General features: G+C 38.6%; 3 protein-coding genes across 7 annotated transcripts; all 3 read right to left on the bottom strand.

Annotated features, from left to right (window-relative positions):
- Window positions 1-4,417: 4,417 nt before the first annotated feature.
- Window positions 4,418-7,435, bottom strand: LOC140850973 (G2/mitotic-specific cyclin S13-7-like). Of its 2 annotated transcripts, XM_073248794.1 has the most exons (9): window positions 7,142-7,433; window positions 6,424-6,535; window positions 6,293-6,328; window positions 6,145-6,205; window positions 5,844-6,038; window positions 5,504-5,752; window positions 5,251-5,409; window positions 4,983-5,161; window positions 4,418-4,889 (listed from the first exon to the last, which is right to left on the bottom strand). In XM_073248794.1, exons 1-9 carry the CDS (start codon window positions 7,182-7,184, stop codon window positions 4,703-4,705), a joined length of 1,221 nt encoding a protein of 406 aa, XP_073104895.1. In that variant the 5' UTR covers window positions 7,185-7,433; the 3' UTR covers window positions 4,418-4,702. The 2 variants fall into 2 exon arrangements, with proteins under 2 accessions (XP_073104895.1, XP_073104894.1); XM_073248793.1 differs by having other exon boundaries at window positions 6,145-6,328; window positions 7,142-7,435.
- Window positions 7,436-48,895: 41,460 nt separating this feature from the next.
- LOC140853802 (G2/mitotic-specific cyclin S13-7-like) lies at window positions 48,896-51,900 on the bottom strand. Of its 3 annotated transcripts, none has more exons than XM_073248791.1 (9): window positions 51,580-51,900; window positions 50,884-50,995; window positions 50,758-50,793; window positions 50,610-50,670; window positions 50,309-50,503; window positions 49,969-50,217; window positions 49,716-49,874; window positions 49,448-49,626; window positions 48,896-49,354 (listed from the first exon to the last, which is right to left on the bottom strand). In XM_073248791.1, exons 1-9 carry the CDS (start codon window positions 51,620-51,622, stop codon window positions 49,153-49,155), a joined length of 1,236 nt encoding a protein of 411 aa, XP_073104892.1. In that variant the 5' UTR covers window positions 51,623-51,900; the 3' UTR covers window positions 48,896-49,152. The 3 variants fall into 3 exon arrangements, with proteins under 3 accessions (XP_073104892.1, XP_073104893.1, XP_073104891.1); XM_073248792.1 differs by having other exon boundaries at window positions 50,610-50,667; XM_073248790.1 differs by having other exon boundaries at window positions 50,610-50,793.
- Window positions 51,901-66,955: 15,055 nt separating this feature from the next.
- On the bottom strand, window positions 66,956-70,348 carry LOC105057827 (G2/mitotic-specific cyclin S13-7). 2 transcript variants are annotated; one of them, XM_010940533.4, is made up of 10 exons: window positions 69,925-70,348; window positions 69,140-69,251; window positions 69,015-69,050; window positions 68,867-68,924; window positions 68,567-68,788; window positions 68,342-68,467; window positions 68,001-68,249; window positions 67,745-67,903; window positions 67,478-67,656; window positions 66,956-67,364 (listed from the first exon to the last, which is right to left on the bottom strand). In XM_010940533.4, exons 1-10 carry the CDS (start codon window positions 69,965-69,967, stop codon window positions 67,205-67,207), a joined length of 1,344 nt encoding a protein of 447 aa, XP_010938835.1. In that variant the 5' UTR covers window positions 69,968-70,348; the 3' UTR covers window positions 66,956-67,204. The 2 variants fall into 2 exon arrangements, with proteins under 2 accessions (XP_010938835.1, XP_010938836.1); XM_010940534.4 differs by having other exon boundaries at window positions 68,567-68,782; window positions 69,925-70,099.
- Window positions 70,349-70,397: the final 49 nt, after the last annotated feature.

Below are 70,397 nucleotides of genomic sequence, written 5' to 3'. Positions count from 1 at the left end.
TTTGCTACCATGAGTTTGCTATTGGATTGCTTACGTCCTGTACTTGCAGTTGGAGAACAATCAGGTGCTTTCTCTCTTATCTGATATTTTTGCAAGTCCCTAGGCCCCAACTAGAAATATTTTCAGCTCTTTGTTTCCATTTACCCAATGCCAGTTGGAAAGCTTATAAAGAACTGTCTCCCAAAATAAAAGAAAACTTATTCAGAACTTATTTTTTGATGGAGTGCCGAGGAAATCTTATTTTGACCCTCAAAGCGTTAAAATTCAGCTCATCTTTCAATCTGGTATGTGCTACTGACATCCATTTTCCCATTCAACAGACATTTTCAGAGGATTAAATGCCGTATCCAGAAATTGTTAAAATTTTTATTGTAATTACTCAGCTCACAAGACAAGCTCCCAAAATAAATTTAAATCCAGTTTGTTAGAAAGTAAAGTAGGCCACCAAATAGCAGTCCCTGATACAATGGTGGCCTTTTTTGTTTTTTTACTGTGATACAAATACAATGGTTGTTTTGAAAGAAACTTCTGCATCGATGATTTGAATGAGTTCTGAAAGTGACTGAAGTAAAAGGTTGTAAAAATTTAAATCATATCACACAATGTTATTCTCTTAAGCATCTCTTAAATAATGCGCATAATTCTGATCGAGAAAATAAATTTTGAAACCGAATGAGAGCAGATCTTCTGTATTAAACATCTTTCTCAAGAAAAATGTACTTGGCCTGTGTTAGGATTTGACGCCTCGAGATTCAGCCCACATTGAGCCCACAGTGAGGTTCGCGGCGAAAAACGGAGTCCAACGAGATCAAGATCACCCGAAACGGAGCTCGGATGGAGGAGATACGAGCTTTTGAAATCAGCACGAGATTCGAGGCGAGGGAGGACCGCCGGCGACCGACGGCGGGCGGCAGCGGTGCGGCCGCAAGCGGCGGCGCGCGGGACGCGTGACCCACGCGGGCGGGCGGCCCAGGCGGGCGCACGGCCCAGCCGGGCGCGCGGCCCAAGCGCGCGCAAGCCCGCGCGCGGGAGCGGGTCGGCCCAGGCCCAGCGGCCTGCTGGCCCTTTGCCCCGGTCCACCGTGGACCGGGCGGTCCATCATGGATCGGGCGGTCCACGGCTGGGCCTGTGAACCGCACGAACATTTTCCACACGTTTTGCGCGGTCCACGATACTATTTCATGGACCGGTCGCGATCGGAGGGCGTAGGTTGATCTGTTTTTTGATCTGACAGTTCAGAACCTGATTTGGGTTGATTAAGGACTTTTAAACCTAATCTAATTATGTTTTAACCCTTTAAAAGGGCTTGTGGACGAACAGTAAAGAGGTGGTTCGAGTTTTCTCACCGTACAGAGCCGTAAGAACTCGAGAGGAGAGAGAAAGGTGGAAGCGTTGAGAGACAAGGAGCAGGAGGCTTCTGGACAGCGGTCGTCAGGCACTTCTGAGGTTCAGGGGGTCTTCCAAGAGAGAGAGAGCTTTTGTGAGAGGAACTTCTGGTGAAAGAGAATTGGGTGTACAAGGGTTGAGGGTGAAGTCTCCTCTTGTAAAATTTCTTTTTCATAGTGAAGTTTGCATGCCCCGTGGAGGCAAGCCCTTTTTTGTGGCTGATCCACGTATTTTGATTGTTTTTCTTTTGTTTTGTTTCTTCTTTCTTCCTACTGCATCGCGTGGTACTGAAAAGATCTTGGAAGGTGGTGTCCAGGCTAGACATCCACCCAACAAGTGGTATCAGAGCAAGGCGGTACAAAGACGCAGATTGCAGCGGTGGTGAGCAAGACTGAAGATGGAGAAGACAGGAACAATCAAGATGGCGATCAACAAGTTCGATGGTAAGAGCAATTTCTCCTTGTGGCAGGCAAGGGTGAAGGACGTGCTCATCCAACAGGGGTTGATCGATGCTCTCTTGTGCAACGAGAAGCCGACCACCATGGAGGTGAGGGATTGGAAATGGCTACAGATGCAGACGGTGAGTACCATCCGTATGTACCTGGCGGATGAGGTAGTGATCCATGTGCTGAGCGAGACTTCTCCGACGGTGCTGTGGTCGAAGCTCGAGGAGTTGTACATGGTGAAGTCTCTCACCAACACACTTTTCCTCTGGAGGTAGTTTTACCAACTACGGATGACTGAGGGACAGAGCGTGTAGGAGCATTTGAGCCACTTCCAGAAGATCCTCATCGACCTCCTCAGCGTTGGCGAGAACATTGAGGAGAAGATCAGGGCACTGGTTTTGCTGGCATCACTTCTCCCTTCGTACGAGTCCTTGGTGACTGCTCTTCTAGTGGGGAAGAGCACTATCAAGATGGACGAGATCACCGCAGCGATACTCCAGAACGAGGTTCTCAGGAGGGAGAATCCAGCTTTGAGCTCAGGTGGCGGTAGCTCAGCTTTGATGGCTTCTGGAAGAGCAGAAGGCGGTAGACGGAGCGACAGGAGATCGCAACGAGGGCAGTCTAAGTCCAGGAGGGACTTGAGCAAAACCAAATGTTACCGGTGTGAGGAGTTGGGACATCTAGCCAGAGATTGCCCTCAACTTAAAAATCGAACGGTGGCTGCTGTAGCGACGGCCGGCAGCGATTCAGATGGAGATGTCCTGGAGATATCTGACGAGGTATCTACTTCTTTCCAACAGTGGATATTAGATTCTGCATGCCCCTATCATGTATGTTGGAGAGAGGAGCAGTTTGACTCCCTGGAGAACGGTGAGGGCACTGTATATCTGCTGGATGGATCGAGCTGTGCGATCAGAGGTATTGGGACGGTCAGCTGGAGGACACATGACGGTGCAGTGAGGAGATTGGAGGAGGTCTGATACATACCCGATTTCAGGCAAAATCTTATCTCACTTAGCAGACTGGATTCAAGAGGCTGCAGGACGGTAGCTGGTGGAGGAATCCTGAGGGTGTTATGTGGCGATAGGATTATGCTGGAGGGGAAGAAGGGGAGCAGAGGACATTATTACCTGACAGAGAGCCCAGTGCGAGGTGGAGCTTCGGGAGCCAGGTGGAGCCCAGAGCGAGGTGGAGCTCTAGGAGGCGGATCGGGCACGAGACAGGAGACTCGGGAGGATGAGAGGCGACGTCGCAAGGTGAGATTCGTATTACCGCAGGATGATGCCCCGAGCAGGTCTCAAGTCAGGAGGAGCACAGCATACGACGGAGATGGGATTGAGCAGCCTGGCTTGACTCCCATGTTTGCCCATCCATGATTAGCAGGCGATTGCCCCAGGGCATAGGAGCGAGGAGATCCAGAAGCTCTCGGAGTTTGGAAGAGACCGAATATCGAGTCGAGGTGGAGATTGTTAGGATTTGACGCCTCGAGATTCAGCCCATATTGAGCCCACAGTGAGGTTCACAGCAAAAAACAGAGTCCAACGAGACCAAGATCACCCAAAACGGAGCTCGAATGGAGGAGATATGAGCTTTTAAAGTCGGCACGAGATTCGAGGCGCCGGAGGACCGGCGGCGGCGGCGCGCGGGATGCACAACCCATGCGGGCGGGCTGCCCAAGTGGGCGTGCGGCCCAAGCGGGCGCACGGCCCAGGCGCGTGCAGTCCCGCGCATGGGAGCGGGCCGGCCCAGGCCCAGCGACCTGCTGGCCCTTTGCCCCGGTCCACCGTGGATCGGGCGGTCCACGACTGGGCCTGTGGACCGCGCGGGCATTTCCCATGCATTTCGTGCGGTCCACGGCACTATTCCGTGGACCGGTCGCGATCGGAGGGCGTGGGTTGATCTGTTTTTTGATCCGACGGTTCAGAACCTGATTTGGGGTGATTAAGGACTCTTAAACCTAATCTAATTAGGTTTTAACCCTTTAAAAGGGCCTGTGGACGAACAATAAAGAGGTGGTTCGAGTTTTCTCGCCGTACAGAGCCGTACGAACCCGAGAAGAGAGAGAAAGATGGAAGCGCTGAGAGACAAGGAGCAGAAGACTTCTGAACAGCGATCGCCAGACACTTCAGGGATTTAGGAGGTCTTTCAAGAGAGAGAGTGCTTTTGTGAGGAAAACTTCTGGTGAGAGAGAATTGGATGTACAAGAATTGAAGATGAGATTATCTCTTGTAAAATTTCTTTTTCATAGTGAAGTTTGCATGTCCCATGGAGGCGAACCCTTTTTTGTGGTTGATTCACGTATTTTGATTATTTTTCTTTTATTTTGTTTCTTCTTTCATCCTGCTGCATCGCATAGTACTGAAAAGATCTTAGAAGATGGTGTCCAGACCAGACATCCACCCAACAACCTGAAACTACTTATAGGGGACTTTTATGAGACTAATGTCATCATATACCATGCACACAAATAAAAGATGCAATAAGAAAATAAGGAGATTATATCGAGGCAGATCTTCCATCGTCATCAAAGTTCCATGCAGTAATTTAATTCCAGCAACAGGGTACGCAGTCGAACAAATCAGCACTACTAGAAAACATAATATATTACAAGACAGCGACAAAGCATCAGTTCATTCATAAGATTAGAGATATCCTTACAAGACAGCGGCAAAGCATCAGTTCCTTCATAAGACTAGAGATATCCGCACGCTGTCATTGGTACAAAGAAAAGAGTAGGGACCCAAAAGCACATAACAACAGATGCCATCATCAATAAGATGATCCAACTTCAGCCCATGCCCCTTTTCTCTTCACATCCCTTTACAATCTTTGTGCAAAATTCAGAATGAAATAAAAATGAAAACATCAAGTCAGAACTTAAATCCAACCCCGACCCAGTCATGTATCAAAGCTGCCTTCAGCTCATCAAGCAGTTTAGTAGCAGGAGGATGCAAGGCAACGGCACCACACTGAGGGCTTGAGTACTTGCTAAACACCACTTTCAGTTCGGTCTCTGCTGCTTTGGAATGAAAGCTCACTAGATGCTGTGCACAATCCCTGTGTCCAAACATGGAAATTGGTTTAGCAACCAAGCTCAATACTTTAGATACAATAACGGGATAAACTGAAGTCAAGGTCGTGGATACTAACAGCAACTGCAGCTCCGAGAAGCCTGTGTGATGCTTGAGTGTTTCGCTCCAGAAGGGAGTCTTCTTGAGTGTGCACCGTGCCGCATAGACAGCAGAAGCAGCGATCAAGGATGGGCAGTACATGATCATTGAGTAATGCATCAAACCCAGCTCAGCAAAGAAGAAGGTCAGGTGCTCCATCTGCAAGTATAAACAAAAGAATAAAAAATTAATGAACTGAAACTGCCACTTCTAAAGACCACACAAGTCAAAGCATCTATCGTTCTCACCTCTTTATCGGCCATGGCTGCTTTCAGAAAGCGCACGAGGAACATGTAGGGCGTGGGAACAGTTAAGTTCCATTCAAGTTTGTTCAGAATTTCTTTCTCCTTGCTCAATATCTGCTCTCTGCTATATGTGCTGTCCAATATGCATATGAAGTTGCTGACCTGCTCTAAACCACAACCCAGTTTCCAGTACTCAGTAATCGTAATAATACTAATAAAAAGAACATTTTTATCTATAGAACATCGTAATTAGTACCTCTGCAGCCCGTATATCCTCATACTTGCAGGCAATCAGCATGGCACTCACACCCACAAGAGCCAACTCCCTCCTCCGGACTGTTTCCATGGAAAGATACCGATCAAAGATGTAAAATGTGAGATAGAGGATCTCAGGCATCAACCCAAACTTATGGTGTACCTCAATCAGCCATTCAGCCAGAATAGCTCTTTTCTCTTCATTGATCTCAACTTGGGACTCCATGTAGTCATTCGGTCGGTTAGAATTCTGAATTAGTCCAAGGAACAAGCACTCGTCAGCTAAGATAGGTAAAATAAATGGATGCAATGGATATTTAAATAGAGGAAATATATAACACCTCCGCAAGTTTGTAAAACTTGTAGATATCTTCAACATAATCCACGACAGCTAACTGATCATGGGCATCCAAAGCATCAATATCGTGAACGTGATCTTTTGGTTCAGTTATGTCAGGGCTCATTTCGGTAATTTCCTCAGGCTCGACGGCACTGCCCTTTCCCACTGCTACATCAACCGCTACAACCACTGGATTCTGAAAATCACAAAGGTGGAATTCAAATTCAGTCCATAACTAGATATTGTGATACAAGAAAATGGGCTCATTGAGGTGAAAACTTGATAAAGACCACCATTTATACCTTATCAGCAGTGGCTATAGTAGCTAATTTTGCATTCGCCGAAAGGTGAGCACCAGAACTTCTAGAAATACAAGAATGTATTGGATGTTTGAGACCACTTAAAGCAATTCTTTTGAAGTAATTTAAAGAACGTAGAGCTGCAGTCCACCTGGTCACAGGGCGAGAGATCTGAAGCTGTGGTTTCCTGTAACCAAGGCAAAGGAGTTATTTTTTTTTTTTTTTTTTAAAAGTCACAAATTTTTTGTAGCTTCTGAGCAATTGTAACTGAAACATCCTTACCCCTCAACACCACGGACCATTACAGGATTTCCAATGTCTCCTAGTGCTCGACGGTTCTTTCCGTCTCCTCCAGCTGCTGCTTTCTGTTTGACAGTGGGAATAGGGCCATCACCTAATGACACAGGATATAAATCAGAAGAATTAACGTAGAGGAGAAGACAAACAAAAGTCCTAAAGAAGGGAAGAAAGAAACAATAGAACAAAGGCCAAAACTTGGTAATTCATTATTGAACCTTTTGCTTTTACGGCACGTAGAAGAGCAAGAACCCTAACATTGGAAGGCAGAAAAATTGGAAAAGACAAAGTCGGTAAAAGCTTCAGAAATCCCCAACCCTTGAGAAGAAACAAAGGCACATGGAAAGATTTTACCACCAAATTTAACGTAAGGAACCCCAAATCAGACACAGCATGAAGAAAGAAAGGCCAAAGAACCCATAAAAGGTAAGTGGAAAGGGGGAAGAGAAAGAAAAGAAAAGATCTTTCCACATAGGAACAAATGAGAAACCCTAAACACAGCATCAAGATAGATATGTTCGAGAGGGTCGGGTGCAAGGGGGAAAAGAAAGCAAGGAAAAGATCTTTCCACCAAGAAACGCAGGAAATCCCGAAGAAACGCCATCAAGAAAAGGGCTTTCTCTCACAAAACCGTTCAAGAAACCAATTTAAGAGATAAAAAGAGAAATGGATTAAAGGAGGTGGGTTTCGAATTCTCGCTCACCTCTCTGATGCTGAGGAACTACGACATAATGCATCAATGCCATGGTTTGCTCTCCTCCTCCTCTTTCTTGGCTCGACAGAACCGAAAGAGAAGAACGAATGGAGGCGAGCGCTCGGCGACTCCACGTCGCTGCTCAGATTCACCACAGCAGGCAAGATCCCGTCTCCAAAGCTGCAACAAAGAGAAAAAGAAGAAGGACAAGAGAGGAAGCCCTTGCTATGCGCCCTCCCGAGCTTCTCTCTGGTTTCCCTCCGTGGCTCTTCTGAAAGTTATGCGAAACAAGATTTAAGGGGAAAGGGAAGAAAAAGAAGTCGGCACGTCGGGAATGGCTGGGAGCGTTCGGTCGGGCGATTGGTTTAATATTCGTGCCATGTGTGAGGTGTTCCGTTGAGTGCTTCGGACCAAACCTGGGCTTCCGACCCAACCAAACGGATGGTTCGGTTAATTGGTCCAAAATGATGTTAGATCAGGACAAGCCGAGCGATAAGTCCAAACAATAAGCGGTCGCCGTTAAAACTAGAGAAATCAAAAGTAAAATAATATATAAATAAACAATAAAATTTAAAAAATATAATATAAAAAATAAAATTGATAACTCGCCGTTGAGAAGTCATTTCTATATCCTTCGTGCATAAAAATGATTGATCTTCTTTTGCGACATCGATTTTTCAATCACGCACCGTACAGATCTCCAAGCATCATAAATTCGTATCATCCGTTGCATATTTCTTGAAGCAGCCATTGCATGGCCCAATAGTTGATTCACTTGAATGAAGGCGAATTCTTCTTTCGTGCGAATGATGCAATATCTATCTCCATCCAAAAATTCAAGTTGTATCTTTTGTGCGAAAGAAAGACAGATCTTCTTCCGCAATCTCAACCATTAGATTACACTTTGCAAAGCTTTCAAAGCATGATGGATCTCTTTCTTTCATTTGCGCATATATCATGAACATAATATCATGCTTTGAAAGTTGTGCAAAATACGATCCAATGATTGAGCCATAAAAGAAAATCAACCATTTTTTTCATATAAACGATACTACCCAAATCCCAAAAGGAGGGAGTGAAAGGACAGAGAACGGTAGAAGGTGCCAACTATCGTGAAGAACAATTTTTTATGCACCGCGTGCCATGTGTTAAATATATGTCTTAGAAGTCAGATTGGCCAATATTTGTAAAACTTTCTAAAGATATATTTTATAATATTAATTTATAAATTAATAAAATTAGATTTCTTTTCATTTATATCTGTGTTTATTAAGTATCTATAAATCGTCTATTGAGTTAATAGGTATAATGACGTATAATGACGCATATTCTCAAGAGTTGAGAATTTGAAATATGTGTCGTTAATAATTAATTCATAAATCACTCCCGATCGTAGGATCATCATAGAGACGGTGCTTGATTCGGAGAGATTGATGCACGATCACTTCCTTAGGGTAGATGGGTCTTGAATCTACGGTGTGGAGTCATCGGAACAAGAGTGCAAGTGCTTGTTAGGAACAAAGATACTGAGCGTGATAAAAAATGAGTAGTCACTAGGATATCTACCTTCTCGTCGGTGACTAACTTGATGCTGTGGTAGTATGTTTAGTTTTTTTATCTGCGGTGCCTCGATTATTCATAATGAGGTTGCTGAAATTTGACTACATCATAACCCGATCTTCTAATCATACAAAATCTTGAGATATATGTTGGCTGCAGCAGACTTATTGTAAGAATAGGATATGCACTAAGATGGGATCTATTGATCTCAATAGATGAGTAGTCTTATGTATATCATGAAACTGAGTCCTGAACTCATAGCCATAGTAGTGTGAATAATGGAAAGGTATTTCCATAAGATTTCACAAGTAGACTCAAGTTGATTGAATCCAACATATGACAAGAATCAGGTTTGACGAGTTATCCTTAATCTATGTCTTACCGAGACTCACAATAGAAGAATCGAATCACACGGCAACCATACCTAGAGGTTCAACCATTCAATTCTGATAGATTGCCACTACGTACTGCTAGGTGTCTATGGTGAATCGTAGGACCAATTGGAGTTATCTCGATGATCGATAATTCTAAATTAGATAGATTGGAAGGAGTACCAATCCATCGAAAAAGATTTCGATGATATTGATGATGGAGATTACAATATATCCCACTACCAAATAGAATTGAACCTATAGGATCACACAAACAAGGATATTGGTTTAGGATTGCATAATTGGGTTAGCATAGTCTAACTGAGTTAGGATTAATTAAATCTAAATTTTGGGTTTAAGAAAATTATACTAGCACATGATTAAACCCAGTTTTTCCTTGATTAGGTTTCCTATTGGATAGGGCTTGATCAAATCAAAGTAAGCTCGTTTAGACACCAAGAGTTAGAGTCCTTGAAGCCACCCATGTAAGTATTAAAGGATGGGGCACCAATAGTTGGTGCCCCACATTTTTCTTCATGTGATATCGGGAGAGAAAAGGTGGGACGCCTAAATGGATAAGATCTAGGGCGTACACCACCTTGTGGATAGGATGAGAGGATAAGGCTTTATCCCTTTGGAATTTGATTTCCAGTTTGAAGAGTTCAAATTTGAGATGAGGATAAAGCACCATTTAAATTTAAAGAAAACTTATCCCCTTGTGGATGAAGATAAAGGTTATCACTTTATTTGAATTCAAGTTTAAATTTGAAGAGTTCAAATTTAAATGAGGGAGGATAGATGGGGGCGCCGACAATCTTACCCATGGTGCATGCCCTATGATTTTTTTTTGTGGGTTTTCTATGAAGAATTGGTATGAATGAGAGAGGGAAGGAGGTGCCACATTCCAAAGAGTCCATCTGCTTTAAGTCATTTGATGACGTAAAATCCTGGGACTCTTAGGTTTCTATTTCTATAAAAGGGCCCCTCAGCCATAAGGTTTATTCATTCAAAACCTTGAAGCTCTCCTCTCATCTCCACACCATCTCTCTCTCCTCTCTACTCTCTCCTCTTCTCCCACACCCAAAGGAGTTGGGCTAGTCCATCAGGTGCACTCGAAGAGTCAGATGCTGATAGATCTATGCAAAAGAAGAAGAAGACTACGATCAAAGGTGGATCAAGATTCTATTGGAGATTTGATCGAAGGCTGAACTGGGAGCTTGTTGATTTACCTTGGGGAAGGTGGATCAAAGACAAAGAAAGCATCTTTGTCCAAGCTCGAGTGGATACCTATAGAGGTCGGACACATATGCAGTTCGACAGCGAATCTCAACTCCACAATCATCAGACAGTGGTGTTCACTACCCATGCAAAGGTGATGATGTGATCATAATAATTAGATTTAAAATTATTTTAAATTCCCTTAATTTTAGATTCATGAATGATCTGGCATAGATCAAGATGTGATCTCGATTGGATCGTATGTTGAATCAAAATTTTGAATTTCGCTACATCCTGATTTAGTCAATCAGACGTGCGATTTTTCCTTCAGCTGATATCTAAATTTCAGTATGATTTTGTTTTCAATGTGGAGCGGACTTCTACCAAGAGAAAGTCTACTGGGAAGAAAAAAAATTGGTGAAGAAGTAGAAGGTAGAGAACAAGCCGAAGAAGGAAGTTTCGAAGAGAAAGATCGTTGAGAAAGAAAAATGCTTCCACTACAATAAGGACGATCACTGGAAGCGGAACTGCCTTGCCTACCTGACGAGCCTGAAGAACAAGAAGGAAGGCGCACCTTCTGAAGGTATACTTATTATAGAAACTAATTTAAAATTTTTTTCTATATTCAGTTGGATGATAAACTTTGAATATAGTGCTCATCTGTGTACTTCTATATAGGATCTTGAGGATAGTAGGAGACTGAGGGAAGGTGAGATGACCATACGAGTCAAAAATGAAGCAAAGATTGCTGCTGTAGCTGTAAGGACATACTCTCTACGACTACCGTCAGGAATTGATCTTGTACTTAGAGATTGTTATTTTATACCTATTGCGAGCAGGAATCTAATTTCTATCTCTTGTTTGACACAAGAAGACTATATAATTAGCTTCTATAAAGACCACTGTAATATTTATTTTAAAAATATAAAATTGAAAGTAGTTTTTTTATTAACAATCTCTTTCAGCTACATATAGATGTGTCTGTAAACTATATCGAGCATGATGTGAATGTCATAGAAATTAAATGATCAAGAGATATAATTAACCAAAAGTACTTATGCCACCTAACACTAGGTTATATAGGAGAAAATAGGATTAATAGCTTGAAGAAAATTGGGCTTTTAGGTTCGTTGACTTTTGAGTCATATCCGATCTGTAAGTCATGTCTTCAAGGAAAAATGATCAAGCTTCCTTTTGTAGGACACGAGAAAAGGACCACAGAGATACTTGCTCTGGTACATAGTGATGTATGCGGCCCATTTGATGTACCAGTCAAAGAAGATTATCTATACTTCATAATCTTTACCGATAATTTTTCACAATATAAGTATGTGTACCTTATGAGACCCAAGTCTGAAGTCTTTAAAAAGTTCAAAAAATTCAGAAATAAAGTAGAAAAATAAATTAAAAAATCTCTTAAGATTCTTCAATTAGATCGAGAAGGTGAATACCTTAATAGAGAATTTATAAATTATCTCAAGGAGTATGGCAATGTCTCATAATGGACTCCGTCTAGAATGCCTCAACTCGATAGGGTTTCAAAAAGGAGAAATCGAATCCTATCGAATATAGTTTGATCTATGATGAACTTTATGGATATTTCTATTTTTCTTTAGGGTCATAGTCTATTAACTATAATTTATTTGCTGAATAGGATTCTATCTAAAATCGTTCCTACCACACCGTCTGAGATATGGCATGGTAAGAAACTAAATCTGAGTAATCTCAAGATTTGAGATTGTCTTATCCATGTCAAACCACAACAGGCGGACAAATTAGAAACTAGGTCCCTAAAAGCTCGGTTTATAGGATATCCTAAGGAGTCTTTAGGATTTTGTTTCTATATCCCAGAGGACCACAATGTGATTGTGAGTCGAAATACCATCTTTTTTGAAAAATAATTTATTCAACATGGAGGCATAGAAAGACAGATTGGGCTCAAAAAAAAAACTCTAAAGAGCAATGAGCTTCGAAACCTATGGAATCAATGCAATTAGAGCCAGTCCGTGCATCTCCTCCTCCACCTCGTAAGTCTAATAGGACTTTCCATCTTCTTAAGAGATACTTAGGTATTATTATAAAGGATGTTGAAAAAATATTCCTCACTAGAAATAGGGTACTTGGTGATGACTCCAAAACCTATGATGAGATGATATCAGATATCGACTCTGAGAAATGGTTAGAGGTAATAAAGTCAGACATTGACTCGATGCACTCAAACTAAGTCTCAACCTTAGTGGATCCACCAGCAAATATTGTACCTATTGGGTGTAAATGAATCTATAAAAAAAAGATTAGTTTGGATGAAAAGGTAGAGACCTTTAAGGCTAAGCTTGTGGCTGAAGGGTATAGTCAACGCAAAGGTATTGACAATTAGGAGACCTTTTCGTCGGTTGCCATGCTTAAATCCATCCGAATACTATTTATCATTGCAGCATATCTCGACTATAAGATATGATAAATGAATGTGAAAATAGCTTTCCTCAATAAATATCTTGAGGAAGATATCTATATGGAGTAGCCATTGAATTTCACTTTCAGTGATGGAGATCATAAGGTTTGCAAACTGCAAAGATCTATTTATGGACTCAAGTAAGTGTCTCAGAGTTGGAATGCACATTTTAATGATGTGATCAAATCATTTGATTTCATCAAAAATGAAGAGGAGCCGTACATCTTCAAAAAAGTTAGTGGGAGTGTTGTCACTTTTCTTATATTGTACATAGATGACATCCTTCTAATTGGGAATGATATTCTCATGTTAACGTTGGTCAAGTTGTGGTTGTCCAAAAAATTTTTCATGAAAGATCTTGGAGAAGCATCCATTATTTTAAGGATTTAGGTTTATATAGATAGATCTAGAAGGATGCTAGGATTGTCACAAAAAATATACATCGAGGAGGTGCTGAAGAGGTTCAGCATAAAAAATTCTAAGAGGAGACTTGTACTCTTCAGACATGGAATCCATCTCTCCAAAAAGATGTGTTCCAACATATCGGACGAGATAAAATGCATGAGCAAGATCCCTTATCCTTCGACAATAGAGAGCCTCATATATGTCATGCTTTGTACACGACCTAATATCGCCCATGCTATGAGTGTCATGAGCAGATATCAGTTGAATCCAGGAAATGAGCATTGGACTTTTATGAAATATATCCTTAAGTACTTGAGAAGGACTAAGAATATATTTTTAATTTTTGAAAATAGAGAATTAGAGGTGCAGAGATATACTGATTTAGAATTCATATTTGATATTAATGATTGAATGTCGACATCAGACTGTATTTTTTTGTGCGATAGTGGTGTTATGAGCTGGAAGAGTTTCAAGCAGTCTGTTATAGTAGATTCCACTCTAAAAGTAGAGTACATCACCGCATCAAAAGCTGCTAAGGAGATATTCTGGTCCAAGAAGTTTGTTGCGAAGCTGGATGCGATGCCATCAAATATCATCCCATTTTTCTGTGATAAGAATGGTGTCATAGTCCTAGCTAAGGAGCCGAGGTCTTATCAGAAGTTCAAGCATATCGAGCAACAATTTCACCTCATCCATAATTACCTCGAGAAGAGATACATCGAGGTTAAGAGAGTCGACACCACAGACAATATGGCTGATCCACTAACGAAGCAATTGAGCCAGCAAAAGACTAAAGCCCACCTTGAGAAAATGGGATTTAGATTTCTAGGCAATTGGTTTTAGGTCAAGTGGGAGATTGTTAGATGTATGTCCTAAAAGTTAGATTGACCGACACTTGTAAAACTTTTTAAGAGCATATATTATAATACTGACTTATAAATTAATAAAACTAGGTTCATTTTTATTCATATCTGTATTTATTAAGTGTCTATGAATCATCCATTGAGTTAATAAGTATAATGATGCATATTCTCAAGAGTTAAGAATTTGAGATATGTGTCATTAATAATTAATTCATAAACTACTCCCGATCGTAGGAATATCACGGGGATGGTGCTTGATCCAGAGAGATTGGTGCACGATCGCTTCCTTAAGATAGATGGATCTTGAATCTACAGTGTGGAGATATCAGAGCAAGAATGCAAGTCTTGCTAGAAACAAAGGTACTAAGCATGACCAAATATGAGTAGTCACTAGGATGTCTACCTTTTCGTCAGTGACTAACTCGATGCTGCAGTAGTATGTCTAGTTCTTTGACCTGTAATACTTTGACTATTCACAGTGAGGTTACTGAAGTTTGACTACACTATAACTCAATCTTCTAGCCATACAGAGCCTTGAGATTTATATTAGCTGCAGTAGACTTATTATAAGAATAGGGTGTATACCAAGATGGGATCTATCGATCTCGATAGATGAGAAGTAGTCTTATATAGATCATAAAACTGAGTCCTAAGCCCATGGCAATGGTAGTGTGAATGATGAAAAGGTATTTTCATAAGATTTTACAAGTAGACTCGAGTCAATTGAATCCAACATATGATAAGAATCAGGTTTAACGAGTTAACCTATGTCTTATCGAGACTCACGATAGAAGAATCGAATCATACGGCAAGTGCACCTAGAGATTCTACCATTTGATTCTAATGGATTGTCATTATATACTGCTAGGTGTCACAATAGATCATGGGATCAATTAAAGTTATCTCGATGATCGATAATTTTAAATTGAATGAATTAGAAGGAGTTTCAATCTATCAAAAAGAGTTTCAATGATATTGATAATGAAAATCACAATATATCCCATTACCAAACAGAATTGAACATATAGGGTCACACAAACAAGGGTATTGGTCTAAAATTGCACAATTAGGCTAGCATAGTCTGATTGGGTTAGGACTAATTAAATTCTAATTTTGAATTTAAGAAAATCATGCTAGCACATGATTAAATCTAGTTTCTCCTTGATTTGGATTTTCTATTGGATAGGGCTTGACCAAATCAATGCAAGCTTGTTTGGACACCAAGAGTTAGAGTCCTTAAAGCCACCCATGTAAGAATTAAAGGATGTTGGTGCCCCACATTTTTCTTCGTGTGATATCAAGAGAGAAAAGGTGGGATGCCCAAATGGAGAAGATCCAGGAGGTGCACCACCTTGTAGATAGGATGAGAGGATAAGGCTTTATCCCTTTTGAATTTGATTTCAAGTTTGAAGAGTTTGAACTTGAGATAAGGATAAAGCACTATTTAAATTTAAAGGAAACTTATCCCCTTGTGGATGAGGATAAAGGTTATCACCCTATTTAAATTCAAATTTAAATTCAAAGATTTCAAATTTAAATGAGGGAGGATAGATGAGGGCGTCTACAATCTTATCCATCATGCACATCCCATGGTTTTTTCTCGTGGGTTTTCTACAAAAAATTGGCATGAATAAGAGAGGGAAGGGGGCGCCACATTCCAAAGAGTCCCTCTGCTTTAAGTCATTTGATGACGTAAAATCCTAGGACTCTTAGGTTTCTAATTCTATAAAAGGACTCTCCTGCCATAAGGTTTATTCATTCGAAACCATGAACTCTCCTCTCATCTCCATGCCATCTCCCTCTCCTCTCTACTCTCTCCTCCTCTCCCATGCCCAAAAGTGTTGGGCTGGTCCATTAGGTGCGCTCGAAGAGTCGGGTGTTGATAGATCTGTGTGAAGGAAGAAGAATGCTGCGATCAAGGGTTGATCGAGATTCTATCGGAGATCTAATCGAAGGCTGATCAAGAAGCTTGCTGATCCATCTTGATGAAGGTGGATCGAAGTCGGAGAAAGCATCTTAGTTCAAATCTAAGTGGATACTTATAGAGGTCGGACACGTATGTCGCTCGACAACAAACCTCAACTCCTCGATCATCAGACAGCAGTGTTCACTACCCACGGAAAGGTGATGGTATGATTATCATAATCAGATTTAAAATTATTTTAAATTCTCTTAATTTTATATTCATGAATGATCTGGCATAGATCAAGATGTAATCTTGATCAGATCATATGTCAGATCAAATTTTTGAATTCCACTGCATCCTGATTTAGTCGATCGAGTGTGCAATCTTTCCTTCAGAATGCAGTAAAATTGGCATGGAGCGCGTTGTGACAGCCGATTGGTCCACATAGAGCAATTAATAGTAGGATAGATATTTAATACTATTTAATTTTTTTCTCAATTTTTTTCTAACAAAAATATCTATTTTCTTTGTAAAACAAAGAAAGAACAATGTCATTACTTTTGGATGCCTTATATGACTTTCTATAAGTATATATGATTTCTTGAATAATATATATAATTTTTTGTATCTTTGTATAATATCCTATTGATTATTATGACTTCCTGAAGTCTTATATGATGTGTTTGTTCATAATATTATCCATTGTGGGCAGAAGGATAGCAAAGAAAGTGAGAGTTTTTGAATCAAAGATTGTAACATTGAGGTGCTACCAAAATTGATATGGTTTGCATGCAACCGAGCTATATTATTGGATTGGGTGGATGCTCGAGTGGTGGATGCGCGAGCATGCCGATAACGCTTCACCTGTGTGTTTGTACATGTGTGTATGTTTATGCTATATCTATCTGCACAATCATGTATTCCTTCTTTTCGTTGTTTTATTTTGCTACAAAGAATGCAATACTTCCCTGGCCATCTAATTAATTTTGGTGAGTTGTCTTTCAATAGCTGAACAATTAATGTTAGATTTAATTCAAAGGTTGTCTGCATGCCTTGCTAGCACTTGAGGTTTGTCATCAAATTGGCAGCTCATGAATGGTGGCTTTGGATTTGCTTCCTTTTGAAGATTTAGCTATTTATCTCGTCATTTGTTAAAATTAATTATTATCCCTCCATGCTGCTAAATTTGAATCCAAGCTTAACAGTTGTGAAACACAAGCATGTGGTGGGGATGGTCAATTTTGGTCGTGGCTGTGTGTCAGCCATGACCAAAGCACCTCGTCTAGTGGGACAAAAGGGGAAACCTATTATATGGCTGTGAGGACCTCTAGTATGGTGGTTAGTTTGGAGTGTATCTTTCATATGACACAATGGTTGATCTTCTTTTGTGGTATGAACCATTAGATAGCTCTTTACACAACTTTGAAAGCACTCCAACCTCTCCCCTCTATCTATGGGTGTGCATGCCTTAGTTCCGATCAGTTTAGGATCAATCTTCAAAAGAACTGACTTAAATCAATTTTTTAAAACTGAAATAGACAGACCACATGAAAAAAATGTTCAAACCAATCTGAAAAAGCTAGTTCGATTTGGCTCAATTTGTCAGGTTATGGGCTACTGGGCTTCTATCAAATAGGCAACTTATACAATAGGCTAAATATGGGCTGCTATCTATTTTAACTTCTAGCTATGCTAAATGGACAATTTATGGGATGAGCTGAATAGACAGCTTATAGATGGGCTCAATGGGATAAGATCACAACCTCCTTTGAAAAAATAGAATAGCAGTTCTAAAATTTTACAACTAAACTAAATCTGAAAAAATCTGATACAAACTGAACCAAAAATAGTAGTTTGAATTGGTTTTGTACTTTGATCGATTTAGTTATACACCCCTACTTCCATCTATTAGTACAAATCATGAAGCAAACATCACACTTTGAAAATTATGCAATATGCAATCTAACGATCAGAATGATTTCGATGAAGAATTTTATGGAGGTCCTAACTTAGATCAAGATATCTCTCTATGATCGATATTTTATCAATCATTTCTTTGGAGATCTTAGCCATAGCTGAGATATCTCCATAAGGTTAGCACTTTCTGACCCAGTCATCAGGGTCCAGAACGAGGCTCAGATATCTCAGATCAAACCATCTTTCTTCAAGGACCAAGGTTTTGTCTCAAGATGATGTCTTCATTTGTTTCCAATGGTTTCATTAGTGGTCAGTTGCAGTCGACTTTAGTAAACTTTTTACTTAGTCACTTTAACAACGAATCTAAACAAAAATTTGAAAAGAAAATCTTCATTGATTTAGTAAATTAATAAACAACTTATCGATAAAACATTGTCAAGTTCTCGACATTCCATGTTCAAGGAATGGGAGTACCATCAAGGCCTTCAAAAAGTTGAAGAGGACATCTTTGTTGATTTAATAAATTGATATATAACTTATTAGTAAAACAATGCCAAGTTCTCCACATTCTATGTTCAGAAAATGGGGGTACCATCGAGGCCTTCAATTTTATAAGCCGCTGGTTTGATGACTTTGGCGATTTTGTACGGCCCTTCCTAGTTTGGGGCTAATTTGTCTTGCTCCATAGGTTTAGACACCTTGGCTTGATGGAGGATGAGGTCGACTAATCAGAATATTTTTGATTTGACTTACAAATTATAGTAGCAGACTACTCATTGCTGGTAGGATGCCATCTTGATTTGAGCCCATTCTCTATTTTCTTCCAGCAAGTCCAAACTTGTTTGGAGTCAACCCAAATTCTCCTGCTCATCATAGTATTCCACCCTAGTTATTGGCATTCCGATCTCAATGGGGATGACTGCCTCAATGTCGAAAGTAAGGTTGAAGGGTGTCTCCCTAATAGGAGTCCGAGGAGACATCTGATAAGCCTAAAGCATGCTGTAGAGTTCCTTGGCCTAGAGCCCTTTGGCTTAACTGAGCCTTGAGTTTAATCCTTGTAGGATCATATGATTTATCACCTCAGATCTCCATTAGACTATGGGTAGCCAATCAAGTGAGGCTATAGTCAAAATGAAGTTTCGAGTAGAACTCTCTAAACTTTAGATTATCAAATTATTGTCCATTATCAATGATGATGGCTTGTGACGTTGGGATGCGTAGGCGATTTCATACATTATTTTAAAATATTTTCAAAAAAATTACAGCAAAAGATAACTAGATTAATCAAATTAATCTAACATGTATATAATCTAATCATCAAATCAACCTACTCTAGGATCTATGACATGTTATGCTGTAAATAAAATATGAAATAATCTGAAGATAAAATTAGCATGCATGGATATGAGCAGTAGATCACATCTACTTCAAATCTGAGTTCAGAACTCCATACCTGATCTTGGGTTGAAGATCTCCGCTGCTGAGAGATATGGTGGAGAAGATCTTTGCTGATCGCTCACAGCCACACATTCGTCCGGCCTCTATAGAAAATTCACTCGAAGCTCCGATCTGATCGGTCTTTTTAGGAGTGCTAGCTCGCGTGAAGATCTTCTTCTTGACTGATGTAGATCTTTTCTTCAAATTTTTAAAACCTTTTTAAAAGTTGAAGATAGACTTCTAGAGGATATGAAGAGGTAGAAGAAAGATAAAGAAGAAATTTTTTTTTTCTAATTTATTCTCTCTTCCTAATCCCTTAGAACCAAAAACCTAAAATTCAGATTTTTGCGCACACCCCAAGAGAGAGGATCCTCCTCTCTATTTTTCATACCATGAACCATGCCCAAACTTCTACCACATGAAGAGCTCTCTTTTGGTATCTTGCACACATAAAAGAAACAATAAAAGCCCCTTTTATAGGCATGTAAAGAGGTGGGGTGAATAGTCCTAATGATCCTAGACTCTTACAAGATTCTGTCTTCCTTCACAATTCTACATCTCAAAATACATCAAAAAAATATGGGATGCCCCTTTCCATATTTTTTTATGGTAAATCAGTTCTCTAATTAATCTTCTATGAAAAATCTCCTCAAAATATCATAATTATAAGGAGAAAAAAATTTATTAGCATGGAGAGGTTGATCTAGATGAGAATAAATTCTCCTCATAAGAAATATTTTAAAATCTAATTTTAAAATATTTTTTTATCAAAACTAAATCAAATTTGGAGGTAAGATAGATAAGGAAAAAGACTCTTTGGTGTAAAAAAAGCTCACACAAAATAATTTTGTGTGTAGAGATATATGACATGTAATCTAGGTTGGTGCAGGGAGAAGAGTCCTATTCCAATAAGGACTCTTAATTTTCTTATCTGAATCTAAACTAAATCACATCTGGTTTAGTCTAAATAAAATATATGAAATCTAATCTAATTAAGTTCATAAATCTTTAATCAAATTAAAAATTGATTGAATCAAAGTTCTAATCAAATCAGAGATAATTCTTTTCTAGCGATTAGGTCATCTCATAATATAATCAGGTCAAACCTAATTGAATCTAATTCAATTAGATTTTATTTAATCCTCTTTACTCAATCAAATTGAGTTAATTAGTAATATAATTATTAATTATTTATTTATTAATTTACTAACACTTGATAAATTAATTTATTATAATTTTTGTATAAGGTTAATCATCAATCGAATTGACAATTAAGCCTTTGAACGATTCTCAATCGTTGATCAGCCACATGATCAGTCAGAAACTTCTTTTGAGTGTGATCCTATAGGTTCGAACCTAAGTCAGTAGTATAGGAATACCTTTCTGAACCAATCGATGTAACCATCTAGCAATGATGACCCGATGTCTGGATAGGTCGAATGATGGTGAAGCAACATTCAAGAAGCTATTGGCATATGGTTACCGTATAATTTATCCCTTTGATCCTAATGCTCGAGGATGATCTAGAATTTAATTGTCAATCCTAGATAAGTCATCCATATTGTATTTTAATCTTTTTCAAATCCATCACATGGATTATCCGGATCCAGATTTTGCTAAATTAAAATACACTGATGCATATCTCCTACTAATTCGGAGGGGTCAATCCCATCTTGACTCATGCACTGACTTGATAAGTACTTGACTGTATCCAAAAATCTTTCATTACTAAATTAAAAATTTAATTAGTTCGGTATCAAAGTACAGTGAGTTGCTTGCAAATCACCGTGGTGATCTCAAATCGGAGGGACACTTACACCCATACCCTTCGCGAGCTACCTTTGATAGTAGAGTGCTCCATAGTTGATTATGTTCCGTGATGATGTACTCCTATATCTCACCTGCATGCCATATCAGTATCTCCATACTATTTGGTTACGAGAACAACCAACACATATGGCACACAATGACTTACACTTGATATCACTATCGTCCTAGTAATAGCATATTATTTGGTCGCGAACTAGTTTAAGAACTGTGCAATAAATCCTCTTTTATCGATCAAAGTAGTCCTAAGGACTTCATCACAATATAGGAGTTTGTTAGAAGATATATCTTTGTGATAAAAAATATCAAATAACTTTTATTATTTATCAATTCATATACAATTATAGTTAGCACAATCGTCACACAATCAGCTTTAGGACATATTTTCCAACAACTCCCACTTAGATTCAAGCCAATCAGTATAGTATCATATACGCACCTTCGATTTATCATCTCAAAACTCCTAGATACTAAGATTTTAGTAAATGGGTTGGTCAAGTTCTCCATTCCATCGATCTTCTAAAGTTCGATGTCATCTTAACAGATTTTTCAAATAAGATGGTAGCGATGCAAAATGCTTGGTAAGCTAATGAGACTTTGGCTCTTTGGCATGAGCTATGGCTCCGATGCTATATATTACAGTAGGACCATTATCGAAGGATGCTACTCTTAGTTTGCCAATAAACCTGTACAATCACATAGCTTTCTTGCAAGCATCGAATACTGCAATGTATTTTGTCTCGCAATTTGAATTTGACTATATTGCTTTGCTTGAAACCTTTCCAACAAATTACTCCATTATTTAAGGTAAGGATGTATTCCGACACATTCTTACTATTATTATGTCCAACTGAAAACTGAAGTTATACTCCATAAGTTTTAAGTCAAATTCTTTATAATCGAGTCACCGATCTTTAGTATTTTTTAAATACTTAAGGATGACTTTTCAGTGATTCTCACCCAGATCTTGCAAGTATCCACTCACTACTCTAATGAGCATACCATATCCGATCTCATACATGGTGTACATGATAGAACAAATTCTACTCATAAACACTCTATGTATGTTAGACTGGAATAACCTAAGCAACCTCTTAGATCTTCATCCCTAGGATGAGGGATGCTTTTCCCAAGTCTTTTATGGAGAACAATAACAACAGTGAAATTTTTATTCTCTGTAATATAAGGAATGTCATTCTCGATTAAGTGAATTTTATTCACATACAAGATAAGAAATATATTTATAGAACTATTAACCCATTTGTATTTGCAAGGTTCTTCTCAATTCTCAACGAAGCCATGCGTTTTGATTACTTATCAAAATACATGTTCCAACTCCAAAATATTTAGCATTACCATAGGAGAAAATTATCTCACTATGGTCAATACCATAATGTTGACAATATTTTTAGACAACCAGACGAGCTTTGTAGGTCTCCACCTTCTCATCTGCGCTACTCTGATCCTATTGGAGATCCACTTACACTCTATAAATTTTATCCCTTCAAGTGGATCAACGAGTGTCCATACATATTGACCTTTATGGACTCCATTTCGAACCTATGGCTCCAAGCCATTATTTGGAGTCGAACCTCTGCATGGTATCCATATAGGTGATCAAATCCTTGTTATTCTCATTGAGTTCAACAACATCACGTCTCGAACTTAGATACCAAAGTACCTATTCGATGGACATGGTACTCTACCAAATCTCCTTAATGATACTTTACAATAGGTTTCAAATTTGATTTAATCAAATCTGATTCTATGGGTTTACCAGATTATGTCAGTTCTTCTACCTATCGAACTTCATAAGTTTTATATTAAAGATATCAGTACCTTCACCAAGGTACTTCTTTTCTAAAAAGAATGCCGAACAACTCCTGTTCTTTAGTATAGTAGAAGTTATATGTCCTAGATTCTTTGAGATACTCTACAAAGTAATACATATAGGATCAGTATCCAAGCTAATCAGTTTGTAAATGCTCGACATAAACTAAACACTCCCAAACCCTAAGGTAAGAAAGTATCGGCTTATGTCTAGTCCATATCTCATATGGAGTCTTTGCAACTATTAATTCGAAATTCAGTTCAGAACATAACAAGTAGTCTTAAGAGCATAACCTTAAATGGAGACTGGCAGACTTGTAAATTTCATCATGGATCGAACTATATCTAATAAAGTCGATTCCAACAGGAGAGACCTATTCTCTTCTAGATATATCAAAACTTACTTGAAATACATTCTCCTCTTCGGTCTGATCGAAAAATTTTAATGCTCTTTCAAATTTATTTTTTTACCTTATTATGGACTTATTTGAATATCTCAAATAATCTAAATTTATGATAAACATGTTCGTAGATCCAATATATCAGTATGTATCAGATTCAAAATATCATTGGCTCGTTCATCTTTTTTTAACAAAAAATGACTTGGTCATCTTACTAAGGAGATAGGATTGACGGGTTGACAATGATTCACAATCATTGACCTCAAGAATTATCTCCTGTTGATCCTATTCTTATTTATATGATCGAGCTTAAATTGTCAAAGATAGACTTTCACGACATTATCTATTTTAGAGAGTTTGTTTGATTGTGTACAATACACTAACAGATTGTGACTATTCATAATTATCATTTCTCAGTTATCCACATGATTTTAATATCATTCATAATGATATCACAAAATCATTAGATAATAGTGATAATCACTAAACTAATATTCTTAGAATTGAAAATAAGCTCGATGATTCTTAAAATCAGGATTGGAATATGACTTCTAACTCCAATATTCAGGATCTCTTACTGTTTTCAAACTTTCTACTAATCTGAAGTCATTGCAATAATTTACATAGACTTCTAATATCCAATACCCAGATAGTAGTGTCACAGATAGAGAAATCATAAGGTATTATCATATAAGTATCTTATTCAGCAATCCTTTACTGATTTCTCATTTTTTGCCTGTTCGGATCAAGGGACTCTGTCAGACTAGGTTAATCTTAGACTTTTTTGTCAGTTCAGGCTTATTAACCAAAGCACGACTCTTTTACATCTTTTTTTTCTTTTTTTTTCTCAAAGAATTATTATCCTATTGAAGATACATCTTCAAAGATGTAAAAAGAACTCCTTCAATATTTGAAAGATTTTCTCCCACTGAGCATCATCAAATTTATAACTAAATTCATATTTTTAGCTGTTCTCAAAAACACCACATGGTGATATGATCATTTGGCCACTTCTGATAAGTGCCTTTGATTGCATCACATGTGTTGGATGTGAGAACTTCAGGTGCTGGATCCATAATCATATTTAGGATCCATTCATGCTCTAGAACTATTTACAACTTCTGATATCAATTATCGAAGTTAGGTCCTATAAATTAATCACTATCAAACAGTAAATGAAGCAACGTACATGTAGCTATAACTGAAAGAAAAACACATAACCTCTATATTTATGAATTGATTAAGCCTAAAGACTTGAATTTTAGTCTAAAGGTTCTCCCATTATTTTAGTCAAATTGGTAGCCTCTACCTCCAATCTGAGGAATTATCTTAATTCTTTAGCGAGTACTAGAATCCACATAGACTGCATACAAATTCAAAGATGGCTCGATCAATCCATATGCATCTATGAATAGGTTCTCAATCAATTATTTTTTTAAATAATTTTTAGTAATTAATTTTGTCTCAGATTTTATTTCAGTAGGCGATGGGCCTCCACTGAAAGTTTTGATTAGGTCAAACCATTAACATGAACCTATTCAGTGTTTCTAACTAATGAATCATTAGGCCTGAGGATGGCTCGATCAATCCAACCATCATTAGATAGTACAACAGAGTCATCATATGATGAATAATAATTCTATCATTTAGAGAGAACACCAGATGGATAGCGCCTGCAATGTCAATCAGAAATAATGGACCTATTATTATTCACCTTAATGAGAGGCTATGATCTAGTTATCTCCATAATTAGCTCATTTTATACACTTAATAATTTAAAAGATTTAATCAATTTAGAGAAGAGATCAATCAGTAAACCACAATCCTCCCACTGACTTCACCAAGTGATTGAATTGGAGTAAGGTCATGCTGGTTGAACTGGCACCTAGATCAGTCACACTGATCAACCTTAATGATATAGATCCACTCGAATCACTTAGTGATCTAATCAAGATATAATTCATCAAATTGGTCGAGTGAGATCGATGGGAGGGTCTGCTAAGCTTGCTTTAAACACCATCGAAATGGTCAGATAAGTCGCTCCCAATTAAAAATCATCGATCGGAATGCCGAACTTACCGTAGACACTAATTGGTTAATTAGTTTTGATTTGACCAACTTAATGATTCGGGTTCCACCACTAAGCCATAATCAAGGTCCATTTGATCTAATTAAAGATATAGACTTGACCATCTACAACTATTATATTGGTTCTAGAGAAATTCTGATTTAATCTAATTCAATATTTGATTATATTTAATCAATTTCTCTAGTTAGTCCATTAACTCTTTGATTCTAACCTTAGGTCTAACTCAATTAAGAGGATCTGATTTGAGTTAACCCATGCCTCCATATTTTATGCGAATGACATGAGATCTTTAATTCATAATTCTAGATCTAATCAATTCTACCCTTAATTTTCAATTAAGTTCAGCATCAATATAGATTTAGGTTATGGATTGAAATAATTTTAACCTTTTATTTTGTAAATAATTTATAATAAATATTATGTAAAGATTTTTTATTCTGAAACTAGGTCGACTCAATCAACATTAGCCGGCTACTCGATTTTTTGAGGGGATAAAAAGATGGGTAAGAGAATCCAGTACCTCTTGGTCGTGAATATCTGAATAGGATGAACCAGCCTCTGTGAATATACAGAGACTAGGTCAACTTAGTTTAAAACTGGATCGGCTCAGTAATTTTATAAGAACGATTCAAGGAGTTTCAGATCTGAAAAAAAATTTATATAATTCTAAAATAAAATCAATCATAACACTTTTAGATCATATCTAAAACTTTTATGATTTGAGATTTTATTTGGTCATGATTAAAATAATTTTAATCATATACATTAGATGCTTTATTTTTCATACAACTTTGTATCACATACAACAAACTTAGGATTTCAAGATCTAGGATTTTGTAAAAAAGTAAGTTCTTCTTTTCACGTTCTTCTTCATGAAATCTAATTATATGGCATCCCTACATGTCATAAGAGCAACCCATCGAATAGGAAGAGAGGGTCTTTAAACCCTTCTTGATCCTATGATCGGATAGTCTGGTGATCAACCCAATCCAAGTACTTGCTAATCAGATCATCTAATCTAATCACATATTATATATATTTAAATTTAGATCTAATCTAAATTATATCAGATCTGATTATAATCTTAGATCATATCTAAATCAGATCATAAACATCACATGCATGATATAAAATTAGATTTTATCAATGATCAGCACAAACTAGGACAACCTTTTCACTGTAAGGGATAAACCCTACAGTAGGACAATCTTATGTCAGTTTGTGTGATCAACTATTAATTAAATTTAAATCAAAATATCACATATCAGATCTAAATAAAATTAAAATTTAGATTTAATATATACATAAATCATATCATAATAAATTTAGGCTCTGATATCACTGTTGGGATGCGTAGGCGATTATATATATATATTTTAAATTTTTTAAAAAAAAATTATAATAAAAGATAACTAGATTAATCAAATTAATCTAATATGCATATGATCTAATCATTAAATTAACCTACTCTAAGATCTATAACATGTTATGTTGCATATAAAATCTAAAATAATCTGAAGATAAAATTAGCATGCATGCATATGAGCAGTAGATCACATCTACTTCTAATATAAGTTTAGAACTCCATATCTTCTAATCTGAAGATAAAATTAGCATGCATGCATATGAGAGGATCCTTGCTGGTTGCTCGTAGCCGCACATGCATCCGATATCTATGAAAAATTCACTCAAAGCTCCGATCTGATTGATCTTCTCGGGAGTGCTAGCTCATGCGAAGACCTTCTTCTTGACTGATCTGAATCTTTTCTTTAAATCTTTGAAATCTTTTCAAAAGTTGAAGATGGACTTCTAGAAGAGATGAAGAGGTAGAAGAAAGATGAAGAAAAAAATAATTTTTTTTAAATTTATTCTCTCTTCCTAAATTCTTAGAACCAAAAATCTGAAATTTAAATTTTTGCGCACACCCCAAGAGAAAGGACCCTCCTTTCTATTTTTTACATCATGAACCATGCCCAAACTTTTACATGTGAAGAGTTCTCTTCTAGTATCCTGCACACATAAAAGAAACCATAAAAGTCCCTTTTATAGGCATGTAAGGAGGTGGGGTGAAGAGTCCTAATGATCTTAGACTCTTACAGGATTTTGCCTCCCTTCACAATTCTATGTACCAAAACACACCAAAAAATATGAGATGTCCCTTTTCATTTTTTTTCATAGTAATTAGTTCTCTAACTGATCTTTCATAAAAAATCTCCTCAAATGTCACACATATAAGAAAAAAAATTTATTGGTATGGAGAGATTGATCTAGATAAGAACAGATTTTCTTGATAAAGAATATTTTAAAATCTAATTTTAAAACTTTTTTTATCAAAATCAAATCAGATTTAGACGTAAGATATATATGAGAAAAGACTTTTTGGTGTGAAAAAATCTCATGCAAAAAGATTTTGTGTGTGGAGATATATGACGTGCAATCTGGACTGGCGCAGGGAGAAGAGTCCAATTCCAATAAGGACTCTCAATTTTTTTATCTGAATCCAAACCAAATCACATCTGGTTTAGCCCAAATAAAATATATGAAATCCAATCTAATTAGGTCCATAAATTTTTAATCAAATTTTAATCAAATTAAAAATTGATTGAACTAAAATTTTGATCAAATCAGAGATAATTCTCTCTTAGTGATTAGGTCATCTTACAACCTAATCCGATCAAATCTAATAGAATCTAATTTAATTATATTTTATTTAATTATTTTTGCTTAATCAAATTGAACTAATCAATAATTTAATTACTAATTATCTTTATTAATTTATTAACACTTGATGAATTAATTTATTATAATTTTTGCATAAGGTTAATTATCAATCGAATTGATGAATAAGTCCTTGAATGATTCTCAATCGTTGATTAGCCATATGATCAGTCAGAAATTTTTTTTGAGTGTGATTTCATAGGTTTGAACCTAAGTCGGTAGTACAAAAATATCTTTCTGAATCAATCGATGTAACTATCTAATAATGATGACCTGATATCTAGATAGGTCGAATGATGGCAAAGTAACATTCAAGAACCTATTGACGTATGGTTATCGTATAATTCATCCCTTTGTTCCTAATACTCGAGGATGATGTAGAATTTAGCTGTCAATCCTAGATAAGTCATCCATATTGTATTTCAATCTTTTTCAAATCTATCACATAGATTATTCGAATCTAGATTTTACTAAATTAAAATACACTGATGTATATCTCCTACTAATTTGGAGAGGTCAATCCCATCTTGACTCACACACCGACTTGACAAGTACTTGACTGTACCCAAAAATCTTTCATTACTGAATTAAAAACTTAGTTAGTCTGATATCAAAGTACAGTGAGTTGCTTGTAAGTCACCATGGTGATCTCTGGTCTGAGGGACACTTATACCTATATCCTTCGCGAGCCACCCTTGATAACAGAGTGCTCCACAGTTAATCACGTTCAGTGATGATGTACTCCTATATCTCACCTGCATGTCATACCAATATCTTCATACCATTTGGTTACAAGGACAACCAACGCATATGGCACATAATGATCTACACTTGATATCGCTATCATCCTAATAATAGCATATCGTTTAGTCATGAACCAGTTTAAGGACTATGTGATAAATTCTTCTTTATTGATCAAAGTAGTCTTAAGGACTTCATCACAACATAGAAGTTGGTTAGAAGATGTATCCTTATGATAAAAAATATCAAATAATTTTTATTATTTATCAATTCATATACAATTATGTTAGTACAATCATCATATGATTGGCTTTAGGACATATTTTTCAACATGTAACAATTCAAACTGGCATATAATAAACTTTCAGATGAAGTCCTAAATCTTTTTGTTGATAAAGATGCTCAGATCTTGCAAAGAAAAAAAATGAGATGTGTTCTAGATTTTTCATAGACGACACCATTTTGTTGATGCTAAAATCTTGCTCGATACGAAGAAAGGAGCTTGTCAAATTGGCTTTGGCTGGATCCTTCAATGCTCAAATCAGAAAAGGCTTCGGAATAACAATAAGAAAGAAAAATAGTAAGATATAAGGAAAAAGATTAAAGTAGAGTGATCTGTCTGGATTGTTCAACTTGGAGTGCCCAATCTCGGCATTAGTAGCTTGGCTCATTGACCTGCAAGTTGTTAGATAGGCCTATAAGAAAGAATAGCATAATGATAATATGAGTTGATGGATAAGCTATGAGAGCTTCTAGCTATGAGGTCCTTTGGCTATGTTTATATAAAAGAGGAAGCATGGATCCATTACAATTATAGGTAGAAATCAAGAAAAGAAGGAAAAGTTTGATAATATCTGTAATGCTATTGATTCAACCAGTATGGTAGAGGATAGTTTTGATGGTGCCAATGCCCTCTCAATGTCTGCCAATTTATCTAGGGATAATTGGATTCTTGATTCAATGTGTTCTTATCATATGTGTTTTCATTAAAATTGATTTTTCATTTAGTCATTCTATTGATGGTGGTGTGTGCTCATGAAGAATAATATGTCCTATAGAATTGTTGGTATAGGAATAATTCAGATCAAGATGCATGATCGTATTATTAGGATCTTGTTTGATGTATGGCACATATCAGATTTAAGGAAGAATATGATTTCTTTGAGTACTCTAATATTTTGATAAAGGTGGAGTTTTAAACTTTTCAAATGATGCTCTTAATATGCTTAAAGGTAGATTGTCTCATGCCCTCTACTTACTTTAGCATAGTATAATTATTGGTGCTACATTAGTTTCTTTATCAGATCCAGATTTAGACAGTACTTGTTTATGGTATATGTATTTGGGTTATATAAGTAAGGTTGGAAAGTCCATTTTGAGCAAACAAGATCTATTGTGTGGTCAAAAAATCAAAACCTTGATTTTTGTGAGCATTGTGTCCATAGAAAATAGTCTAGAGTCAAGTATAGCACAGCCATCCATAAGATAAAAGGTATGTTAGATTATATCCATTCTGATCTTTGGGGTCATGTACCTATTCAATCTAAAGGCGGTTCTTCATATTTATTGATTTTTATTGATAATTTTTCGAGGAGAGTTTGGGTATACTTTTTGAAGCACAAGAATGAAGTCTTTCTCACTTTTAAGAAGTGAAAAGCACTTACTGAGAAATAGTCCGGTAAGAATAACAGGAGATTGGGAATTTAGAATGGCATGGAGTTTTATAAGTGTCAATTTAATGAGTTTTGTGATATGGAAGGCATTGTAATTAAGATACCGCATAATTAGGAAAACATCACGGCAGAATGGTGTTGTAGAATGCATAAATAGAAATCTTTTAGAGAGAGCACAGTGTATTCCTTCTTAGTAAAGGTTTTTTTTAAAATTTTTGGGTTGAAGCTATTAATATGGTCTGCTACTTGATGAATAGGTCTCCATCCACTGCTATTGAGGTATGGTTTGGTACACCTACTGAAAAGCTATAGATTATGGTATGTTGAGCCTGATTCTCAAAAATTTGTAATCAATAAAGATGTCATCTTTGATAAAAAGGCTATGCTTCATTCAAGAAATGAGTCAGTTACTATAAAGAAAGATCATGATATTGATAAGCAGGTGGCGCTTGAGGTTAAACCTTTAGTGCATCCATCATAGGATGATACTTTAGTTCAATTAGTTCAAGATGATGAGCCTCATATTTTTGATGAGAGGGATGCCCCACAAGAATAGTAGTACACTATAGCCATTGATAGATCGAGAAGGCAGATTAAACACCTTTAGAGATATGAATATGTAGATTTGATCTTTTTTACATTATCTATGATAGAGTCTATTGAGATTTCAAATCTTATCGATTATCATGAGGCCATCACTAGCAGTGAGTCTATACAATGATCTATTACAATGAATGAAGAGATTGAATCTCTTCACAAAAATTAGACATGAGAGCTAGTAAAACCACTATAAGGCCAGAAGATTATTGGATACAAATGAAACTTCAAGAAGAAAGAAAAAATCTCAAAAATTGAAATAGCAAGATTCAATGTATGTTTGATTGCAGAGGGCTATAATCAAAGAGAATGTATAGACTTTAATGAAATTTTTTTCTCCTATTATGAAATATAGCTCTATTCATGTATTACTTGCCATTGTTATGTTGTCTGACTTAGAGCTTGAGTATCTTGATATCAAGATAGCTTTCTTGTCTGGTGAGCATGAGAAACAAATATATATGCAGTAGTTAGAGAGATCTGTTGTTCAGGATAAGGAGGACCATGTTTGTTAGTTAAGAAAATTATTGTGTGGTTAATTAGAAGCAATCTCGAAGACAGTGGTATAAGCGATTTGATGCATTGATGTTTGGACATGGTTACTCTCAGAGTGACTATGACAGTTGTGTTTATTACAAAAAGCTTGCAGATGGTTCTTTTGTTTATTTGTTACTCTATGTTGATGACATACTTATTGCAGCAAAGAATATGTTTGAGTTATGAAGTTAAAGGTTTAGCTTAGTAGTGAATTTGAGATGGACTTCAGTGTAGCAAAAAAGATTTTGGATATGGAGATTCATTGGAATTGACACACAAGCAAATTGTTCTTATCATAAAAAAATTATATTCAAAAGTTTCTTAAGTATTTTTGTATGCAAGACTGAAGCTCGAAAGTATTCCACTTGTAGCACACTTTATACTTTTCGCTACTTTATCTCCAAAGTTAGATGAGGAGAAGGAATACATATCACGTGTTCCATATGCTAGTACAACTAAGAGTATCATATATGCCATGATTTACATATGTCCAGATATCTCATAAGTCGTCAGTGTCATTAACAGGTATATGGGGCATCCAAAAAAGATCCATTGGCAGACTGTGAAATGGATATTATACTATTTGAGAGGCACTATAAATGTTGGTTTGATGTATGATTGGAGTTTAGATACTTGCAGTAGTATTGTTGGTTATGTAGACTCTAATTATGTACGTGATTTGGACAGAATGAGGTCTTTGACAGGCTATATCTTCACTCTCTCAGGTTATAGTATCAGTTGGAAAGTAACTTTACAGTCTACTATTGTCTTATTTATTTTAGAGATAAAGTGTATGATAGCGGCTGAAGTAGTGAGGGAGGTCATTTGGTTGTGAGGTTTAGTTGATGATCTTGACTTAAAAAAAGATATGACTACTATTTATTGTGAAATCCAAAGTGCCATACATTTGACTAAAAGTTAGATATATCATGAGAGTACTGAGCATATTGATGCCTGATATCATTTCATTCAGGATGTTATATCATAAGAAGTTATCGTTCAAAGAAAGATTCTTACAGAAGATAATCCAGTAGATATGATTACCAAGCGACTTACCACTCTCAAGTTCAAGTACTACATGGATTTGGTTCATATTTTAAGATACTGATCTAGGCCCTTAAGGGCATTATTGAAGGAGATTGAGAGGAGTTCACTATTTTGGGTTGCAGCTTAATGAAATTCAAGCCAAGATGAAAATTTGTTGAGTGTGGCTTGAATTGGTGTGATCCACAGTACGTACTCGATCTATTTTAGACTTTGTTGGATGGCTTGGATATTTTGATCTTTTCTTTTTATTTTAGGATTTAGTAGCTATATATATATATTGTAATCATACCTTTTTTGTTATTGAAGGGGCTGTCTTTTGCTATTTTGAGCTGTCGCATGCTCTTTGTACTCCATCTTTTTTTGATACGATGAAATTTCTCTATATCTTCATCCATGGACAAAGCCAAAGGCTAAACCATATAAATCATTGTGTTGTATTTTTTTTGTGTATAATTGTTTATTATTATTTTGAACTTCATACTAATTAACAAGTAAACTTGTAATATATACTTTGGGAGCTTTTTGCCTCTCTTGGGCACCCAAATGGATGAGATAGCATTGGGCCTTCGTGCAAATGGTCATTGCTTCTTATGGGTCACACATGCAGAAATAGAGCACGTGCGAAATGTAAATGGAGATATGGGTTTGATGGTGCCATGGTGTGATCAATTGAAGGTGTTGTCTCATCCCTTGGTCGGGGGGATTTCTCACACATTGTAGTTGAAGTTTAGTTTTAGAAGGCTTATATGCTGGTGTGCCAATACTTATATTTCGATTGATGTGGGATCAATATCCTAATAGTAAGTTGATCGTGGAAGAATGGAGGGTTGGGCTTCCATTGAAGAACAAGGAGAAAGGTGTTGTTGGAAAGGAGGAGGTAGCCCAGCTTGCGAGGAAATTAATGTTCTTGGATGAGGATGAAAACAACTCCGAAGAAGATTGGGACATCTAAAAGAGAAGTCATGGGCAGCATCGATGCAGGGATCATCAACCACCAATCTTGATGTGTTTGTCCAAAGTACTTTGTATTGTGGGCGGAAGGGTAGCCAAGAAAGTGAGAATTATTGAATCTAGGATTGTAATGTTGGGCTACTTCCAAAGTTGATGTGGTTTGCATGCAACTTAGCTATGTAAAAGATTACATCCTACATTGCATGCATTGCATGGCTGTGCACGCCAATCACCTCTTTTCCTTCTTGTGGGCTAATTATCGAGATGAGTGCATGATGATTGGTATGGTGCATGACCACATTGGTGCATACGGTGTAGGGTATAATTTGCTATAATATAATTGGGTGGGTGCTTGAGCGGTGAAGGTGCATATATGCTCATACATCTCACTTCACCTATGCATCTGTATATGCATATATGCAAGTTTATCTTTATATCCGTGTATGCAAGCATGTATTTCTTCTTTTATTTCTTCTTTTATTCTTCTTATTTTGTTACCATGAAAGCAATTTTTTCCGGCCATGGAATTTTATAGTGAGTTGTCTGCCAATAGCTCAATAATTAAAGATTATATGCAAGAAAGACCTCCGCTTGGTGACCCAAGTTTACGTCTATTAAATTCGATACAAGGGTAGTCTGCGTGCTTTGCTACAACATGAGATTTGTCATCAAATTGGAAGCTGGTGAATCATGTCTTAGATTTGCTTCCTTTTGATGATTTGCCATTTTAGCTATTAACATAGTAGTTTGTTCAACAATCCAATAATCCCTAACAACTTCTCCTAACAGACATAAGGACAATCCCTAATAAATTCTCCTAACAAACACAAGGGCATTCCAGGCGCATCCATTATTTTGTTCAACAATCCAACAACCCCTAACAACTTCTCCTAACAAACACAAGGGCATTCCAGGCACATCCATTATCTTGTTCAACAGTCCAACAACCCCTAACAACTTCTCTTAACAAACACACTCATGCTCTCTTTATAAAGGTGTTCCAGAGCTCTAACTTTTATGAAATGTAATACAATTATATGGTATCTGAGCCAGCAGTTGTCTGCCAATAGCTCAACAATTAAAGATTATATGCAAGAAAGACCTCCGCTTGGTGACCCAAGTTTACGTCTATTAAATTCGATACAAGGGTCGTCTGCGTGCTTTGCTACAACATGAGATTTGTCATCAAATTGGAAGCTAATGAATCATGTCTTAGATTTGCTTCCTTTTGATGATTTGCCATTTTAACTATTAACACAGTAGTTTGTTCAACAATCTAATAATCCCTAACAACTTCTCCTAACAGACATAAGGACAATCCCTAATAACTTCTCCTAACAAACACAAGGGCATTCCATGCGCATCCATTATTTTGTTCAACAGTCCAACAACCCCTAACAACTTCTCCTAACAAACACAAGGGCATTCCAGGCACATCCATTATTTTGTTCAATAGTCCAACAACCCCTAACAACTTCTCCTAACAAACACACTCATGCTCTCTTTATAAAGGTGTTCCAGAGCTCTAACTTTTATGAAATGTAATACAATTATATGGTATCTGAGCCAGCAGCTATATAGCATCCGATCACCCTCTCTCTCTCCACCATGGCTCTCATTCCCTGCCAAACCCCTGCTCCCACGACACCTACCACCACCATCCTCAACTTTCCTCTGCTAAAACTCGCAAGTGACAACTATCTCTTATGGAAAATCTAATGCCTTCTGCCGCTCTGGAGTCACGATCTGCTAGGCCTAACTGACAGGACAAAACCCTATCCTCCTGTAACAATCCCAGTTGTTATGCAAGCCGTCTAGGCTGACGGCTCTATGGCACCTTCTGCTGCTCCTACAACTCCCAATCTAGCCTATGTTGCATGGGTGAAGAGGGACCAATAGGTCCTCAGCTGGCTCATCTCCTCCATTAGCGAGTCCATGCTCATCCTGGTGGTGGGCCTCACCTCTTTTCAAGCCATCTAAGTTGCCCTCAAATGCACTTTTGCTTTGCATTCACGTGCAAGGGTCTTGCAACTATACCACCAACTCCATGAGATCTGCAAAGACTCTTCTTCGATCACTGAGTACATCCAGCAGATCAAAGCAATCTCTGACTCTCTTGCTGCCATCGGTGAGCCTCTCAACGACATCAATCTCATCATGCAGGTTCTCACTAGTTTAGACTCTTCTTTAGATGCCTTCATTCTGTCCATTATCATAAATCTCACTAACTATAGCCTTGAAGATTTGCATGCCCTCCTTCTGGCTCATGAGACTCTTATGCAAACCCAGAGAAGGCTTGTCGCTCCAACCCAACTTATTTTTTTCACTGTCAATTAAGTTGTACGTTGCACCAACTATGCCCCTCAGCACCCCATGCAACATTGGGCTTCTGCAATACCTTCCTCGGGTGAATGTGGAGGCTGTGGTAATAGCCATGGCCATGGATGTGGTAAATGGCAGCAACGCCCTTCGAAGTGTTAGATATGTTGTCAGGTTGAGCACCGTGCTCCTGAGTGCCCCCATTGTTTTGATGCCAACATCACCACGGTGGTGCCATCGATTGCCAACCAATGCACGACAGTTGCGTACACTGCTCATGCACCAACTAATCAAGGCAACAAATCAGAGGACATCTCTACCTAGTTCTCAGATTTTGGAGTGACTCATCATGTCACTTCGGACTCCTACCAACTGAATGATCCGACTTCCTACGTCGGTGCTGATCAGTTGGCTGTCAGAAATGATGTAGGTTTGTGCATTAGATACACTAGCTCCACTATTATCCCAACTTACTCTCATTCTTTTCATCTTAAGAATGTTCTTCACGTCCCTTCTATTACATGTAACCTCTTTTAGTGCATCAATTCACCAAAAACAACCATGTTTTCATTGAGTTTCACCCCTTCACCTTTCTTCTAAAGGACCAAGCTAGCCAGCAAGTGCTGCTCTGCGAGCAACTTAAAAATGGACTCTAATATTTTTTGGCTTTCAATAAGAAGACACCTCCTTGTGCGCTAGTTGGAGAACAAGCATCCTCATCACTTTGGCATGATTGCCTTAGTCACCCAGTGTTGAGAACTGTTTTGCTTAACCTAGCTAGGCACCATCTTCCAGTTACAAATGAAACTCTTAGTTATCTATGTACTGCTTGCCATGAGACTAAAAGCCATAGGTAGCCATTCTCTCCCTCTCCCTCAATTTTCAATGCTCCACTTGATTTAATTTTTTTGAATGTTTGGAGGCCATCTTCGGTCACCTCAAGCAATGACTACCGGTATTATGTCATTTTCATTGATGACTACAACAAATTTACATAGATTTTTTTTTAAAGCAAAAATCTAGTGTTCTTGACACCTTCATTCATTTTCAAAGACATGTTGAATGCTTGTTTGATCGAAAGGTGAAACAACTCCATTCTGATTGGAGAGGCGAATACCAAAGTCTATCTCGATACCTAGATTCTATTGGCATTTCTCATCGACTTTCATGCCCACCTTCACCATGCTAAAATAGTACCATCGAATGCAAACACCGTCATATGGTAGAAATGGCTCTTTTCTTAATGAGCAAACCCAGTGTTCTATATAAGTATTGGGTTGAAGCAGTCACCACTATAGTCTACTTAATAAACCACCTCTCTACACCTTTATTTTCCAACATTTTATCTTATGAAAAACTCTTTGGTACTTCACCCAACTATGCATCTATCTGCATCTTTGGTTGCGCATGCTATCCATATCTCCATCCCTGCTCTACACATAAACTTAAATATTCATTCTCTCTTATGTATCTTCTTGGGATACAGTGGCTCTCATTGTGCCTATCACTTCCTGCATCTTTCAATAGGTCGCATCTACATAGCACGCGATGTCATCTTTGATAAGCATCATTTTTTCTTTTAACAAGACACTACTAATGGTGCTCAAAGTACAATACATTCTATGACTTAGTACAGAATGCGGATTCCTCATCTAGCTGAGTCCTCTGGCTCGGATGCTCCATCACCGCCACCTGCCCCTGACCATCAAATGATCACTACATTAGAAGGCTTTGCTGATACACTACCCAGTGCATCAAGTGCACCATCATCGAAGCCCAACTGTAGTGCAGGACAACAGCACCTACCCTCTACTACCATGATGGTATACTAGCCCACTTTCACAGTCCCTGCAAACCAACCTGGTGTTGCACCACCGGACGCACCGCCGCACCATCTCATCATCGCTCAATCCAAGGATGGGACTCAAAAGGCACGAGTGATCTCAGATGCTACTCCAACAACTAGTAAAAGATATTCTCTTCCTCATGCTCTCTGTTACTGTTCAACTATCCATGGAATCCATCTATTTTTCACAAGCAGCAAAAGACCCTTACTGGCGCACTACTATGTGTGCTGAGTTCAATGCCCTTCTCCAGAATGGTACTTGAGACTTAGTTCTCTGATAGCCAAACATGAATGTCATAGGCTATATATGGATCTTCAAGCTGAAGCAACGATCAAATGGCTCGATAAAGTGCTATAAAGTCCGACTGGTTGCTAAAGGCTTCCATCAACAATAGGATGTCAATTTTACTGAAACTTTTAGGCCTGTTGTCAAAACCACAACAATATAGTTGCTCATTGCCCTTGCCATCTCCCCTGGATGGTCTCTATGGCAAATAGACATCTTGAATGCATTCTTGCATGGTGAACTAAATGAGATTGTCTATATGGATCAACAATCAGGGTTCCAACATCCGCACCTTTCTACTCATGTTTGTCAGCAGAAGAAGTCCCTCTACAGATTGCGCTAAGCTCCGAGAGCATGATTCCATCAGCTAGGGTCCTTAGTTCAACATAATTTTTTTGGTTCATGAATAGATACTTCCTTGTTCTTTCATCACAGTGATGCAAGCTCCATTTACATCCTAATTTATATTGATGATATCATCATAACAGGAGGAGATGCCACTGGTATCTCTACTATTTTGCAATATCTTAAGCAAGAGTTTGCTATCAGAGATCTTAGACAGGCTCATTATTTCTTGGGTCTAGAACTTACCCACAGTGCAGCGGGCTATTCCCTCTCCTAGTAGAAATATATTCTTGATGTCCTACGATGGACTAATATGAGTGAAGCCAAACCGATCACAACCCCCATGGCTTCTGATACTGAGCTTTCCTCTTCATCTCCGACACTACAAGATCCATCTTTGTATAGAAGTGTGGTGGGGACACTGTAATATGTTATCCTCTTTCACCCGGATGTTGCATTTACAGTCAATAAAGTGTGTCAATACATGCACAGCCCTACAGAGACTCACTGATCTACTGTAAAATGCATCTTGAGATACCTGAAGGGGATCTTGCACTATGGTATATGGTTCCATCATGACTCACCTCAGGTTCGACAGACATTCAGTGATGCCGATTGGATCGGCTCTTGGCCTAATCGTAGATCAACTATCAGCTACACCATTTATCTTGGCAAGGATTTGATCTCTTGGAGTGCAAAAAAACAAACTATGGTTGCCTGATCGAGCACCAAAATAGAGTACAAAGCCATCGTCAATACAACGACCAAAGTTATTTGGCTCAAGTCTCTTCTTTGTGAGCTACATCTACCTCTTGCTGACGTCCTTGAAGGAACCAGATCTAGGGTTTCAGGGTTAGATCTTGAAACTTTTTCAAGATCATACAGCGGAAGACTAAAATAAATCAAAATTTATTTTCTAAAATCAGAGAATCCCTAGATCTAAGATCCTATTACATGATTATTACATGGCATTAAATCAGAAATTAAAATATATAAATATAGCATGAACTACATGTTGATCATATCAACATATTTTTATACCACATCTAATGTATGTATTAAACAATAGATCAGATCTATTACCTTGCAAGTTAGACGCTCTAATCTCGCTGATCCGGGCTTAAGGATGATGTTGCAAGCCGCACACGCATCCGGCCTCTAGGAGTCATCCACACGAGCCCACGAATCTCGATCAGAAGTCCTGCTTCAGGAAATCAGCACAGTATGTTAGTACTGCGCTGATTCTTCTTTGATGGTTGATCAGGTGCCTCCTTCTTCTTGATTTGGACTCTTCCAAAGATGGAAAGTAGAAGGAGAAGTTTCAGATCTGAGACGCTCTCAGAAAACTCAAGATGGAAGGAGGAAAGATATGAAAATAAAAACCCTAGAAGAAGACCCTCTTCTTCTTCACGTTTTTCTCTCTAGACACCCAAACTTTCATCTTTTATATCTCCACGACCCAAAAGTATTTCTCTCTGATTTTTGGATGGCAGAAAGGTCTCTCAAATATCTATCTCTTCTTAAAATTTCATAAAGAAACTCGTCTTATATAGAGAGATATGATAGAGTCATTGTCTAGGTCAAACACCTAGTCAAGGCTTATCCAAACATGGCAAGTTAAGGGACGCCCAACTCTTGAGCACCTCCTCCATATTTTCATGCATGGATCACAAGAAAAGGGTACACAATGTATACCCTAAAAGCCATGAAAATTTCAAAAAAAAATTTGGATAAATTCGGTGCAAAATTGAAAGAGTTTTGGATTTCTAAAACTCTATCTCATAGAATTCAAAATCCAAACTTATTCCTTTTAGATTTGATCCAAACCACCTTCCATGTAAGAAAGAAGAGAAGAGACCTTTTGTGAACGTGGGAGAGATCTGGGAGAGGGCTTTTGTCGCACAAAATAAGTGGAGATTGGCGTTGAATAAGAGAGAGGGCGTGGAGAAGGTTTATGTGGCGCAAGGTGGAATCCTAGTCCTACTAGGATTCTGTCTCATAACTTGTTTTAATTTGGTTTCCCAAACCAAATCAAATCAAAATTAGATCAACCCAATTAAAATAGGTCTTAACCCAATTAAGAACCTAATTTAATCATATTAAATTATATTTAAATCTGATTTAATTTTTTAATCAAATTAGAAATTAGATTGATCCAAGTCCTAGTTGAACTAGGACTAGTTTTTTCTTGCACTTGGCTTATCCAATAAATCAATTAGACTTGATCCAATCAAACCCAAATCAAATCTAATTAAATTATATTTAATTAGACTTAATCTCAGCCCATTGACTTAATCAAATTAAGCCAATTAGCAATCAAATTGCTAATAGATCCTCCTGCAACACTTGCACTGGGTTAAATGTCAATCATATTGATCATTTAACCCTAGAATGATTCTTAATCGTTGATCAACCATCCGATCGGATCATGAACTCTAATGTGTGTGACCTCATAGGTCCGAACCTAAGTCGGTAGCATAGGAACAAATTTTTATACCAATCGAAGTGACCATCTAGCAATGGTACCCGACGACCGGATAGGTCGAATGTGTAGAACAACATCCTTAGAACCCATGCGGATATAGTTTTCATATAATTCATCCCCTTGACCAAAATGATCATAGGACACCCCAGAGCTCAACTGTCAACTCTGATCAGGTTGTCCACATTGTATTTCAAAATATCAAATCCATCTGATGGATTACCCTGGCCAAGGTTTTACTAAATTGAAATACAGCGACTCATTCTTCTCCAACTCTTGGAGTGGTCAATCCCATCTCGATCACACTCTGACTTCGCAAGTACTTGACTGTGCCCAGAAGCCTTCCGTCTCTGAATTAGAAATTCAGTTAGTCCAGTACCAAAGCACAGTGAGTTGCTTGCAAGTCACTGAGGCGATCTCAAGTCTAAGGGATACTTATACCTATATCCCATCAGAGACATTCTCGACAGCAGAATGCTCTGGAGTTGGTCACGTTCAATGACGATGTACTCTTACATCTCACCTGTATGCCATACCAGTGTCTCCACACTCCTTGGTTAAGAGGACAACCAACCCATATGGCCTACAGCGACCTATGCTCGATAGAAGCTGTCGTCCTTATTAACAGCCTATCATTTGGTCGTGAACAGTTTTAAAGACTAATCAATAAATCCTCTCTTTATCGAACCTAAATAGTCCTAAGGACTTCATCATAACAACGAAGTTCATTAGAAGATGAAAGCTTATGATGAAGATGCCAAATATATTTTATTTATTAACAAATCAATTACAATACTTGGTTGCTCAACCGTCAACAGCTTGACGATTGGCTTTTTGGGACACATTTCCCAACAGTCCTGACTCTATGGTGTGATAATATCGGGGCCACATATCTAGCTGCTAACCCTATTTTTCATATCCGAACAAAATATGTCAAAATAGGCTTTCATTTTTTTTTGAGAACTAGTGGCCTCCAAGCATCTTCAAGTGTCCTTCATCTCGATAAAAGATCAGCTTACGGACATGTTTACCAAGCCCCTTCCTCGACCAAGATTCCAGCAACTTTACTCCAAGCTTAATGTGGTTGAATCCCTCATAAGCTTGCAGAGAAGTATTGATGCGGTAGTTTGTTCAACAGTTCAACAATTAATCCCTAACAATTTCTCCTAACAAACACAAGGACAATCCCTAACAACTTTTTCTAACAAACACAAAGATGTTCCAGACGCATCCATTATTCTGTTCAATGGTCCAACAACCCCTAACAACTTCTCCTAACAAACACACTCATGCTCTCTTTATAAAGGTGTTTTAGGGCTCTAGCTTTTATAAAATATAATGCAATTATATTAATTGGTCATTTATTCAAATTAATTATCTTTCCACCACACTACTAAATTTGAATCTAAGCTTAAACGATTATGAAATACAAGGACATGGTAGGGATGGTCTGTTTTGGCTACAGGTCTATCCACCATGACGAAAGCACCTAGTCTGAGGGACAGAAGGGGAGCCACCATGGCAGCCAACCCCCTAATTAGGGTCGTTTGCCTCCATTATCAGCTAATCGCACCCCATCTACAAGCATTGGTTGGTCATTCACTGAGTTTCAGATTGGAGTTTCAGCCTCGTAGATTGTTTGTTTCCTCATCATTCTATTTTAAACTGCATTTACTATATCCTGAAAAAGAAAAAAAAAGAAAAGAAAAGACAAGGTAACTAATTAACAGCTAGTAAGATAAGCTTCGAACTCTTCAACGATAGAAGATAAAGCTTTTTTTTTTTTGGTAGAAGATAGAAGACAAAGCTTAATCAATTAACAGTGATGAAAGACAAAAATAAAGAGTTCAAAAACTTGGAGCTTAGGAGAGAAGTAAAAGGGAGAGAAATTAGACAGTAAGGAATAAAGAAGTTGATAGGATGAAAAAAAAAAATTATTAGATCATTTTTCACATAATTCATTGTAATCTTGCTACATGTATAAATGGGAGACTAAATTAAAAGAAAAAACTTTCAAATTTATTAAAACTCTAAATAAATAAATTATTTTAGAATATTTTATAAATTTTGGAGCAAGTGGAATTAACATCCCATTACTCTCGCTCAGCATCCACCCAATTGGTCCTCCAATCCCTCATATGCTAGTTGAGAAGGTGCCTACATGCTCTTTCAACCAATGGTTTGATTCAACCGATCAGTTGTCATATGTCTTGGTAGCTGGCCAATGTCTACATGCGAGCTGCTTGAAGAATCTAATAGGGATGGCAATCTATGATCCGAACCATCAATTTGATTTGGAAAAGATCAACTTTAAGCTGGTTCAGATTTGACAGAAGTAGGTTTGGATCATAAGTAAATCAACTTGTCTAAATATGTTTATTTAAATGGATTAGGTTCATGTTTAAACTTTTGCCCGGTTTAATCTATTTTGATCCACTTAGTAATTGGATCACATCATAACCTGATCTATTTAACCTATTTAAAATTCATTTAATCTATTTTGAACCTACTTAAACAATTTATGTCTTATTTAATCTGATTTGTTTAATCTATTTACTCCACTTAAATCCATTTAATCCATCAAGACCAATTAAATTTGTTTAACCTGTTTACCTTGGATTGACAAGTTTAATAAACGAGTTATATGAATCGTGTCTTATTTAATAAATAAGCATGGTTCAAATCTAAATTTTTAATCTATTTAATAAATATGTCTAGATCGGACCAATGAATTTCTCATTTGATCCGTACCTAATTTGATCCGGCTAATTGCCACCCTAGAATTTGAGCACATGGAAAACTAGTTGGAGACATGGAGTTGATGATGCTATGATGTGATCAGTTAAAGGTGTTGTACCATCTTTCTATCGGAAGTTTCATTAGAGAACGTCTGAAATTTAACTATAGAAGACATATTTGCTAGTGTTACAACATTTATTTTTCCTTTGACATGAGATCGGTACTCAAATAAAGATTTTCTTCACACAAATACACCATTGGGTCATGCAATGGCCGCTTCAAGATCTATACAGGCAATGAATGAATGAATTTAGATGCTTTGAGATACATGCATGACAAGATCCAATGGTCGATGTCGTGAAAGAAAACCAATCATTCTTTCACACAAAAGATGCAACTTGAGAACCCGAATAATAAGTTGATTGTGGATGACTGGAAGGTTGGTTTTTTTGGTTGAAAAATGAGAAAGAAGAAGGTTTTATTAAAAGGAAGAAGATAACAGAAGCTGCGCAGAAGTTGGACTTGGATGCAGATGATGGTAAGCAGCCAAGGAGTAGGGTAAGAGAGTTGGAAGAACAAAAAGCATTCATGCTTTTGTTCAAGATTTCATGCAATGGATGGAAAAGTTAGGAGAACCCAATGGGTTGAGATGGTCCAATGAATATTTTAGAGTCAAATAACAAAGTCCGTACATGGTTGTGCAAAGTTCCTTTTTTTTTTTTGCCTTTTTTCTTTATTCCTCCCCAATCCCCATCAGTGAGATAATTTACCACTAGAAATCAACAGAGGACGTCATGAAGGGATTGCAATGATACCGAACCAAGGTCATGTTTGTTAAATAAATACATTCAATCAAAGTGTAGTCAATTTATTTTGCTACCATAAGGAGTTTGCTATTGGATTGCTTACGTCCTGTACTTGCAGTTGGAGAACAATCAGGTTCTTTCTCTCTTATCTGATCTTTTTGCAAGTCCCTAGGCCCCAACAAAAAATATTTTCAGCTCTTTCTTTCCATTTACCCAATGCCAGTTGGAAAGCTTATAAAGAACTGTCTCCCAAAATAAAAGAAAACTTATTCAGAACTTATTTTTTGATGGAGTGCCGAGGAAATCTTATTTTGACCCTCAAAGAGATAAAATTCAGCTCATCTTTGTATAGGAGTGTAGTAGGGACACTGTAATATGTTACCCTCTCACACCCGGATGTTGCATTTGCAGCCAATAGAGTGTGTTAATACATACACAGCCCTATGAAAACTCACTAGTCTGCTGTAAAATGCATCTTGAGATACTTGAAGGGGATCTTGTACTATAGTTTATGGTTCCATCATGACTCACCTTAGGTTCGATAGGCATTCAGTGATGCTGATTGGATCGGCTCTCAACCTGATCGTAGATCAACTATCAGCTATGTCATTTATCTTGACAAGAATTTGATCTCTTGGAGTGCAAAGAAACAAACCATCGTTGCCTGATCGAGCACCAAAGTAGAGTACAAAGGCATCACCAATACAACGGTCGAAGTTATTCGACTCAAGTCTCTACATTGTGAGCTACATCTACCTCTTGCTGACATCCCGACTCTCTAGTGTGATAATATCAAGGCCACATATCTAGCTGCTAACCCTATTTTCCATATCCGAATAAAATATGTCGAAATGGACTTTCATTTTTTCTGAGAACTGGTGGCTCCAAGCAGCTTCGGGTGTCCTTCATCTCGATAAAAAACTAGCTTGAGGTTGTATTTACCAAGCCCCTTCCTCGATCAAGATTCCAACAACTTTACTCCAAGCTTAACATGGTTGCACCTCTCATAAGCTTGCAAAAAAGTATTGATGCAGTAGTTTGTTCAACAGTCCAACAATTAATCCCTAACAATTTCTCCTAACAAACTAAGGATAATCCCTAATAACTTTTCCTAACAAACACAAGGACGTTCCAGACACATCCATTATTCTGTTCAATGGTCCAACAACCCCTAATAACTTCTCCTAACAAATACACTCACGCTCTTTTTATAAAGGTGTTCCAAGGCTCTAGCTTTTATATAATATAACGCAATTACATTAACTGGTCATTTATTCAAATTAATTATTTTTCCACCACACTACTAAATTTGAATCTAAGCTTAAATGGTTATGAAACACAAGGACATGATAGGGATGGTCCGTTTTGGATGTAGGTGTATTGACCATGATGAAAGTGCCTAGTCTAAGGGACGGAAGGGGAGCCACCATGGCAGCCAACCCCCTAATTAGGGTCGTCTGCCTCCATTATTGACCAATCGCATCCCATCTATAAGCATTGGTTGGTCATTCACAAAGTTTCAGATTGGAGTTTTAGCCTCATAGATTGTTTGTTTCCTCATCATTCTGTTTTAAATTACATTTGTTGTCTCCTGAAAAAGAGGAAAAAGAAAAGAAAAGACAAGGTAACTAATTAACGGCTATGTAAGATAAGCTTCGGACTCTTCAATGATAGAAGATAAAGCTTTTTTTTTTTGGCAGAAGATGGAAGATAAAGCTTGATCAATTAACAATGATGAAAGACAAAAGCAAAGAGTTCGAAAATTCGAAGCTTGGGAGAGAACTAAAAGGGAGAGAAATTAGACAGTAAGGAATAAAGAAGTTGATGGGATTGAAAAAAAAAATTTATTAGACCATTTTTCATATATTTCACCGTAATCTTGCTACATGTATAAATGGGAGACTAAATTAAAATAAAAAACTTTTAAATTTATTAAAACTCTAAATAAATAAATTATTTTGAAATATTTTATAAGTTTTAGAGTAAGTGGAATTAACATCGTATTACTCGCACTCAGCATCCACCCAATTGATCCTCCAATCCCTCATATGCTAGTTGAGAATGTGCCTGCATGCTCTTTCTACAAATGGTTGGATTCAGCCGATCAGTTGTCATATGTCTTGGTAGCCGGCTAGCGTCTACCTGTGAATAGTTTGAAGAATCCGATAGGGATGGCAATTTATGATCCAAACCATCAATTTGATTTGGAAAAGATCAGCTTTAAGCCGGTTCAGATTTGATAGAAATAGGTTTGGATCATAAGTAAATCAACTTGTCTAAATATGTTTATTTAAATGGTTTAGATTCATGTTTAAACTTTTGCTTGATTTAATCTATTTTGATCCACTTAGTAATTGGATCACATCATAACCTAATCTATTTAACCCATGGAAGTTCTGTTTAATCCATTTTGAACCTACTTAAACAATTTGTCTTATTTAATCTATGTTTAACCTATTTACTCCACTTAAATCCATTTACTCCATTAAGACCGATTTAATTTGTTTAACCTGTTTATCTTGGATTGATAACTTTAATAAACGAGTTATATGAATCGTGTCTTATTTAATAAATAAGTCAGGATCAAATCTAAATTTTTAATCTATTTAATAAATATGTCTGGATCGAACCAATGAATTTTTCATTTGATCCGTACCTAATTTGATCCGGCTAATTGCCACCCTAGAATTTGAGCATATGGAAAACTAGTTGGAGACATGGAGTTGATGATACTATGATGTGATCAATTGAGGGTGTTGTACCATCTTTCTGTTGAAAGCTTCATTAGAGAATGCCTGAAATTAAACTTTAGAAGGCATATTTGCAAGTGTTACAACATTTATTTTTCCTTTGACATGAGATTGGTACTCAAATAAAGATTTTCTTCATACAAATACACCATTGGGTCGTGCAATGGCTGCTTCAAGATCTATGTAGGCGACGAATGAACAAACTTGGATGCTTTGAGATACATGCATGGCAAAATCCAATGGTCAATGTCGCGAAAGAAGACCAATCATTCTTTCACACAAAAGATGCTACTCGAGAACCCGAATAATAAGTTGATTGTGGATGACTGGAAGGTTGGTTTTTTTGGTTGAAAAATGAGAAAGAAGAAGGTTTTATTAAAAGGAAGAAGATAACAAAAGCTGCGCAGAAGTGGGACTTGGATGCAGATGATGGTAAGCAGCCAAGGAGTAAGGTAAGAGAGTTGGAAGAACAAAAAGCATTCATGCTTTTGTTCAAGATTTCATGCAATGGATGGAAAAGTTAGGAGAACCCGATGGGTTGAGATGGTCCCATGAATATTTTGAAGTCAAATAACAAAGTCTGTACATGGTTGCGCAAAGTTTTTTTTTTTTTTTTTTTGCCTTTTTTCTTTATTCCTCCCCAATCCCCATCAGTGAGATAATTTACCACTAGAAATCAACAGAAGACGTCATGAAGGGATTGCAATGATACCGAACCAAGGTCATGTTTGTTAAATAAATACATTCAATCAAAGTGTAGTCAATTTATTTTGCTACCATAAAGAGCTTGTTATTGGATTGCTTACGTCCTGTACTTGCAGTTGCAGAACAATTAGGTGCTTTCTCTCTTATCTGATCTTTTTACAAGTCCCTAGGCCCCAACTAGAAATCTTTTCAGCTCTTTCTTTCCATTTACCCAATGCCAGTTGGAAAGCTTATAAAGAACTCTCCCAAAATAAGATAAAACTTATTCAGAACTTATTTTTTGATGGAATGCCGAGGATATCTTATTTTGACCCTCAAAGCGTTAAAATTCAGTTCATCTTTCAATCTGGTATGTGCTATTGACATCCATATTCCCATTCAACAGACATTTTCAGAGGATTAAATGCCGTATCCAGAAATTGTTAGAATTTTTATTGTAATTACTCAGTTCACAAGACATGCTCCCAAAATAAATTTTAATCCAGTTTGTTAGAAAGTAAAGTAGGCCACCAAATGGCAGTCCCTGATACAATGGTGGCTTTTTTTGTTTTTTTATTGTGATACAAATACAATGGTTGTTTTGCAAGAAACTTCTGCATCCATGATTTGCATTTGAGTTCTGAAAGTGACTGAAGTAAAAGCTTGTAAAAATTCAAATCACATCACACAATGTTATTCTCTTAAGCATCTCTTAAATAATGCACATAATTCTGATCGAGAAAATAAAATTTGAAACCGAATGAGAGCAGATCTTCTGTACTAAACATCCCTCTCAAGAAAACTGTACGTGGCGTGGAACTACTTATAAGGGACTCATGGGACTAATGTCATCATATACCATGCACACAAATAAATGATGCAATAAGAAAATAAAGGAGATTATATTGAGGCAGATCTTCCATCATCATCAAAGTTCTATGCAGTAATTTAATTCCAGCAACAGGGTACGCAGTCGAACAAATCAGCACTACTAGAAAACATAATATATTACAAGACAGCGGCAATGCATCAGTTCATTCATAAGATTAGAGATATCAGCCCGCTGTCATTGGTACAAAGAAAGAGTAGGGACCCAAAGGCACATAACAACAGATGCCATCATCAATAAGATGATCTAACTTCAGCCCATGCCCCTTTTCTCTTCACGTCCCTTTACAATCTTTGTGCAAAATTCAGAATGAAATAAAAATGAAAACATTAAGTCAGAACTTAAATCCAACCCGACCCAGTTGTTGAACGACCCAGTCATGTATCAAAGCTGCCTTCAGCTCATCAATCAGTTTAGTAGCAGGAGGATGCAAGGCAACGGCACCACACTGAGGGCTTGAGTACTTGCTAAACACCACTTTCAGTTCGGTCTCTGCTGCTTTGGAATGAAAGCTCACTAGATGCTGTGCACAATCCCTGTGTCCAAACATGGAAATTGGTTTAGTGACCAAGCTCAATACTTTAGATACAATAAAGGGACAAAATGAAGTTAAGGTCGTGGATACTAACAGCAACTGCAGCTCTGAGAAGCCTGTGTTATGCTTGAGTGTTTCACTCCAGAAGGGAGTCTTCTTGAGTGTGCATCGCGCCGCATAGACAGCAGAAGCAGCTATCAAGGATGGGCAGTACATGATCATTGAGTAATGCATCAAACCCAGCTCAGCAAAGAAGAAGGCCATGTGCTCCATCTGCAAGTATAAACAAAAGAATAAAAGATTATTGAACTGAAACTGCCGCTTCTAAAGACCACACAAGTCAAAGCATCTATCGTTCTCACCTCTTTATCGGCCATGGCTGCTTTCAGAAAACGCATGAGGAACATGTAGGGAGTGGGAACAGTTAAGTTCCATTCAAGTTTGCTCAGGATTTCTTTCTCCTTGCTCAATATCTGCTCTCTGCTATATGCGCTGTCCAATAAGCATATGAAGTTGCTGACCTGCTCTCAACCACAACCCAGTTTCCAGTACTCAGTAATCGTAATAATACTAATAAAAAGAACATTTTTATCTATAGAACATCCTAATTAGTACCTCTGCAGCCCGTATATCCTCATACTTGCAGGCAATCAGCATGGCACTCACACCCACAAGAGGCAACTCCCTCCTCCGGACTGTTTCCATGGAAAGATACCGATCAAATATGTAAAATGTGAGATACAGGATCTCAGGCATCAGCCCAAACTTATGGTGTACCTCAATCAGCCATTCAGCCAGAATAGCTCTTTTCTCTTCATTGATCTCAACTTGGGACCCCATGTAGTCATTGGGTCGGTTAGAATTCTGAATTAGTAAAAGGAACAAGCACCCGTCAGCTAAGATAGGTAAAATAAATGGATGCAATGGATATTCAAATAGAGGAAATATATAATACCTCAGCAAGTTTGTAAAACTTGTAGATATCTTCAACATAATCCACGACAGCTAACTGATCATTGGCATCCAAAGCATCAATATCGTGAACCTGATCTTTTGGTTCATTTATGTCGGGACTCATTCCGATAATTTCCTCAGGCTCGACGGCACTGCCCTTTCCCACTGCTACATCAACAGCTACAACCACTGGATTCTGAAAATCACAAAGGTGGAATTCAAATTCAGTCCATAACTAGATATTGTGATACAAGAAAATGGGCTCATTGAGGTGAAAACTTGATAAAGACCACCATTTATACCTTATCAGCCGTGGCTATAGTGGCTAATTTTGCATTCGCCGGAAGGTGAGCACCAGAACTTCTAGAAAGAAAAGAATGTATTGAATGTTTTAGACCACTTAAAGCAATTCTTTTGAAGTAGTTTAAAGAACGTAGAGCTGCAGTCCACCTGGTCACAGGGCGAGAGATCGGAGGCTGTGCTTTCCTGTAACCAAGGCAAAAGAGTTAAATTTTTTAAAAAAAAAATCACAAAATTTTTGTAGCTTCTGAGCTATTGTAGCTGAAACATCCTTACCCCTCAACACCCCGGACCATGACAGGATTTCCAATGTCTCCTAGTGCTCGACGGTTCTTTCCGTCTCCTCCAGCTGCTGCTTTCTGTTTGACAGTGGGAATAGGGCCATCACCTAATGACACAGGACATAAATCAGAAGAATTAACATAGAGGAGAAGACAAAGAAAAACCCTAAAGAAGGGAAGAAAGAAACAATAGAACAAAGGCCAAAACTTGGTAATTCATCATTGAACCTTTTGCTTGTACGGCATGTAGAAGAGCAAGAACCCTAACATTGGAATGCAGAAGAATTGGGAAAGACAAAGTCGGTAAAAGCTTCCGAAATCCCCAACCCTTGAGAAGAAACAAAGGCACGTGGAAAGATTTTACCATCAAATTTAACGTGAGGAACCCCAAATCAGACACAGCATGAAGAAAGAAAGGCCAAAGAACCCATAAAAGGTAAGTGGAAAGGGGGAAGAGAAAGAAAAGAAAAGATCTTTCCACATAGAACCAAAAGAAAACGCTATAAACGATATCAACATCTATATGATTCGAGAGGGAGGGGTGGAGGGGGGACAAGAAAGCAAGGAAAAGATCTTGCCACAAAGAAACGCAAGAAATCCCCAAGAAACGCCACAAAACCCTTCAAGAAACCCATCTAAGAGATAAAAAGAGAAATGGATTAAAAGAGGTGGGTTTCAAATTCTATCTCACCTCTCTGATGCTGAGGAACTACGACATAATGCATCAATGCCATGGTTTGCTCTCCTCCTCCACTTTCTTGGCTCGACAGAACCGAAGAGAAGAACGAATGGAGGCGAGCGGTCGGCGACTCCACGTCGCTGCTCAGATTCACCGCAGTAGGCGAGATCCCGTCTCCAAAGCTGCAACAAAGAGAAAAAGACGAAGGAGAAGAGAGGAAACCCTTGCTATGCGCCCTCTTGTTCCCTTCTTTCTCCGAGCTTCTTCTCTGGTTTTTCTCCGTGGCTCTTTTCAAAGTTTTGTTAAACAAGAATTAAGGGGAACGAGAAGAAAAAGAAGTTTGCGGGTCCGGAACAGCCGATCGGGCGCTTCGTTTAATATTCCTGCTGGCGAAATTATTCGTGCTGCGTGGGGGCTGTTTCGTCGAGTACTTCGGACCAAACCGTAACCTGGGCTTCAGACCCAACCAAACCGGTGGTTCGGTTAATTGGTCCAAGAAAACGATGTTAGATCAGGAACAACCCAAACGATAAGCGGTGTCTGTTACAAGAGGGCTTGTCTTGCATGAACTAGAAAAATCAAAAGTGAAATAATATATAAATAAATAATAAAATTAAAAAATATATAATACAAAATTAAAATTGATAACTCGTCGTTAGGGGTAGAAATAGGTCAGACGGCCTGTCAGGGGCCTACGGCCTGATCTACTATCAGCCTGGCCTGACCTGATCTAATTATCTAAATAAGCGAAGTATAGGCTTTTAAAAAGGTCTGTTTAAATAAATAGGTTAGACCTAAAATTCCAAAGCCTGGTCTGAAAACCTGCAGACGGGTCTGTATAAATTATATATATATATATATATAATTTAATAAAAATTATTATTTTATTAATATATATAATTAATTAATTATTGATCTTACCCATCAATATCTAATTATCTTAATCCTTTCGAGAATCAAGAAGACGGAAGAGTCTTTTTAAATAGGCTTTCAGACTAGATCAGACTTTTTTATTTTGCAAAACAGGCAAGGCCGAGTCTCATTTTAAGTCTGAACCAGTCCAACAGGCCAGGCTCAGTCTAGTATTTTACAATATAAATCTGACCTGTTTAAGCCAAAACCTGATCTGATCTGGTCTATTTCCATCCCTACTCGCCGTGTTCTAATCTCAGAGCTGAGAAGCCATTTATGTATCCTTCGTACATAAGAATGGTCGATCTTCTTTTATGAAATCGGCCTTTCAATCACGTGCCGTATAGATCTCCAAGCATCATGAATTCATATCATACATTGCACATTTTTTGAAGCAACCACTACATGACTCGATGGTTGATTCACTCAAACGAAGGCGAATCTTTCTTTCGTGCAAAAGATGCAATAGCCGTCTCCATCCAAAAGAGTTTGAGTTGTATTTGTTGTGCAAAAGAAAGGTTGATCTTCTTCCGCAACCTCAACTGCTAGATTTTACTTTATAAAGCTTTCAAAGTATGATGAATATCTTTCTTTCATTCGCACATATATCATGAATATGACATCATGACTTAAAAATTATGCAAAACATGATCCAATGATTTAGCCATAAAAGAAGATCAATTATTTTTTTGCATAGAAGATACTATCCAAATCCCAAAAGGAGGCAGTGAAAAGATAGAAAACGATAAAAGGTACCAACTATCGTGAAGAAAAATTCCTTATGCACCTCATGCGGTGCAGCAAAATTGACATAGAGCACAACGCGGTAGGTAATTGGTCCACATAATGCAATTAATAGTAGGATAGATATTTAATACCGTTCAATTTTTTTTTTAATTTTTTCTTAACAAAAAATATCCTTTCCCTTCAAGTAACACAAAAAAGAACAATATTATGATTTCTTGATATCTTATATAATTTTTTGTAAATATATATGATATTCTGAATAATATATATGACTTCTTGTGTCTTTGTATGATATCCTGTTGATTATTATGACTTTTTGATGTCTTATATAATATATTTATTTATGATATTATCTATTGTGGGTAGAAGGATAGTCAAGAAAATAAGAGTTTTTGAATCAAAGATTGTAACATTGAGGTGCTATCAAAATTGACATGGTTTGCATGCAACTGAGCTATGTTACGTGATTGGATGGATGCTCAAGTGGTGGGTGTGCGAGAGTGCCCATAACGCTTCACCTGTGGATACGTACATGTGTGTATGTTTATGTTATATCCATCTGCACAATCATGTATTGCCTCTTTTCTTTGTTTTATTTTGTTACAGGGAATGCAGTACTTCTCTGGCCATCTAATTAATTTTGTTGAGTTGTCTTTCAATAGCTGAACAATTAATATTAGATTCAATTCAAAGGTCGTCTGCATGCCTTGCCACCACTGGAGGTTTGCCATCAAATTGGCAGCTCATGAATGGTGGCTTTAGATTTGCTTCCTTTCGAAGATTTACCTATTTATCTTGTGATTTGTTAAAATTAATTATTATCCCTCCATGCTGCTAAATTTGAATCTCAGCTTAATGGTTATGAAACACAAGCATGTGGTGGGGATGGTCAATTTTGGTTGTGGGTGTGTGTCGGCCATGACCAAAGCATTTCATCTGGTGGGACCAAAAAGAAAGACCCATTATACGGCTACAAGGACCTCTAGTATGGTGGAGGGTTCGGAGTGTATCTTTCACATGACATAATGGTTGACCTTCTTTTGTGGTATGACCATTAGAAATCTTTTTGTACAATTTTGAAAGCATTCCAATCTCTCCCTTCCATCTCAGGGTATGCATGCCTTAGTTCAAATCAGCTTAGGATCAATCTTCAAAAGAACTGACTTAAATCAATTTTTTAAAACTCAAACAGACAGGCCATATAAAAAAAAGGTTCAAACCAATCCGAAAAAATTGGTTCGATCTGATTCAGTTGGTCAAGTTATGTCAAGTTATGGGCTACTGGGCTTCTATCAAATGGGCAACTTATACAATAGGCTAAATATAGACTGCTATCTATTTTAACTTCTAATTATGCTAAATGGATAATTTATGGGATGAGCTAAACAGGCAACTTATAGATGGGCTCAATGGAATAAGACCACAGTCTCCTTTGAGAAAATAGAATAGTAGTTCTAAAATTTTTATACTGAACTAAATCTAAAAAAAAAAAATTGAACCAAACCGAACCAAAAATAGTAGTTCGAATGGTTTTGCATTTTGACTGGTTTAATTACACACCCCTACTTCCATCCATTAGTACCAATCACGAAGCAAACATGGCACTTTCAAATTTGTGCAATGTCTAATCTAATGGTTCACGCCGTGAAAGAAGATCAGCTATTCTCCTGCGTGAAAAATACAATCTGCACCCAGCCAAGGATTTGGGCTAGCAGATCGAAGACAGGGCTGGCAGGCCGAGGTCAACCAAGGGCTATGCACAAGGCCGCTAGACTCTACAAAGACCAAGGGCCAAGCAAAAGGACAGTTATCAACCGTACAGGAAAACAATATTTGTGCGCATGACCTAGCAGCTAGGGTTCTAAGGCTCTGTTTTGGTCCCTATAGCTAGTGATTCTGGCATTAGCTTCGCATTTTGTTTGTTTCCTCATCATCTGTTTGAAACGATGCATCCGCTTGAAGGTGTTACTGTCTTCTGAAAGCTAACCAATTAACAACCATGTAAGATAAGTTTTGGATGCTTCAATGGTAGAAGATAAAGCTTCATCGATTAACAGTGATAAAAGCTCTGTGTGCAGGAAAATAGCCTCGCTGCTAACAATGACTAAAACAATAGTCTGACAAATTGAAGCTTGGGAGAGAAACAAAGGAAGACAAATTAGACATTAATGAATAGAGTAGTTGATGGGATGAAACAAATTTTTAGAAGACCTTTTCTCATATACTTCGCTGTAATCTCGCTACATGCATATTTGGGAGACTAACTTAAAAATACGAAGCTCCAAATTTGCTTAAATATAAATAAATAAATAATCCTAGAATATATTTTAGAAGTTTTGGAAGAGGTGGGATCAACATCCCACAACTCTCTCTCCACATCCACCCAATTGGCCCTGCATCCCAAACATGTTGGACTCCCAGTTGCTGTATCTTTCTAAGCAGCGTCCTGCCAATCTTCGGTTTCACAATTTTTTTATAATTTTGTTTTCAGTCTTAATTTTTTTTTTTGAATTTTGGTACGGATATACATATTGGTCCAGGTCTTAATGTGTGATGTTTTTCTAAGACAAAAGTAGACAATTCTCCGATCAAAATATTAAGTGGATGAAATGGCAAGAGGGTTTCAAGCAAACGGCTACCACTTCTTGTGAGCCCGGCATGAAGAATCCGAGTACATGGAAGAACTAGATTTTTGAGATAATACATGGAAGGACTAGTTGGAGTCATGGACTTGATGATATCGTGGTGTGATAGGTTGAGGGCGTTATGCCAACTTTCTGTTGGGAGCTTTGTGATGCCCCAACTTGTCAACTCCAACCTAATTAGGTTGCATAAATTTTAAAATGGTGGAGGAAAAAAATAAAAGAAAACTCCCATTGAGAGTTTTCTTCCCAATTGGACTCCTAATCGAAGTCGAAAACCACCATCAAAAGAGAGTCAAACTCTTCTCTTCTGGCCCTATTTAAAAAGAAGAAGGCTTTCCTCTTCTTCCCATCAAGGATTGAAGTCCTAAGCTGAAGGTTCATCGGAGTTCTTTCCTCTTTTTTCTTTTCGAAAGCCGTTCCTCGTGACCGTCATATTTTGGCCCAAACACCATCGAAAAAGAGATAAGAGTTCTCCAATCTTTAGTCTGGTTCATCATCCTCCCTAACCCACGAAGCTCAATTTTTCTAGCCAGCATTCTCCAAAATTTTTTTAGAAATCCCTATACCTGTTTTTTCCTAGTTTGTGCCCCTTCCTTTTTTTGATTTTTTTGGTGCCAAAAGTCATCGCCAACACTAATCTAGAATCCTCCAGCTGCACCATCACAATCGCAGCCACACCCAACATTGCTCCTCTATTCTGAGAATAGAAGAAGAAAAATATTCCTCGTTTTGCTGAGAATCAAGGGAAGAAGAAAAGAAAGAAGAAAAAGCAAGAAAGAAAAAAAATGAAAAAAAAAAAGAAAAGAAAGGAGAGAGAGTTTTTCTCTCTTCCCCTCACCTTCCTCTCTCTTCAAGTTTCTATATCTAAAAGTGGCTCTTTGTAGATTGTCTCTCTTTTCTAGGGTTATCTAGATCTTAGAATGATCTTTTATCTTGACCAGTGACTGTCAGAGAGCCTGTCATTCTCCATCTTGATCAGGCCAAGCATCATTAAATTTTATCATCGATTATATCTTACTATCCTAACTTGACCCTTTAATTATAGTTGATCAATTAGATGCCCTAGATTGAACCAACTAAGATGTCGGGCATTACCATTTGACTAACCTTATAAGGATTTCAAAATTTAAGATTTTTATTTTTAAAATAATCATGAGTAAATTTTGATAAAAGTATAATTTTGGATATTAGATTTTGAAATAAAATTTTGAGAAGCTTGCTATTCATGTGAGATTAAAATAGCTCTACGTCAGATAAAAAGGGGTACTCGAGATACTGCTAAAGGAACATCAAACCAACAGGATGTTATTACCTCTCTGTGGATCAATGATATCTTTTATTAGGAATGAGTCATTGATCCTACTAAGAACATTCAGATAGAGCAACAAGAATCAAGATAGCCCAAATAATATGGACATTAGTTGGTTTGGAGCAATCGCAATATTAGTTGCAGCAATAGTTACTGTAATAATGGTAAGTTTAACAATAAATGCTGCCACCATAAAGACATAGAGAACAGCATGATCAATAAAGTAATATAGTTTAACAACAAATGCTACCACCATAAGGACACGAAGAGCAGCATGATCAATAAAGTAATATTCTAGAATTTAAAAAATTATCTCCATCGATTTTCAAGAGAACTATCGAACCTTTGGAAGCGACAATTGAATCATGGAGATAGAGAAGGCATTTGCAATTTAGGAGTGCTGCGATGATGAAAAGATTTTTTATGCAGCTTATTTGTTATAAGATGAAGCGTTCAGATGATGACAGTGACTGGAACATAAATGTGAATAAGATGAGGAGAAACTCATTTAAGAGAGATTTTGAAGGATATTTTGTAACATATATTTTCCTCAAAGTGTAAGGACACCAAAAGAATAGAAATTTATTTATCTAAAAGAATGAAATATGACAATTACAGAATATGAAGCTAAAATTATGGAGCTTGCTAAATTTATTCCTAGGTTGGTCGAAGCTGAGCATGACTGAGTACATAAATTTGAGGTGGGACTAATAATAGCAATTCAAAAGCAAGTGGTGCCATATGAATTACTACTTATACAAATATGGTGAATAAAACATTTTATTTGAAACAAAAGTCAATGAAGAACGTGCAAAAAAGAAAAGAATCAAAAAAAGAGAAATAGATCAAATGATTCTTAAGGATAAAGTAATAAACATACCAAGGGTTTAAATAAGAGATTAGTGAATAACAACTTTAGACCAACTGACAATGTCAAATATTCTAGATGTGGTAAAGCTTATGCTGATAATGAATGTTGTTGGATCATTGGAGCTTGTTTTAAATGTGATAAGATAGGTCAGAAAATAGATGAATGCCCATAGAAAACTAAGAGTCAATCTACCCCGGTATTTGAATGAAATAAGGATGAAAATCTGAAATCTTAAACCTGAGAAAGTGCCTATGTTCTTATGCAATAAGATGGACAGACTTCCAATGCCATGGCAACAACTTTGAGAGAGATTCTCAAAATTAATTAGATTTATCAATTGATTTTCTCATAAGGTATACAATGATTCATCTTCTCTAAATTTTTCATTTATATAATATCTATATAATAATAGTAAAGTAATACATGGGTATTAGGAGTGGTACTCTGCATCGATACATAAGATTATAGGATAATCTTCTGCAACACCATATGTCAAATTTTATTTTTTAGGGCTACGAGGCTATTTCAATTCGACCACCACCTCAAGCTTCTCTCAATGAGGGGAGGGAGGTATGGTTTTGTTTAGCCCGCATCGAACAAGCAAGCAAGCCCTAGAAGCCTTCAGAGATTTGGGCGATGGTAGAGCGAGCGATGACGACATCTGGACCATGGATTCTAGATAATGCATCACTTTTTGTTATCATTCTCTTGGCCGTCCATGTCTTGGCCTTGATGCATACCCTCTTCTTCGATCATGGAATCTCCTTTCTCTTTCTCTATCTTTTTAAAGCGATCCATCTTCATGCAGTGGATCGAGGAGTTAAGCTTTGTTGCCTCCACTTTAGGCCTATTGGATGTATAAATTGGCTACCCAGAAGCAACCCCCATGAAAGAAGATCCATTAGAATCACCTCTGTAAGCTCTCGCATCACTTCCGTCTCCTTTCTTGATTTATTTCAAAAATATGCAAAAAAATCATTTTTGTGGTTATGGTGAGAAAAGTGATCCTTGATGGGTTCCAATTCATGGAGATATTTTTAGATATTGATTCATGAGATATATGTTTCTTTGGGATTTATCACATATTAGAAGGGTTTCTTTTAGTCCAATACATTTTAAAAGTTCTGCAAATTGCCATGTTGTTCCCTTTTTCAATCATAACTTTATAAGGGAATATAAGATACGTAATTTTTTAAAAATTTAATGGATTGAATGACCAAGTTGGTGAGAGTGATAGAATTAAACTTTCAAACTTTCCGGTAAACTATCTTCAACATAAGATGCCCCACGATAGTTTTGTAATTGGGTAGTTTTAGTATAAGAATATATATTTTGTGTTTGGTAATCTTATTGCCAAGGCAAGACCAAGATTGGAGGTTGGAATGCATTCTGTCAAAGATTACTTCATGACCTTGCAATGATTCTATAAATATGAGTGTTTCACAACATAGGCATTGAGTACAATAACTATCTTTTTGAATTCATATTTAATATAAAACGTTAACAGAGCTAAACTATATTTTATAGATAAAGTAAAGCAACTTTTCTTCTCTTCTTGACTAAAATTAAAATCAAAGTATCCCTGAAGACTCAAAAGCCAATTGCCTCACAAAATGAGTGGTAACAACTCAATATATAACCTTCGGTGATGATCTTTGTTTCAATGTAATTCAGTTAACTACCATACGTGGGTCTTAACTATGGCAATTCTTAATATGATGGGTGGAGTTCTTGATGTTATTATTGGTTTACTGTTAAGAAGATTGTGATGCAATTCTTTTCAAGCCTCTGAATTTGCACTACAAGTTGCACCCAATGTTGTAATACATCCTTAATTCTTCTCTGGCACTCTTTTTGTTGATCACCTAGATAGTCTTTTATATATATATATATAGGGATGCCTTCATGAGAAGGGCATTTACTTCTTCAAGTATTGTATGATTGTCTCCATGTTTTGCAACTAGAAAAGTATGCATTAGAGTGATAATGCCAGGGTATAATTATGTACTCACTATAAAGGATTTTCTTCTATTATTTCTAAGCTTTAATGTTACAAATTCGTACGTTAGAATTATCAAAATAAAAATCAGAGAAGTAGAGCATTCCTCTTTATATCAAATAATTTATATTTTATTTCTAATGCTTAGAGAATATATTTTATAAATCTATTTTATAGCATTCTTGATTCTTAGATTTACTAACATTCATATCATAAAAAAAATATTATTATTATTAGTATCAATTAAACCCCCGCAATGCAGGGGTTGAGTGCTAGTTACTTTGAATATTGAACAAATTATTAATGAAATTATATATGATTTATGAATCTTAAAAAATATGTTTTGAATGAAAATTGATATGATATTTTAAAATAATATTTCTTGGACTATTACTATAATTGTTTGTTAATCTGATATCGTATATGTGTATTTTGATTTGATTATGAAATGTATTATTCTGTGAAAAGAATTTTGTTGGATTTGGACTCTTAGTCTAATTATATTTTGAACCTTGTCAATTAAGGATTATGCATTCGCACTTTGACTATTACTGAGCTTATGATTCTATTTTTCGTCTGATTATAGAGTATAAGTATGATATTTTGATCCTACCACATGATATAAATATGGTATTATGGCCAACCATAAGTTATAAATATAGTTATAATTAAATTTTAATAAATTTAATAAAATTTATTTTGAATCAGATTATTAAATACGATTGATTTTGAAATTATATGATTGTGTATATGAATATTTAAAAGATATTAATATTACTGAATTTATATTTTAAAAATAAATTTGATTATATTTGTGCATTAATTAATGATAAATTATATTTTTATTATCACATCTTATATTATCATATGAATTATCTAGTTAAGATATTCATAACTTACGGGCTATCAAACTCATTATTCTCTCTTACTTTTTTAGATTCAAATACTTAGTTATGGATGCTGAAGTTCTTTGAGAGTGAAATTAGAAACAAGATTTGATAGTATCAATGTAATTTAGATTTGGATTCATTACTATGCTTTATAGGGTTAATATCTGAGGGGTTCAATGGATGTAAGATTTTTGTATTTTATTTATCAGTTGAATTTGTTAGTTAATTAAATTTTTAGTTTTTGTTATTTAAATTATCACCACTCTTACTTTATGATATCATGAAGAGATGTCTTGCATACTTATAGAAAGAGTTCATTTGAGTATACAATCATCGCCATAATCCTTGGCTCACGATCTCGAGTTAGGGGCATCATAAGCTTCTTTAAAGAATGTGCAGAATTCTACTTTAGAACGCATATACACTGGTCTTCTAATGTTTACTTTTCCTTGGATGTGGCATCGGTGCCCCAACAGTGAGTCGATTGGGGATGATTGGAAGGTTGTATTTTGGTTGAAAAATGAGAACTGTTGCGGCCAATCGCCTCATCGTCTGATCGCCGGGGAACGTGCGCCTGCAAAATGAGAAGTCCACACTGACCGGAGGCGGCTCCGGCGGGGACCCTCCGACGGTCAAGTCAGAGAGGTGACTGGGCAACAGTGAAATGAAGACAGAGAGCTCAATCGAGAGAGAGAGAGAGGAGCGAGCCTGTGGTTTCGAAGTCCAGAAGTGGAGAGATCCCTTGCACTGTTGCCTTCCCCGATTTATATAGTGGAGCACAGTATGGCGCCGTCATTAATGGCGCAGACAATTAAGGAATTGTCAACTCACTGTAGACTGTCAGAGTCGCCGTGAAAGTGTCATATCGTCGTGGGGCTGTCAAATCACTAGGGTTGACAATGCCCTCGGCGGGACAATGCCCCTAGGTGGCCGTGCCGCATGTTGCTGTCAGAACTGACAAGCTCTGGCGGGTGTACGGCGATCGGAGGAGTCGACCGACCCTAGGTCGGTGCCCAGCTGAGTGGCGTCGGGCCCCTCCGTTGGTCGGCGAGTCTTACGTGAGTCGGCCATCAGGCTTCCAGGTCCAGTCGGTCGGGAAAAGTATGCCCGACCGACGCATCCTCAGTCGGTTGTGGGCTGTTAATTGGCCGGTGATGGCGCCCGTCGGTCGGTCGCTCCGGCTGTCAGTCGGTCGGTCGGTCCCTCCGGTCGTCAGTCGGTCGGTCGGTCCCTCCGGCCATCGGTCAGTTGGTCGGTCGGTCCGGCCGTCAGTCGGTCAGTCGGTCCCTCCGGCCATCGGTCGGTCGGTCGGTGGGTATTCCCCAACAGTTGCCCCCTCCACTCCAGAGTCGGACGGTGAGCTGGCCGATGCTTTTATTTGGGCAGCAACCCCGGGCGAAAAGGAGTGAATTCGTCGTATGCCAAATTTCGACCGTACCGCGGGTTGATACGGTGTCAGGCGTCTCATGAATGTCGAGCGATTTGCTGGCGTCAGACGTCTAGTCGGTGTCAGATGTCACGTCGGCGTCGGGTGTCATGTCGGTGCCGGACGCCCTGCAGGTGTTGTAGAATGTCTTCGTAAGTCGCTAACTCATATAGGTCAGCAACTCGTGCCGCCACGAAGGTAGAATAAGTCCCGACTTTGGATCGGCCTTTGATGGTCGAGGTCTTCAGTCGGGCATCCTTTCCCCGACCGTGAGTCGGGCCATTCAGAAGCCGACCGATCACTAGATAAAGCTTGGTGGTCGAGTCTCTTCTGATGCATTCAGTCGGTTGTCTTCTGGCGTGCTTAGTCGGGGAAACGACGACAAGTCGGATCCCGATACCCTTGTGTCGGGTATTCATGCTGCGCTTCTTGATATACGGTGGTAAGCCGAATATCGTCCGACCGACCGTAGCCCGGTCGGCGAGTCATGAATGCGACAGTGGTCGCTTTGTGCGATAGACGGTGGCAAGCCGAATATCCTTCGACCGGCCGTAGCTCGATCGGGAGTCGCGACGTCGGTCGCGCAGGCATTCCACCTTTCTTTGGTCGGGGCTCGATCGACATGTTAGCCGATGGTCTGGCCCGAAAGTTCGACCGTAGGAGGAGTGTCAACTCCCGTCAATATAGACATATCGGTCCTCGTGAGAGTCCGATGTATCGTCGACCGTCGAAGGAGTGTCAACTCCCGTCAATATAGATATATCGGTCCTCGCAAGAGTCCGATGTGTCGTCGACCGTCGAAGGAGTGTCAACTCCCGTCAATATAGATATATCGGTCCTCGCAAGAGTCCGATGTATCGTCGACCGTCGAAGGAGTGTAGCTCCCGTCCATATAGGTATATCGGTCCTCGTAAGAGTCCGATGCGTTATCGACGATAGGGTCGTCGGTTTCAGGCAGATACCAAGTCCAAGTCGGCATGTCGGGGCTTGACCTTGGTGAGCGCCGATCGTTAGTCGAAGAGTTAAAACTCCAAGATTTCAAACTGGATTTGTATTCTGACTGGACAAGTACAAAGTTCATGGGTGATACAACTTCAGGTTGTCGGCGTTCCATGTTCAGGGAATGGGTTTCCCTTCCAGAGTCTTCAATCGGTAGAGGGCCGCCGGTCGGCCACAGGTTGAGTCGGCGGGTTTCTTCGAAATTTATCGAGATACCCCCGGCGGATGAGAGCTTCGATCTCATCCTTAAGCTGGACACATTGCTCGATATTGTGGCCGTGGCCCCGGTGGAATCGGCAGTACTTTCGTCGGTCGAGACCTTTTGCCTTCAGAGGCGGAGGCCGTCGCAGGTACTCTTCCCCCTCGATCTCCATCAAAATCTGCACACGGGGGGCAGAGAGAGGGGTGTAGGAATCATACCTGGGGCGTGTCGGCCTCGGAGTCTGCCGCTGGGGTGACTTTTGGTTATGTCGTGGAGTCAAGACCCGACCATCGGTCGGGGGCCTGCTGGGTTCGGCGGGTTCCCGACCCTTCCTCCGCTTCTCCATCGGGCCTCTGGGTTCGGCCAAGCGTCGGTCGGAAGCTCCTTCATCCGCGCGCATGTACTTGTATGCGCGCTCCAGCAGCTCGGCGTACGTCCGAGGGAGGGTCTTGTCCAAAGAGTAGGTAAATCGGGACGTCCTCAGCCCCCGTTTCATGGCTGAGATAGCCATGTCTTCGTTGAGGTCCCGGACCTCAAGCGTGGCCGTATTGAATCGCGCCACGAAGTGTCAGAGCGTATCGTTTTCTCCCTGCTTGAGGGAGAAAAGGCTGTCTGACGTTCGCGGCGGCCTCCTGCTGGTGCCGAAGTGAGCCACGAAAGAGTGCTCGAGCTGTCCGAAGGAGTGGATACTTCCCGATCGAAGACCGGAGTACCAGGCCCTGGCAGCCTTGCGGAGTGTGGCGGGGAAGCCGATGCAAAAGAGAGCGTCGGTTGCCCCTTGGATCGTTATGAGAGCTTTGTAGCTCTCGAGGTGGTCGATTGGGTCGGTGGAGCCGTCGTATGGCTCCACGTACGGCATCTTGAACCGACTGGGGATCGGTTCGTCGAGAACGAGTCGGGAGAGAGGTTGGGCGGTCTGGAAGTCGACGTTGTTCGAAGACTTCTGGCCGTCCACCTGCAACTGCGCAAGCCGACGGTCGATTTCCTCGAACCTGCGCTCGTAGTCGTCCGTCCGTCGATGCTGAGAGACCCCAGGGGTGGAGTCTCCGGAAGATTTCGAGAGGGAGGGGACGGTGTTCGCGGTCGCTTCTCCTTCCTCGCCCGTTCCAGCAGGAAAGGAGAGGGCTGCTGGGATCGTCGGTCATCGTGCCATGGCCGTCCCTCCTCCTCTCCGTGGGAGCGCTGTTGAGGGCACTCGCGCGGAGGCGACGGGGATCGGCGCGGTCGTCGGCGGCTGCTCCTGGAGGGCATCGGACGGGCCGTCGGTTGTTGCTGGAGGCTTTTGACCGCGTCCGTCAGTACGGTCATCTGCCGTACGATGGCTGCGATCTGCGCCTCCATGGTCACCGCGGGGTGTGGAGAGCTGGGCTCCGCCGCTGAGGGTGGCGGGGAGGCCTCTTCCCGACGGGAAGAGCGCCTCGCCGACCCAGTGATCCTCGATCGTTGGGCTCTTGTCTTCGTCATCGTTTCCCCTTCCTGGCGCGTCAATCTGTTGCGGCCAATCGCCTCGTCGTCTGATCGTCGGGGAACGTGCGCCTGCAAAATGAGAAGTCTACACTGATCGGAGGCGGCTCTGGCGGGGACCCTCCGACGGTCAAGTCAGAGAGGTGACTGGGCAACAGTGAAATGAAGACAGAGAGCTCAATCGAGAGAGAGAGAGAGAGAGGAGCGAGCCTGTGGTTTCGAAGTCCAGAAGTGGAGAGATCCCTTGCACTGTTGCCTTCCCCGATCTATATAGTGGAGCACAGTATGGCGCCGTCATTAATGGCGTGGACAATTGAGGAATTGTCAACTCACTGTAGACTGTCAGAGTCGCCGTGAAAGTGTCATATCGCCGTGGGACTGTCAAATCACTAGGGTTGACAATGCCCTCGGTGGGACAATGCCCCTAGGTGGCCGTGCCGCATGTTGCTGTCAGAACTGACAAGCTCTGGCGGCTGTACGGCGATCGGAGGAGTCGACCGACCCTAGGTCGGTGGCCAGCTGAGTGGCGTCGGGCTCCTCCGTTGGTCGGCGAGTCTTACGTGAGTCGGCCATCAGGCTTTCAGGTCCGGTCGGTCGGAAAAAGTATGCCCGACCGACGCATCCTCAGTCGGTTGTGGGCCGTTAATTGGTCGGTGATGGCGCCCGTCGGTCGGTCGCTCCGGCTGTCAGTCGGTCGGTCGGTCCCTCCGACCGTCAGTCGGTCGGTCGGTTCCTCCGGCCATCGGTCGGTTGGTCGGTCGGTCCGGCCGTCAGTCGGTCGGTCCGGCCGTCAGTCGGTCGGTCGGTCGGTGGGTATTCCCTAACATGAACGAAGGTATTATAGGTAGGAAGAAGATAATAAAGGCTGTGCAGAAGTTGATGGATTCATGCTCTTGTTCGAGATGTCATACAATGCAGCGAAAAGATTGGTCAACTAGGTGATAAGTGAGATGGTCCAACGAATATTTGAAAGCCAACTAACAGAGTTTGCATGCAGTTGTGCTAAGGTGTGTTCCCTTTTTTCCTTGATTCCCCCACATCAGTGATCCATCCCTGATAATTTACTAGTAGCTCATCAGTGGAAGATGTCATGAAGAGATTGCCATGATACTAAACCAACGTTATGTTAATTCTTTTAATTAAATGGCTGTCCATTTATTTTTCTGTTACAAGGAGTTTGTCATCGGATTGCCTACGTCCTTTGTGATTGGAACAACCAGGTGCTTTCTCTCTTATCTCATCTTTGTGCAAGTTTTTGAGGACCAATAATAAATCTTTTCATCTCTTTCTTTCCATTTACCCAATGCCAGTTCAAAGCATTGAAGCTCGGTTGATCTCATCATCTGTCAATCCAGTAGTATGTGCTATTTTCAGATGATTACAGGCCATATCTAAAAATTGTTACAATTTGTTATTGTAATTACTCAGTCCACAAGACAAGCTACCAAATCAAATTTTAATCGAGTCTGTTAGAAAATAAAGAAGGCCATTAAACAGCAGTACTCCCTGAAAAATTGGTCGTTTTGAAAGAAACAATGATTTGCACTTGAGTTCTGACAGTGACTGAAGTAAAAGCTTGTAAAAATTCAAAACATTGCAAAATGTTATTCTCTTAAGCATCTCTCTTAAATAATGCACATAATTCTGATCGAGAAAATTACTTTTGAAATCAAATGAGAGCAGACTCCCTGTACTAAACATCCCTATCAAAAGAACAACTTATAGGGGACTCTTATAGGATTAATGTCAGCATATACCCTGTGCACAAATAAAAGATGCAATAAGAAAATAAAGCAGATTATATAATGAGGCAGATCTTCCATCATCATCAAAGTTCCATGTAGTAATTTAATTCCAGCAACAGGGTAACATAGTCGAACAAATCAGCACCACTAAAAAACATGATATATTATATTACAAGACGTGGCAATCAGTTCACTCATAAGATTAGAGAATCAGCACACTGTCATTAGTACAAAGAAAAGAGTAGGGGACCCAAAAGCACAAAACAAACAGATGCTATCATCATCAAACGAGATGATCTGCCTTCAGGCCCATGCCCCTTTTCTCCTCATGTTCCTTTACAATCATTGTGCAAAACTCAGAATGAAATAAAAATGAAAACAATAAGTCAGAAGTTAAACCCAACCCAACCAGTTGTTGAACGAGCCGGTCATGTCAAAGCTGCTGCCTTCAGCTCATCAAGCAGTTTAGCAGCAGGAGGATGCAAGGCAACAGCACCACATTGAGGGCTCGAGTACTTCCTAAACACTACTTTCAGCTTACTCTCTGCTGCTTTGGAATGAAAGCTCACTAGATGCTGCGCACAATCCCTGTGTCCAAGCATGGAAATTGGTTCGGCGATCAAGCTCAATACTTTAGATAAAATTTAGGGATAATATAACAGATTCTGTAGATTTCTGAAGTCAAGGTAGTGGATACTAACAGCAACTGAGGCTCTGAGAAGCCTGTGTGATGCTTGAGTGTTTCGCTCCAGAAGGGAGTCTTCTTGAGTGTACACCGTGCCACATAGACAGCAGAAGCGGCGATCAAGGATGGGCAGTACATGATCATTGAGTATTCCATCAAACCCAGCTCAGCAAAGAAGAAGGTCATGTACTCCATCTGCAAGTATGACCAAAAGAATAAGACTATTGAACCGAAATTGGCACTTCTAAAGACAACACAAGTCAAAGCATCTATTTGCTCTCACCTCTTTATCAAGCATGGCAGCTTTCAGAAAACGCACGAGGAACATGTAGGGTGTGGGAACAGTTAAGTTCCATTCAAGCTTGTTCAGAATTCCTTTCTCCTTGCTCAATATCTGCTCTCTGCTATATGCGCTGTCTGATATGCATATGAAGTCGCTGACCTGCTCTCAACCACAATGCAGTTTCCAGTACTCAGTAATGATAATAATACAAATAAAAGGAACATTTTTATCTATAGAACAGCATAATTAGTACCACCTCTGGAGCCCATATCTCCTCATATTTGCAGGCAATGAGCATTGCGCTCACACCCACAAGCTGCAACTCCTTCCTGCGGACTGTTTCCAAGGAAAGGTACCGATCAATTATGTAAAATGTGAGATAGAGGGTCTCAGGCATCAGCCCAAACTTATGGTGTACTTCGATCAGCCAGTCAGCCAGAATAGCTCTCATCTTTGCATTGATCTCAATTTGGGAGTCCATGTAGTCATTCGGCCAGCTAGAGTTCTGAGTTAGCAAAAGGAACAACCACTTGTCAGCTAATATAGGTAAAATAAATGGATGTCAACGGATATTCAAATAGAGAAATTATATAACACCTCAGCAAGTTTGTAAAACTTGTAGATATCTTCAACATAATCCACAACAGCTAACTGATCGTCAGCATCCAAAGCATCGATATCATGAACCAGATCTTTTGGCTTATCAGTAAATCCAGAAGCAGCCTGAATTGATATTTCAAATCAGATAAGAAATTTAAACATTCATCAATATTAATGACAGGTATGCTCGTCTGGTAGTTTGAAAAAGATTGCAATCATTACCTTGCTTCGTGCAGTTAGTACTGAACTAAAAGTGTGAACTTTCTTCCTTGAAGAGGTCTTCTTAAAATTTTGTTGGTTAACATGCCTCAGTTCTTCATTTGTGGCAGGACTGATTTCGATAATTTCCTCAGGTTTGGGCTTAACAGCAGCTTTTGGCTTGACTGCCTTGGCACAGCACTTTCGCACTGCTACATCAGCAGCTACAACCACTGGCTTCTGAAACTACAAAGGTGGCAGTCCATAAGCAGTGACAATAGCAGCTAATTGAGGAGAAAATATGATAAAGATCACAATTTATACCTTATCAGCAGTGGCAATAGCAGCTAATTGTGCATTTGCTGGAAGCTGAGCACCAGAACTTCAAGAAAGAAAAGAATGTATTAGATGATTTAGACCACTTAAAGCAATGTATTTGAAATAATTTAAAGAACGTAGAGCTGCAGCCAACCTAGTCACAGGGCGAGAGATCTGAGGCTGTGGTTTCCTGGAAACAAGGCAAAAATTTTAAATTATATAAAAAAAAAAATCACAAAGTTTTTGTAATCTGGGTTTTTGTGGCTGAAACATCCTTACCCCTCAACACCCCGGACAATTACAAGATTTCCAATGTCTCCTAGTGCTCGACGGTTCTTTCCATCCCCTCCAGCTGCTGCTTTCTGTTTGACAATGGGAATAGGAACATCACCTAATGACACAGGACAAAAATCAGTAGAATTAACATAGACGAGAAGACAAATAAAAGTCTTAAAGAAGGGAAAGAAAGAAACAATAAAACAAGGGCCAAAACATGGTATTTCATTATTGAGACTTGCTTGTATGGCATGTAGGAGAGCAAGAACCCAAACATTGGAAGCCAGAAGAACTGGAAGACCAACTCGGTAAACGCTGTCAAAATCCCCAGCCCTTCAGAAGAAAGAAGGGCACATGGAAAGATCTTGCTACCAAATTTAACGTGAGGAACCCCAAATCAGACATGGCAAGAAGAAAGAAAGGCCAAAGAAACCATAAAGGGTGGAGGGTTGGAGGGGGCAGGAGAAAGGAAAAAAAAAAAAAGATCTTCCACAAAGAAACGAGAAAAACCCCTATAAACACCATCAAGATCGATATTGATCAAGAAGATGGGGGAGAAAGATAGCAAAGAAAAGATCTTTTCACAAAGAAACAAAAGAAAACCCTATAAACACCATCAAGATAGATATGGTTGAAAGCAGGGGAATAAATAAATAAATAGACAAAGATTCACATGAGAAAACGACACCAGGAAAAAGGCCTTTCTCTCGCAAAACCATTCAAGAAATCCATCTAAGAGATTAAAAAGGAAATGTATTAAAGGAACTGGGTTTCTAATTCTATCTCACCTCTCTGCTGCTGAGGAACTACGACATCATGCGTCGATGCCATGGTTTGTTCTCCTCCTCCTCTTTCCTGGCTCTGCCCGAAGAGGCTCGACAGAACCGAAGATAAGAAAGAATGGAGGCGCGCGGTCCGCGACTCCCCGTCGCTGCTCAGATTCGCCACCGTTGGCGAGATCCAAAGTCTCCAAAAGCTGCAACAAAGAGAAGAAGAAGGGCAAGAAAGAAAACACTTGCTATCCGCCCTCTTCTTCACTTCTGCTCTCTTCTTTTCACTCTCTCGTCTTTGGTTTCCTTCTAAAAGTTTTATGTCAATCAAGAATAAGGGGAATGGGAAGAGTCTTTGGTCTCCTTCTAAAAGTTTTGTGTCAAGCAAGAATAGGGCGAATGGGAAGAGGCTCCTATTTGGGCGAAGAGATGCCCCCAACGGTCGAATTAATTTGAGATTTCAACGGTCCGATCTCGTGGAATCGGACGGC

This window comes from Elaeis guineensis, chromosome 14, assembly GCF_000442705.2.
Source record: "Elaeis guineensis isolate ETL-2024a chromosome 14, EG11, whole genome shotgun sequence".
Lineage (NCBI taxonomy): Eukaryota > Viridiplantae > Streptophyta > Magnoliopsida > Arecales > Arecaceae > Elaeis > Elaeis guineensis.
This window is presented reverse-complemented; position numbering and strand designations above follow the sequence as displayed.

Coding starts and splice junctions, on each gene's coding strand:
- LOC140850973 (XM_073248793.1), bottom strand. CDS start 7,184: ATGGCATTGATGCATTATGTCGTAGTTCCTCAGCATCAGAGAG. Junction 5,410..5,503: donor AGGATATACGGGCTGCAGAG/GTACTAATTACG, acceptor GGTTTAGAGCAG/GTCAGCAACTTCATATGCAT. Junction 4,890..4,982: donor TTCTCGGAGCTGCAGTTGCT/GTTAGTATCCAC, acceptor GTTTGGACACAG/GGATTGTGCACAGCATCTAG.
- LOC140853802 (XM_073248790.1), bottom strand. CDS start 51,622: ATGGCATTGATGCATTATGTCGTAGTTCCTCAGCATCAGAGAG. Junction 50,794..50,883: donor ATGGTCCGGGGTGTTGAGGG/GTAAGGATGTTT, acceptor CCTTGGTTACAG/GAAAGCACAGCCTCCGATCT. Junction 50,218..50,308: donor AGTTTTACAAACTTGCTGAG/GTATTATATATT, acceptor TTACTAATTCAG/AATTCTAACCGACCCAATGA.
- LOC105057827 (XM_010940533.4), bottom strand. CDS start 69,967: ATGGCATCGACGCATGATGTCGTAGTTCCTCAGCAGCAGAGAG. Junction 69,051..69,139: donor ATTGTCCGGGGTGTTGAGGG/GTAAGGATGTTT, acceptor CCTTGTTTCCAG/GAAACCACAGCCTCAGATCT. Junction 68,250..68,341: donor AGTTTTACAAACTTGCTGAG/GTGTTATATAAT, acceptor TTGCTAACTCAG/AACTCTAGCTGGCCGAATGA.